General features: G+C 35.3%; 1 protein-coding gene across 1 annotated transcript; it reads left to right on the forward strand.

The window, feature by feature from the left end:
* The first annotated feature begins 30,955 nt into the window (after positions 1–30,955).
* Positions 30,956–31,261, forward strand: LOC138342350 (uncharacterized). Its single transcript, XM_069294664.1, has one exon. The coding sequence runs from the start codon at positions 30,956–30,958 to the stop codon at positions 31,259–31,261; it is 306 nt and encodes a 101-aa protein (XP_069150765.1).
* The last annotated feature ends 40,828 nt before the right edge of the window (positions 31,262–72,089 follow it).

A 72,089-nucleotide genomic window follows, 5' to 3' on the forward strand; every position in this document is an offset into this window, starting at 1 on the left:
CTTTGAATAGTGTTTTATGTGCTTTGATAATACTCTTTTTACAAGCCTTTTTAGTGGTTGAAAACATTAAAACGCACTTATATATATTCAAATTAGTATTGGGTATTCCCTATCTTTAAGTTATCTATTGTTTGGTTTCCTTATAATATCTTTTTATTGAGGAGTTTTAGTATGCTTATGATATGCTAGCTTTAAGGTTTTCTTGGGGACACTCGTGAACATAGAGTCCGTTTTTACGTCAAAGGGGTAGCCTTGAGGCATGAAAAACTTTGTCTAAGCTCATTAGGTTCAAGAGTCATAGGATATTTTGAAAGTCACACTAAGTACAACGTCTTTTATGGGTGTAAAGTGCATCACACATATGAAAGGGAGGCTATTAAGTGTTCTAAGAAAAACATCTTTTTCTTTGCTATTTTTATCGTGCGTGAGTATAAATCTACTGAATCTTTTTCTAAATCCTGTATTTGCATCTCGAAATGCATAAGGATTCAGCTAGCAGCTCTAGTAGAACCATTGAAGGAAAGCCAAGTTTAGGGATGCTTACCAAATACTTGCTCAGGCCATGACTACCCAGGTCAATAAGTAGGACATGGTCCCAGCTCATCCTTTACCAGATTGACATGGTTACAACAACAATCCAAGAATTTACTTAGATAACCCAATAGAGTTTCATGGGTATAAGTTAGAATAATATCCACAAGACTTTTTCCATAGCATGTAAAACATAACAAACATTATGGGCGCTGGTCAAGTCGATAGTGCAGATTTGAATGCTTCTAGTTTAAGTTTGTGGTCTAGACTTTGTAGCAGTCGTAGAAGGAGCATTGTAACATTTTTTCATGTGTAGAAACACATTATGAATCCTTCTTCATTCTCTACTCTCATTGGTAACCTTTTTATAGCTACATAGGTATACATACATTATTTTGTCACAATATCTCAAAAATTCACCTCGATGTATCTTGTAGAATTAGTAATTGTTGATTTTGATATCATTTTAATCATGGATTGGTTACAATATTATTATGCCTTTATCAATTTTAGAACTTAAATTATTCAGTTGCAATTTCCGAATGAGCTAATCTTAGTATTGACTGGTAGTAGCTCACTGCCTATTGGTCGATTCATCTCTTACCTAAATGCAAAAAAATGAATTCCAAGGGGTATATCTATCATCTTGTTTGGGTTAACGATTCAAGCTCTGAAAGCCCAAATCTTGAGTCAGTATCAGTAGTAAATGAGTTACACAAGTGTTTCCACAAGATCTTTTCATAGTTCCTCCCTAAAGGGAAATCATTTTCTGAATAGATTTCCTTCTATTTACCTAGCACATTTTGATTCCTACTTATAAAGTGGCTCCAATGTAGCTGAAGGAAGTAATATTGAAGTTGAAAGAAATTCCAAATAAGGGCTTTATCAAAACTAGTATGTCTCCATGGGGGGCTCTAGTGTTGTTCTTTGAAAAGCAAGATGGTTCCCTGAGAATGTGCATTGACTATTATCACTTGAAACAAAGTCACTATGAAGAGTAAACATCCCATCCCTAGGATTGATGACTTGTCAACCGACTTTAAGGTGCTAGTTGTTTTTCTCTGATAGACCTCTCTAACATATATCATAACTTTCTTGGGTTTGGCTTTGTATAATAGGAGATTTGTTGAAGTATTTTCATCCACAGCTTCCCCATTGATCAAGTTGACTCAGAATAAGGTGAAATTTCAGTGTTCAAATGAGTGTGAGAAAAGTTTCAAAAAATGGAAGGCTAGGTTGACTACATCTTTGGTTTTTACCCTACCATATGATTCTAATGTGATTTATTCAGATGCATCTAGGGTTGGCCTAGGTTGTGTGTCGATGTAGTGAGGTAAGTTCATCACTTATGCTTGTAGGCAACATAAGGTACATAATTAGAACTACGCAAATCATTAACTCAATATTGAAGTGGTTGCATTTTTCTTAAATATTTAGAGCCATAACATATATGGTGTTCACGTATATATGTGCACACATCAAAACAGCCTTCAGTACATTTTCATCCAGAAAGAGTTTAATCTTCATTAAATCAGATGGATTGAATTCTTATACGACTATGATATAAATGTGCTTTACGATCCAGGTAAGGACAATGTAGTGGTTGATGGTCTCAGCAACCTATGTATTGGTAGTGTATTTCTCACTTTGGAGTTGTTCTTACGAACATGCAGACGGGGTGATATAGTTTATAATAGATACAAATCTTTTTTTCTAGCGGAGGTTAAGGAAAACTAAGATAGTGATACTATATTACTTCAGTTGAAAGGAAAATTCACTTAGCAAAAAGTAGAGGTTTTCCCCCCAAAAGGGAGATATGTGCTCCGAAATCAGGGTCTGTTATATGTTTCTAAGGTGGGTTAGTTAAGAAAGTTTCCCCAAGTACTGTTTAATTTCCTGATAGAGGTGGTGTGAGAGTCAACCATTTTACTCATACTCGAGAGAGCACCTCTCATCTCTTTTACTTGTGCCTTAGTTGATTCATATTTCTAGAGAACCTTGGCCATCATGTCTTTCAGCTTAGACTCGCTAGAACTAGCACTTGCCCGATCTATATTACCTGGGGCAACATACACACCACTGCAATAATTTTTGTACCCATCTCTGTTCTACCACTTTCCGATCTCTTTATTTGCTGGCTTATCATATTTTCCTTCCCTACATAACTCCACCATGCATTTCAAGAATGTAACCCTAATTTTTAGAGTTATAATTTAAGAACTTCCTTGGTTGCCAAGATTATATACACTGAGTTTATCAAATTTTTAATACATTTTATTTAAGAGTTATGCGTGTCTAGTGCTATTTTATATTGCTTTTTATGCATTTTTATCATGTTTACAGGAAATATATTCAGACGCGCAGACTAAGAGACACAACTAATAGATGTGCATAAAAGGTTATCTGTAGAGGTGATCAAAATACCATAGATCTATTCACGCTCTGTAGATGCTTGATATAGATTAGTAGACAAGTCACTGAAGAAGATTAGGGAATTCTTGACCAAGTGCGGAACCACGAGTGTAATCGACAAAGGTCAATTGATCTACAGACTGTGCTTTCACTTCATCAAATCATTTAGAGAGTTGCTTCCAATATCTGATTTTAAAGATCTAAGTGTGGAGCTAATGAGGAGGACCCATAGATTGTAGATCAATGTATGGTTCATACTATTGATTCGTCTTTTGCTTCAACAATGTTAATTTTTGGAAATAAAATATTTGTAAAAGTCTTAAGTCACGGAAAGGAATTACGGAGTGTAGGTCAATCCACTGTCTGTAGATCAATGTCGTAGATTTGAGACGCGTCCCAAAACATTATTTCCTTATTTATTTTCCTTTTTAGTTAGAACTTATTTTTCGATATATATGGCATGTAAACCTCATTTTGGGGGGTTAGGCTTTATTAGTTTTTGTATAGTTCTTGACTTTTGAAATTAATTTGCAACTTTAGAAATTATTCATTTCTAAAGCATGTTTTGAAGATTTTTATTTTGCAATACAAGTTGAAATTATGAATTTATTCTTCTCATTACGTAAATTCATGATTTCTTCATCTAGAAATATATATTGTGATCTTGCTACTATGGATAACAAAATTCACAACTAGGGTTGTGGGAACAATGAGAGATTAACAAACTATGAATAGTAATCAAGCAATTTTTGAATAGTGTTATTGCATACATTGATAATTCTTTCATGTAGAAGTGTTTTTAATGAGTGTACGTGACAGAACTTGCATTGTTTCTACTTTTCGGACCAAGAAGGTAGTTAATAAGAAAGGAAGTATCAACATAGATATAGTGTGATATTGTAAAATAGTATAGTGTCGCTTGGTTCGAGGGTGAAAACTAAGTCATACATCGACGTGATGGCTAATATTATGTAAAGGTAAGGTTAGTAAATTATACGCACGTAGCCGATAAGGCTGAGGAGTGAAATTCTCTAGCTACGGGACCAAATGAATTAGAGATACCTAACTTATCACTTTTCATGTAATACACTAGGAAAGGGTTTTTATTGCTACGAATACCGCTTTATGAGCTTGTGCGGAACACTTACACCATAATTGCTTTTTCATAATCTTACTTACTGATTACTCACCTAATTTCATGAAATTGTTTCTTAACCCCCCCCCCCCCCCTTTAATTACTTTTTTTGGAAATAAATTTGCTACATGAGTATAATCGTTAGTATTTTACGAAAAAAATAGCAAAAGAAAAAATGGCTATGTTTTGAAAAATCGATTAATCTTATTATTTAAGAAAAACCGAATTTCCAAAACAACAGTGTCGCCACTTAATTTTTAGTAAAAATCAAGAAAAACTTATAATTATTTTCAAAAAGATTTAAAATTTATAAAATCAATTGAAAAAAGGTTAGACGTACAAATGTACATTTTGAGACGGTGTTAGGCACTCGGAATGTCTGCTAACTCGTGGTTGACCAGCGATTTGACTAAATGACATTTTTCAAACAAATTCAAAATTTTACAAAGTAAAGTTCATTTACTTACTTACTTATTATTATTCTATAATTAATTATTTTAGGGAAAAGAGGGAGATCATTTTAAAGGTGAGCAACTAAAGATGGTTGATAAGACTAAAAACAAATGATAAGCGGCTATTAAAAAACAAATATATATATATATATATATATATATATATATATATATATATATATATGGGAAGCTTTTACACACTGCCCTTACCTTAGCTATATGGGCATGTGGATCCTCAGAAGGTAGCCTTGAAAACAAACCTCTGGCCGTGAGCATTTGCATCAGGGTACTAGTTACCACAAAAGTATGACCTGGTGGTAAAGGAGGCAAGACAAGTGGCCCATCAAAGTCTACTATGTTGTCATACCCTCAGTAGTAATAAGTTTAAGTTAATCTAAAAACTATAATCCCCGTCAATGGCGCCAAAATTTGATATGCTCAAACTTACTTCTCAAATAAGAAGTAAAGCGGTTGTGTCAAGTAAATAACCCAACTAGTGAGGTTGAGATCGTTCCCACAAGGAAAATAGTTTAGACTTAACTTTAACCTATTATTAGTATTGTTCGGTCAATTACTTCCTTGGAAAGCAAAAACAATAAAAGGGGAGTTTCTATTTCTAAATGAATGAAAATAACTAACAAAATTTAAAGAGACACTTAACAGCTTTGAATTTTGGATTTTAATCAATTAATCAAAGTAACTAGGGTTTACGTGTTCCTCACAGGTTCATAACTTGATAATTCTAACTATAACAATTCTTTCCTACTTTCTTGCATGCAAAGTGATAAGTTATGTATTTCTAAATCCTTGGTCCGTTATCTAGAAAGTCTCAATCCGCACCTCGGTCCGGCTACGTGTGTTGCTATCCAAACCCCTATCTTTACTTCATATTAAGCATCATATTCGATATTTGACTAAGTTATTACCTTGTACTAATCAATACTAGCCTATTAGATAGTATACACTAAATCTATGTTGATAATTCTTTTCCTATTATCTACCTCCTTTGTCCGGCAAGTAGCATTAAGGCGAGGTCTAACGTTGGCCATCCGTTAAAAAGACTTCTAAGCGAAAGAATTATTAATACATGCACGACACTATTGTAGAATTTTTATTTTCGTTAGGTTTTATCTCATTATTTGCCTATGGTTCCCACAACCCTAGTTATGGAGTTTAGTTACCCATAGTCATAATCACAATATTCAAATATATTAAATAAGAATTCATGTACTTACTTCAATTAGAAAAAGTAAAATCCGAGAGTTTGCTTGATTAATCACCAATAATCACTTATAAGAATCTCAAAGTAATCAAGTAATATCACAAAAAGTCTATTGATTCTCAAAAGTAATCCGTAATATGATGGCAAGTATGACGGACCGTCATAGGCACAATGGTCCATCGAGAGTCTTCGTTCCAAAACACTTCAACTCTTGGAAAATGGGTACTGGGATTACTTCTCTAAACTTCATGACGAACCTGCAGGACGGACCGTCATAGACACGACGGACCGTCACAAGCTTCGTATCCCCACACTTGGTCAGACTTCCCTATCTTCCTTCAGCAGCTGCACTATGCTGCCACCTACGGACTGTCACAAGAACGACGGACCGTCATAAGCTCCGTAGGTGGTCTCTTTGCATTTCTTCGCTCAAAATCTTCGCATTCGTCTTTGGAAAGATTTCCTCCAAAACAAAGAGAAACTTATATAAAAATTAGCATAAAAATGATTTTGGACACACTAAACTTAAGGAAAAAGTATTAATAATATCGTAAAACCACGATATATCAACACCCTCAACTTAAATTCGTTGTTTGTCCTCAAGCGAGGCACTATGACTCAATACAAGATCTTTGTACAATAGTATCCATGTTTTATCCTTTGCAATCATTTGGCTATCAATCCTGATCAATCTCATCAAATCTATGCATGCTATCACTATTAGGCTTGAATTATGTGGGATCAGAACATGACACAGACTCACCAAGCACTAACACCTATCCTCTTCAATTTCTCACCGATGTGCTAAAAATTCCGGTATTGCAACTAGTGTCCTCACTTTAAAACAAAATCCTCATTTTTGACACAATGATTTCGGTTTGAGTATAAGGATTACTTTTCAACACTCGCTTTCAGAACAAAGTCACACTCATTCATACCTAGTGCAATAAGCTTGACCTTATTTTCACTTCTTTATGTTTGCTATACAACCCTTAGGATCACGATAGGACTTTTCTTTTTAGCTAGTAATAGAGGCTCAGGGTCAGGTAGGGTATATTTAGGTATACTTTAGTGACTTTTTGCCCTCCTTGACATATCGGCTAAACCTTCCACTTTCTATCATTTTATCTCGCCCAATTTCTCATATTCTTTAACCTTGCTATTTTCTCTTCTTTATTCATTTGTGTAAGTGGTTCTCTTCTTTTCTTGCTTGTATTTCTTGTATATTTTTCTTTTTCTTTACTTTTCTTTTAACTAAGTCACTTTACTTTTGTTCTTTTTCTCTCTTTGTTCTTTCAACCCAACTTTCCAGAGCATTCCTCATAATAGCCACCCTCAACTCATGGCTTTGCCATGAGTCAAGGTACACAATACCCAAAGTTGGGTCAGGGTCATAACGAAGGTTGTTTACTGCATAAGCCACCCTCAACTTATGCTTTTGGCATAAGCTGAGGTGTACATGTCAAAGGAGGGACCAGGGCCAACACATTGTTCCCAGAAAAGATCAGTTGGGGTGAAAAAGAAAGGTCTAATTTAAGCTCACATCATTTGGATCAAAGAAGGATAAATTTTATTTGGTTTTTTTATTTAGGCTAGAAATGGGCTATATTGAATAAGGGTTTATGATCCTTTCCTAATTGTCTATTACAACTTACTTTTAGCAGGACTAACCAGGAAAGTTCTAGCTCAGTACCAATAGTGGACTATTCAAATCTTCCTCACACTCACTTGACATCTCATCACTATACCAGATTATCAGACACCTAGTTCGAATTTTAGACTTAGGGTAATGCAATGGTGTACCTCTATGTCATACTTAGAGTTACACATTTATTAGTTACTATGCCTAGTCATGCATCATTTTCTAATTTATCAAGATATCATTTAGCCATCATGCTCCAGAATGAAACTATGTACAAAAGATATAGACATGCCGGTTCAATAGAAGTAGTAATCAGTCTTTTGGGGGGAAAGAACACAGGCAAGAAAACCCCAAAAGAGGATAGTGAATTGGGCTACTCAGACTTCACCCTAACACTCACTTTCCATTTACCCCAACCCCAACAAAAAAACATGCAATTGTCCCCAATGCATAAAAATTTAAATACTAGAGTTGTAGGTGAAGCAAACCTGTGGCGCAAAGCGCTGTCGATCAGCATGCTGGTGGGTCCGGATCCCTAGAACCCACGTCCTCTGCAATCAGGAAACCCTCAGTGGTGTCCTCAGCAACAACCGCACCATCAGTAGTGCCTCCTTCTATCTCCACAATAGGGAGCTAGACGCCCTAGCCGCTAACTCTGATGCTCTCATCTAGTGTGCCTCCTCCTCAGTAAGTGATGCTCTCCTCGCAGACTCCATCTCTCGGCGCTCCTTCTTCCGTGCTCGCGCCTCGTCCTCTGCTCGACCCCTACGCCTCTTGGCATGCTCTCGAGGGGGAGGTGGTGAAATCTCTGAAGTGGCAAATAGGACCGCCAACACTGTGTCTTCAGCAGGATCGATAGAAGGGGCCTCAGACTCCGGCACCCTACCTCTAAGATCGTGTCAATATTTCTGTGTGAAGGTTGTCGATCGTAGCTTGAAGATTCGACACATCCACTGGAGGGGCTGGCCGGGCTAGCACCCTCAACTCGAAGATGTCCAAGCGTGGTGAACCTCAGAATCTTCCGCTCTGTAAACTGGGCCATTTTCCGCTCTAGGCGCTCTTCTGACTCAGTAATAGACTTCTGCATCCACGACTGGATATGATGCAGAAGTGTAGCCATTTGCGCCTTTAATTTTTGAACCCTAGCAAGCTGGACCAGCGCCGGTAGAGGGGTTGTGCGAGAGGGACTCGGGGCAGTGCTACTACCCGGGATAGACTCGACCCGGGTAGTGTCACTAGACGCCGCCTGTGTAGTTGTGTAGGCCTTGACTACCGTATCAGCAAGATCATCAGCAAGTGGGGTCAACTCTGGATGGGGCCCTCTGTGTGGAGCCAACTCATTGGCCTCATATATGATGAGAAAAGATCATGCATGAGAAAGGGTAAGTAGTAGTGACCTTGAAATCCCTCTCGTGCATGACTGCCTGTAGAAACCACGCGAAATCCACCTCAAACCCAGTAATCATCGCCTCAATCAACACTGCTCGAACCCATGTAACGATATTATCAGCGACTCTGGGGGAAAGGCAGTGGCGGACAATCAGCCACAAGAACTTCGCCGTAAAAGTGAGGTTGGCCTTCTTGATGGCCCCCTTTGGCTCAATCACCCAGTCGGCACCCTCTCCATCAGCTGACAGGTGCAGGGCCATCTACCTCTTGGTGATCTCTATCATCGATGGCTCGCGCAGGAACTGGCCATCTTTAACAATCTGTCAGCAGTAGTAAAACTCGGCAGTAAGAGGGGTCCGAGTAGCATTAACACCCTCGACGTATATAAACCGGCGGATGGCAAGCAGGGAAATGTCAACCTGAATGCCCCGTACTAGGACCTGCTCCAGTGGGGCCTGTTTGGACGGGGCAACCCGCCTATCAATCTGTGATCGAAGAGTCGCTACGTAGGATGCATACAACTCTCGGACCATTTCATCACTGTAACGGCCCAACGGACGTGCTTTCCACTCCAGGCGATGCCTGGTTAAGAGATTGTGGATCTCGGGCATCATCGGGAGACTCTCTATAAGGACCCACCGCTCAAGGTGAGTGTTCGAGTCATCACTCCTTTATCAGTCAGGAACTTGGCATCGGAGTAGACTTGAAATTGCCCATCGACACACCACCGGTTGGGCTGGTCAGTTGCTAGGGTGGGGGCCTGAGCTGGTGAACCTTACGTGGATTCCGAATAGTCAGCCTCCTCAAACGAGGCCGACGCTGCAGCGGTGGCGGGTGCGGGAACCTCAGCAGAGCCAGAGGCTTCTTCCGACCAGGATACTCCTAAGGAGCCATACGCTCCTTCTTCATTCGTAGCTGACCCAGAGGTTATGCCGGTCAGTGTGCGCTCCTCATCAGATTGGGAGGCAGTAACTATATTGGACGCCACCTTTTAGGGTGTGGCTCTGGGAGCACGTGCAGCACGGGAAGGGGTGGATGTTCCTGGGGGCACGTACTCGGGGTCACGCTCATCATCAGAGCCAATGATCATGCGGGCAGACGGGGCGACCGAGTTCGATCGCCCGCGTGCATAGATTCGATCTTGCTTGGGTTCCATAGTAGACAGTACTTGTAAATGATCAATATTAGTACGAGAAGTGGCAAACAAGACAAGCAAAACCACAAACAAAAAAATTAAAACAGTATGTCATTTCTATGGTCACAGTGACACAAGACGGGCATGGTGATGGCTCGTCGTGTCTATGACGGACCGTGATGGGGTCCGTCGTGTCTTACTTAGACTATGTATATATGGAGAACCCTGAAGGAGAGTCTCTGACTAGTATGGTGGTATGTGCAGGACAGACCGTCACAGGTACTACGGTACGTCGTAGGTGTCCGTCAGAGGACACTTTTAGAGAAAAAATGAGAGACCCTTAGGAGAGGGGTCTCTAACCGTCATAACGGTCATGCAGGACGGACTGTCGTGGGTACGATGGTCCGTCACATGTGTCCATTGAAAGACACTTAGAAAAAGTGAGAGACCCTCAGAAACAGGGTCTCTAACAACCAGAACGGTTTTGCAAGACGACGGTCCATCACATGTGTCCGTTGGGGAACACTTTGAAAAAACTAGGCAGAGGGGTGTTAGGGCTTTTGGGACGGTCCGTCGTGGTCACGACGGTCCATCATCAGGGTCTTGTTCTGTAGATCAGTGACAATAATGGTGTACCCCATTCATCCCCGATGAACCCAAATAGAACCTGTAGTGTTTTGGACCTACATTTGTCTAACTTAACTACATACAAAACTAGTAATGCGAAATCACCTATGTCTAAGGTTTTAAACATGACAATTTCGAACATTTTTAACCTAGGTTAGACAGAATGTTATATAAAAGAAATGAATATATCACAAACAACTAAGCTAATAATAATTAATAAACAAAAATGCAGGATAAATGAGTAGAAATTAGAGACACATACCTTAGAATTGGAGAAAAACAAGATGGGCAAGTACTCGGTGACCAAGAAGACACCCACAGCAGCAACTCCGACTAGTAGGTTATAACTTGTAGGGCTTTTGATTTTTTTGGAGGAACAATGACCGGTTGATAGAGGGAGAGATTGTGGAAGTTGAAAAGAGAGGGAAATGGGAGGAATAATGAAGGAATGGGGTGAAATGAGGGGTTGGGGAGTTTAAATGGGGAAATTTTATAATAAACTCCAACCGGGTCGGGTTGGGTACGTCTCATTAATCACGCGACGGTTCCCCGACAATGGTCCATCGCAGCTGTGATGACCCATCGTTAGCTCCGTCGTGTGTGCCCTAGTTTGAAAATAACAAAAAGACGTACCTGGTATGACGGAGGCATACGACGGTCCATCGCAGGTGCAACGGTCCGTCGATGTATCCGTCAGTGACTGCTGTAGAGTAATTTTCTGCAGAATTTCCTATTGATGTGCCTGCAAATTTAAAAACCCATTAGTAGAAAAATGCTACCATTACTAAAAAGATTATATGTATTGGGTTGCCTCCCAACAAGCGCCTGATTTAATGTCGCGGCATGACTGGGGACACTTGATTACTCAGACTTCATCAAGATGGTATGCCTCTATCACTTCATTTCCTGATGCTTTATGTCCAAAATAGAGTTTTATTTGATCTCTATTCATCTTAAACTGCACTCCCTCCTTGGATTTTAACTCAACTGCTCAATGAGGGAATACTTGGGTAATCAAGTAAGGGCCATTCCATTTGGACTTGATCTTGCCCGTAAAATAAGGCGACCCAGAACTGTCTACAAGCACCAAATCCCCAACCCTAAACTCTTGTTTTGCACTTTTTTTTCATTCTCCTTATTCATCTTTTCTTTGTGGGATATGGCGGATACTGATCGGAGCTCACCACTTTTCCTTATAGTCTTACACACGTTGAAGGGTGCTTCTTCATTATTCAACCGAAATTTCATCTGCCCCTTTTCCATATCAACTAAGGCTCTACCTGTAGCAAGGAATGGCCTCCCAAGAATAATAGGCACTTCAAAATCGACTTCACAATCAAGAATAAGAAAATCAACTAGAAAGATGAACGACTCCACTTTTATTAGCACATCATGGAGTATCCCTAAAGGCCGTTTCACTGTTCGATCAGCCATCAGTAGCCGCATCGCAGCGGGTTTTGGGTCACCCAAACCCAACTTCTTGTATATCAAGAGGGGCATGAGATTTATGCTTGCCCCCAGATCACATAATGCTTTCGTAAAATGTAATGACCCAACTGTACAAGGAATAGTGAACGCACCCGGATCTTCGGTCTTTTTCACTAATCTCTGAGGGAAGGGTGGTGGTGTTCTAGGCATGGGAATTACTTTCATAAGGACTTATGCATCTTTTCCATTGATCTCTTCTTCCTCAACACTAACCTTTACCACCTTATCATCATCCTTTCTAACATTTTCCTCATCAGACTGCATAGGTGGGTCAATGGTTTGCTTACCACCCCGAGTAGTGATCGCCATACAGTGCGCATCATTTTTTGGATTTTGGACAGTGTTGCTAGGAAGAGTGCCCGGTTGCCATGTGTTCACTTTCGCAGATAATTGGGCCATTTGTAACTCGATCTGTTTAATCGATATTGCATGTGTATCAACTTTTTGCCCAATACTAGCTAAATCACACCTTAACTCTTTAATTTGCTCATCACTAACATTGATCCTCCTCATCATTTTGTGCAACATATCCTCAACTCGTGCCATACTATCTCCACCATCCCTAGGAGTAACTTCACGATTATGAGGAGGGACATAGGGCCCATTCCTATCATTTTTATTACCGTAGTTACCCCTGTTGAAGTTATTGTCGCGGTTGTAGTTTTCATCTCGGACATAATGACCCTCACAGTTATAGTTACCATAGTTCCGACCTTGATTCCCTTGACCTTGGCGCCAATTATCCTGATTTGAGCCTTGGGCGCTTGGTCGGAAACCCCCCGTCTGCTCATTTACTACATAAGTGTCCTCCGCATAATAGCATTCATCATTAGGAGGTGGTGGTTTAGCCAAGTAGTTGACTGCATTTATCTTTTCTGCACCCCCAATGACATGTTTTAGTACCAACCCAAGCTCAGTTCTCATCTGAGCCATTTCTTCACGAATCTCATTTGTGGCTGGATTGTGAGTGGACTGCACTGTGAAGATGTTTCTCCCTGTATCAGACTTCCTAGTACTCCAAGCTTTATTATTCCGGGAGATTCTCTAATTTTTCGGCAATTTCAGCATAAGGACATTCCCCATAAGATCCACCTGCTATAGTGTCCAACACCGCTTTGTTATTATCATCCTGTCCCCGATAGAAGTATTCCTTCAGTGACTCATCATCTATACGGTGATTTGGAACACTTCTCAAAAATGAGGTGAATCTATCCCAAAAACTACTAACTGACTCTCCTGGCAGTGCCACAAAGTTATTCACTCTTTCTTTGTGGTTTAGTTTCTTGGAGACCGGATAGTAGTGTGCTAAGAAGACATCCCTTAATTGGTTCCAAGTGAAGATTGAGTTGTATGGAAGCTCACTGAACCACATAGCAGCCTCTCCCATCAATGAGAGAGGAAATACTGTGAGACCTATTACATCTAAATCCAAATCAGGCCTCCCTACACAGCTTTTACGCACTGCCCTAACCTTAGCTATATGGGCATGTGGATCCTCAGAGGGTAGCCCTGAAAACAAACCTTTGACAGTGAGCATTTTCATCAGGCTACTAGTTACCACAAAAGTGTGGCCTGTGGGTAGAGGAGGAAAAACCAGTGGCCCATTGGAGTCTGCTATGTTATCAAGCCTCTGTAGTATGTTTGGGGCCGTGGAGCGGGATTTTGTCCCCTCTATTGGTGTTCATTTGGAGCATCGGGTAACAACTGACCATCATTATCAACCGGAGCTGGGATGTTCTGGTTCGGATCATCATCATTTATTCCCAAGTTTCAATTCATATAGTGCAGTGTACGCTCTAATTCGTGATCGTAGGGAAACAAGGGTTCTCTTCCTTTCTGTGTATTTGGCATACAAGGAGGATAGTTCTAAAAAAATCAAAAACAATAAAACAAAGTAAAATAAATAAAATATCAACTAAACTATAGTAATAAGTTCAAGTTAATCTAAAAGCTACTTTACCGGGCGATGGCGCCAAAATTTGATACGCTCAAACTTACTTCTCAAATAAGAAGTAAAGCGGTCGTGTCAAGTAAATAACCCAACTAGTGAGGTTGGGATCGTTCCCACGAGGAAAATAGTCTAGACTTAACTTGAACCTGTTATTACTATTGTTTGGTTAGTGAATTCCTTGGAAAGAAAAACAATAAAAGGGGGGTTTCTATTTCTAAATGAATGAAACTAACTAACGCAATTGAAAGAGACACTTAACAGCTTTGAATGTTGGATTTTAATCAATTAATCAAAGTAACTACGGTTTATGTGTTCCCCATAGGTTCATAACATGATAATTCTAACTATAACAATTCTTTTCTAGTATCTTGCATGCAAAGTGATAAGTTTTGTATTTCTAAATCCTTGGTCCGGCATCTAGAAAATCTCACTCCGCACCTTGGTCCATCTACGTGTGTTTCTATCCTAACCCTTATCTTTACCTCATATTAAGCATCGTATTCGATATTTGACTAATTTATTACCTCGTACCAATCAATACTACCCTATTAGATAGTATACACTAAATCTATGTTGAAAATTCTTTTCCTATTATCTACCTCCTTGGTCCGGCAAGTAGCATTAAGGCGAGTTCTAACGTTGTCCATCCGTTAAAAATACTTCTAAGCAAAAGAATTATTAATACATGCAAGACACCATTCTAGAATTGTTATTTTAGTTATGTTTTATCTCATTATTTGCCTATGGTTCCCACAACCCTAGTTATGGAGTTTAGTTACTCATATCATAATCACAATATTCAAAATTATTAAATAAGAATTCATGTACTTACTTCAATTAGAAAGAGTAAAATCCAAATGTTTGCTTGATTAATCACCAATAATCACTTACAAGAATCTTAAAGTAATCAAGTAATCTCACAAAAAGTCTAATGATTCTCAAAAGTAATCCATAATATGATGGCTAATAATACGAAGTCTAACAATGATCCAGAGTCTAACCTCAAAAATGAGTTTTTTCAAACTATTTATAGAAAATAAACCTAATTAAACGAGAAATCTATTTGCTGGAAATCTGCCAAAACGGGGTTGCGTCGACGGACCTCGCGACGGATCGTCTTGGTCACGACGGACTGTCATGGACTCCTTCATCCCATACTTAAGCAATTTCTTCTGCTTCTCTCTTCATTACCCTCGACGGCAAGTATGACGGACCGTCATAGGCACAACGGTCCATCGACGGTCTTCGTTCCAAAACACTTCAACTCTTGGAATATGGTTACTGGGATTACTTCTTTGAACTTCATGACGAACCTGCAGGACGGACCGTCACAAGCACAACGGACCGTCATAAGTTCCATAGGTGGTATCTTCTGCATTTCTTCACTCAAAATCTCCGCATTCGACTTTGGATAGATTTCCTCCAAAACAAAGTGAAACTTACATAAAAATTAGTACAAAAAGGCTTTTGAACACACTAAACTTAAGGAAAAAGTATTAATAATACCATGAAACCACGGTATATAAACGCCATCACTTTTCAACTTTCGTTAGCCCCTTCATTTATTCCACACCACGACCTGAACCACTGTCCGTAGTGAAGACCATAGCCCGTGAGGTTGTCAGTTGACTTTACTTCCTTCAGTTCAACTTTACTATCTCGTTCTTCATTTTCCCCTTCTTTCACTTTTCATCTGTTTCACCTATACAAAAACTAAAAAACACATTATATCATTTACATACACTCGATTCTAGAGTAGATCTCAATTTTCAAGCATCAAATGTGCTAAGATTTCACGTCACATTAACATTAAGTCCGCTCACTTATTGGTTGGCAAGAATATAGTTTCCGCGAAGGACTACGCAAAGCTCTATATCAATGAGATAGTAAGGTTTCATAGGGTTCCCTAGTTTATCATCACATATAGAGGTCCTCAGTTTACCTCTACTTTCTAGATATCATTTAAGAAATGGCATGGTACTTAGGTGAGTCTCTGTACAACATTTTATTCACAGAAGGATGGTAAGGCAAAACACGATTTTTATACCATAGAGGACATGTTGAGAGCTTTCATGATCAATTTCATAGGTAGTTGGGAGGATCACCTACCTCTAATAGAGTTCTCCTATATTATATCTTTCATTCCAATATTCAGATGGCCACGTATGAAGCACTCTATGGGTGTAGATGCATGACATAAATTGGTTGGTAAGAAGTAGATAACATAGATTGGGCCAGGTTTGATTCATAAGGCTAAGGAAAAATTTCAACTTATTAAAGATCAATTAAAGATAACCCAAGTTCATCAAAAGTCTAATGCTGGTGTGAGGAGAAGGAATTTAGAGTTCTGAATTGATGATTATGTTTCCTAAAGGTGTACCTATGAATGGGGTGATGAGAATTGGAAAGAAAGTGAAACTCAGTCCTAGATATGCCGGTCCTTACAGAATCGTGAAAAATCTTGGTTATGTGGCATATGAACAAGAGTAGAAAGTAGAACTAGTAGCGGTCATAAAGTATTTGACATTTCCTTGTTAAAGAAGAGTATGGGTGATCTGGCATCAATAGTACTATTAGAGAGTGCGGCGGTGAAGGATAGTCTCACTTATGAAGAAGTTCTAGTTGAAATTCTTGACCATCGGGTTCGTAGGTTGAGTAATACGGAAGAAACTTCATCGAAGATTTTGTGGAGGATTCAGTCTATAGAGGGAGCTACATCTGAAGAAGAAGCAACCTGAAGTCTAGGTATTTTCCCATCTACGCTTCTGGTTATATTTCATCTTTAGGTAATATTTCCTCTCCAATATATCTGTTTATTCTTGCAGTAACTCAGTCTTAGTATTTTGTTCCTTCAGTTGTTCTTGCATTTTATCATACTTTAACATTCTTGGAACTGAGTTCAGTTATATGTTAGGTTCCAAGACATAGTGGTAGGGATTGTTACTCTTTCCTCCATGCTCATCTTGTTTAGACTTCAATCATGGATGAGTGTTCACAAGAGGAAGATATTGTGACACCTCAGATTTCATTAAATAGAGAAAAATCCAGCTTCAAAGGACTTGGTTCAAGAACCACGAAATCTACCGACGGTTTATCGTCTAGCACATGATCCATAGGTGAGGTTCATAGTTGGGCACTAAATTTTTACAATCTCTGACAGTATCCACTTTCAACAAGGACATTCTGTGGTTGAAACTTTTGATCCTAGGTTTGACTATAGTTGAGGGTCTGTTGTTAATTAGAGGAAAATGGTTGTTTGGTCAACTTCAAACGGTCACATATTTTAGCACAAAATGAAAGATAATTGACTCCTTATTCTAATGCCACTGATTTCGTTAAAATTCCATCTCAAAGTAAAATGTTATGCTTATGTTAGTGAAACCCTATCGTGCATATCTTGACCGACGACTCCTACCGGTTGTTGGTAGGTAAATCGGTAGCTAGTCAGCCCTATAGTAGGTGTCACTCGTTAGATTTAAGTTAGGTTCATTTCTTTCCTTTCCTCTATGTGTTAGCACTTACACTATGTCATTTTATGACTAAACTACATTGTTTTACTCTATCCACGCCTAATAAATTAGTCAAACATACCAAGAACCTTTATTCACATAAAATAATCCAAATTTTGAGCAAAAAGGAGAAGAAAGAAGCAGTAGTTTTCCAAGAACAACCAAAATGTTTTCTTCAAGTTTCAGCCCTAAATATGAAGGATTTCTCTGTATATTTTGTCACCATGTATATGGAATTTCACTAGTGGGTTCCTTTCATCCACTAGGTCCCTAGAATTCAGTCAAATTCTTGATTCTCTGTATTTTGCATAAACCTGTGGTTTCTAAAACGTTAAATATCAGTTACGATTTGACATTTTTAATATTTTTTATCAGATTATAATGTTTTCAAGATATCGTGACTTAGTTTATTTCATAAATTTCAAAACGCTAGTTGTACATATTCTCTTAGTACATGAATTACACATGATAGTCTAGTTAAATAGATATACATTCTCATGTTTTGAATGTTTCATTGTCACTACCAAAATTTTGCATTATCAAATTTGCATGTAAGAATATTGAGGTATCTAGTATTTCAGTTATGTTGTGTCATCTATATTTCAAGTTTGGATTAGGCTTAGCAACGACATGGAATAGGGTTCAGCCTAACCTCATAGTCCCATGGCTAAGTGCCCCCGTAGGTTTATAAGTCCCCTCTGTTGGGCATCAAATTTAGTGATCATGTCAGACATCTCTTTATACCCTTGGAAAGGTATATTAGGTCCTCTCAATGGGGCGTAGACATAGGACTCCGTTCTTAACTCACGTTATTTTATGTCGCTAAATAGTAGCTCCCAAAGTCAGTCTCTAGTTCATTTGACTAGGTTTTCAATTATACTTCAGTATTTAGTCTCAGCATGTTATCAATAGTATTTGGTCAATACATTTAGCTCAATTAGTTATATCTTAGTGTCTATGGTTTTTTTCAAATTATGTCATTTTCTCAATTACGTTTATTCAGCTTATACTTTGCTAAACTATTATCTAGATCCTACATGTTAACTACATTCCAAGTGCTGACCATAGTTTAAGCTACATCCTTTCATGATATAGGTTCATGTGTTTAGAATCTAAATCACACATAGATCGGTTCTCTATCCTTATTTAGTAGCTTCAGTGGTAAGTCCTCATACTTCGAGGACAATAAACATGTCTTTCATATTCAGTCATTTATTTAAGTTTTGTGGTTTTCTAGAGTTAGTTGGGGCCATGTCCTACAAACTCTAGTCTTTAGAGGCTTATTTGACATAGTGTTAAATTCAATTTTAGAGTTAAGCAAATGTTCTGTATCATTGAACTTTTTGATATAAATTGATCATTAGTTATACATTATCAAAAACAATCTGGAGAATGATCCAGTACTAATATTTTAGGTTTCATGTTTAGAAACTATTATTATATACAATGGTGTGGTTTATTTCGGATTGTAAGATAGAATTCTATAAATACCATATTATCGGGTCACTAAATTTTCTTCACCATTAAGAGGTACCTATCCATAGTTCTAAACCAAGGGATAACTAGACAAAATAGGCAGTAAAAATGTGACAATCCCAACAATTATATTTCTTTTATCCAAGTGATTTCATAGAAAAACTACATCCACTCCACGAAAATATAATGAGCATAGGAGGATTATAATTTAAATTAACTCTCAGCATTCTATTTAAACATTTTAAATGTACTTGAGAATTATAAATAAGGCTCCCTAAATAATATTATATTTATTTTCAAGGTTCAAAAAGTTACTTCTTTTTTCACCATGAAAGATAACAAAAGACTGAAAGAGAATTTTCCACTCACATCATGTTAATTTGACTAAAATAAAATTAAATCCTCACTATAGTAGCGTTATCAAAGCATAATATTAGTTCCTATTACAAGAGATCATGCTTAATTTTCCAAAAAAAAAGTGATACTGAAAGAGAAGTTTTGATTAACGTTTCAAGCACACCCCATCCAATTCTTGGTGAAATGATCTTAAGCATTATAAAATCCAACGAAGTGTTGAGGTCGATCACACATGGAGCAGTACGTGTTCAAGTTCAGTTATGAAGTGAAAATGTGTTTTAGATAGTTATAGGAATAGAAATTGTTGAAAATAATAAGTAAACAAGTCGAAGGGGACAAAACGAATGCCAAATGATGGTTTTTTGGTTTGTAATTATCAGCTTTAACGCAATCAAACAATAATGAAATAAAAATAACGAGAAGAATTTCTCAGTATGTGATCAATTTTACGGAAATTTAAATATAAGAGTAACTAAGACTACTAATAAATAGCTAAATATCAGTGGGTAGGTTGGACTATAATTAAAATAGTTTTACCTAGAACAACTATCACATTTCAAGTGATTTTTCACAAACATTAACAAGCTTAAGAAATAAGAACAACCCATGACCTTAGTATATCCTCGAGAAAGACAGAGATGGGTAGGATTAGGTTTAAGATTCGGTCTCTCATAATGAACCGATATAAACGCAATACCTACAAACCATTATTTAAAAGTTTTGGTTCAAAAATATATCTCTCAAGTAAGCTAAGAACATAAAATTAGAACTTCATTTGAAAATACAATTCGTAGATTAAAACTCATCTAATGATTAATCCACTTCAATATAGCATTTAAACTATTAATTAACAATACGCATAAGCTAATTAATTCAATATATAGTACACCACAAGAATTGATTTTTTAGCCACAAATCATAAAAATAGGGAAACGATTACCAACTACATTCACCATGATCAGGGTAAAAGCTTACAAGTCTTCACAAAGGTCCAAGTTGAAGAAATTTCGAATCCCACTTGCAGATTCTTAAAATTGAGCCTCAAAAAGCTTCAAAATCTACAATTGAACTTTAAAACTCCAACGAAAACTATCCTCAATGATAGTCAGATGTTACATTTAATGTTCAAAATTGAATTAATAGTTGTCAAAAATTTAGCATGAAAGTCCATTAGGCGAGATAAGTTGGGCTCACTTAATTGTTCGGTGATCCTCCCTTTGCTGTCTTCCATCACAGTTACATAGTTCTCATCCCCAACTCTTTTAACTTTGGGCTATCCTTTTCATCATCACAGACTCGATTGGTGATTCACCACCTGCCAATTCATATTTCAAACTTGATTTCTTCCCTCAAAGGTAGCACACGGAACTTTAGGAAGGTTGAAGAGCCCTTCGGTGAGTCACCGAAGTGTCTTGGATAACATTAGGATTCCCTTTCTTCGCTTCTTCAGCTTGCTATGCTTCTTTTTGCCTTTTTGTGTCCTTACCTTTCTCCTTAGCTAACATACATGAAAATCAAGGATTTAACATCAGTTTATGGCATAAATAAGGAATTTAAAGACTCAAAAACTATAAAAACAAAGCCCTAAATGAGTCCACCACAAATCTATAAAAACCCCAACTTAAACATTTTCTTGTTCTCAATAAAAGCTCAAGATCAGCAGTTCAATAAGGACATCTCAAGTAGTGCTTCTTATGACACAAAATGAGTGCACATACAAAATTTAAACTACACATACAATGCCCTATTATCAAAGGTGCTCATGTCACAATACTTGATTCAGATGCAAGTTCAACCTCAAAAAGCTACTTAAATGCCCTCACAACAAAGATGATTCGACATTCACAAAAAAATCTTCAACAATTTATAGTCCCGAAATCACATGCAACTCTCAAACTCACAAAGATGAACATACGCATGACTCCACCCCTGGGTTTGCCCTTATTTTCTAATCAACATTCGTTTTAGCTTAGTCAAGATTACAAAGGTCTTTTCAAGGCTTGTAACAGGGCTAAGTGAAAAAGTATGGTCATTTCGGTTTAGTGAATTGTACCTTCATGAATTATGGACTAAAAATAACTTCTTCCGTTTCTCATTAAAAAAAATTCAACTCCATTCTATTTTTTGGAATGAATCACCTAATACCCCATTTTTCACATGTTCACACGCTTTATTTCACAATTTTTCTCTTTTACAATTTTTTTTTCTTTATGTCCCTTTCTTTCTTTATTTTTGTAAATGGAGGGGTTTTATCTTTTCTAAAACAATCCAAAACTCAGGAGGAGTGTGTCACCCTTATTGACATCCATTATCTTTCACCAAATCCCCAACTTAGGATTTTGGTATAAGTTGGCTATTCAAACAAACCATACATCATGAAAGTTAAGGGTGAAGGGAGAAAGATAGGTCATAATTGTTCAAGATTCATCCAAGAAAATACAAAAGCTAAAAAGGTGCCAATCTAGGTTCACTTATCTCACAAGTTTCTCCACAAAAAGGATATATTGTAAAATTAGTTCAGTCTTCAAAATTCTTGCCTAAGCTCATTTCATGTTCTTAGATCAATCAAGCAACTTGACCAATGAGGCATATTTTAGGTTTCATCATACACAATGTTCAAAGTAATTTCATCACACAAGATATTGGTACAAAAATAAAAAGAACTCCACACTTTTTAGCTAACATTTAAAGCTCATCACAAGAGACTAATACGACAACCAGCTACTCATAACAAGATGCTAAAAGTTCACATATTGCCTATGTAACTTGGTTTTCGTCATTGTATCCGCACATGCATTTCACTCAATAAAGAGCATTATTTAAAAGTTAGGTTCAAAACCAATTTCATTCAAAGCAATAGGGCACAAGCTAAAACATCTACAATATCAAAACCAAGATATATTAATACACAAAATAAGTTAAATATTCATTGTCCAATACACACAAAACATATCATCAAAATATAATCAATATCACAAGAGGTAGGTTTGGAAATACCTCACCCCACCCAACAAAAATAAGAAGATTTACTCAAATGCAACTAAAAAGAAACATAGTATAAAAATATAACAAAGAGGGAGGGGAAAATTCATCCTTTCAAGCTATGCTTTGGTGAAGTCTGCATATAAGCCAATCCATTTGTTGGGCATCAGCAATCGGGTTCCCATACACTTTGGCTCAATTGCAGCCATGGTCCTCAAGGTAACCTGTCTAGAAGTCTCAAACATGGCACCCTCTAAGTCGGTCAGGTCCTCATAAACAGCCTTATCTTGTACCCCATATTTCTCCTCATTTGTATAGGCATCTATCTCAACAGAAATAGCATCAACACCAACATAATTAATGGTAGTAGACAAAGGCACCTCAGCACATGTTGGAACATATATACTCGGGTCATCTGGGATCTACATTATCCCAAATAGCGAAGTAAAGTATGTGGACTTCAAATGGTATACATCCTTCCTTTTCTTAAAAACATCAGTGTCATTGCCTCTGTAGAACCTTTCCCTCTCTCACAAACCTTTATTGTCACTATAAGGGCATAATTAGAATGTTTCATAGGCGTCAATACAAGAGTTATAACTCTCTCAATCATCATGGGATCCTTAGGCCTCTATCCGGGAAGCACGCACATCATCAGAGTAGGCTAGGTGCCCCATCTTGAAAAGCATTGACTAGTTGATAGGAAGCTGGAGGCAGAACTACCAGTAACACATCTAAGGGACGTGAATCACTAGAAGATTGACGAGTTTCTCAAGGGTCAGATCTAGAAATACCTAAAGGCTTAGAGGTCGTATAAGGTAAGTCTTCCTCTACAGGTAGCGTATCAATATCACCCTTCGATTTGTATCCATTGGAGTTTATCCACTTCTATCAGCCTCGTCTTGTGTGTAGTAGACCTTTATACGATAGATGTTATATGTTGGATGCCAGTACATGAGGTGGGTGTGATCTCAACATCCCTCTTCTTTACTCTAGGAACACCAGTCCGACGATATAATTTTGTGATCAATATTGAGAATGGAAGAGATGTATTGTGAGGCTTGGCCCTTATGGACATCTCTTTTTAAATAATGAACCCCAAATTTAGTTGTTTCCTCACTGTAATATATCTAAGGTAGGACGCATTTGGGTGGCGGATAATGGACTCATTCTGATCTAAGGCATGATCATTCTACTAATGAACCAAACTAAGTATCTAGTAGTTACATTTAAGTCCTTAAATATAGGCGCTCCGGCCTCAATCCACCTCGGGGTGGTGAAGAAATCATCGGGGCTAGCCAACCCTTCAGGTCATCTAGAGTGTTTGTAGAAATCATACTCTGGTAGTGTGCATGAAATTCATAGCCCTCTTAAAGAAAACATTGATTTAATTATTGATCTATCTAACTTTCCTCCCTCAAACCATTACAAACTCCACTATCCTGAAGGGTCTAGACTTCTTCTTTGCCTAAGCTACCATGTCACTGTACACACCATAGAACTCCCGGACCCATGTAGAAATGTATGGTCCATTGTTCAGGTGAAGGCCTTAAATTAGTGGTACTTGAGGGTGTCCTACACATTTGGATTCTTGTTCACTACTCCATTTGTGGACAATCCTATCTCCTCTAAGATGGTCCTCGATCCCTCGGCCTTTAGTCGATCGAGTAACTCGTGAGAAGGACCCTGAACTAGTTGCATTGGAGGCACTATTTGTTCATGAGGAAGCACTACATGTGAAGCTTGAGGGGTCATCTCAAGAATCTTAAACAGGTCATAACGAACTTTGGAGTGAAGTTCAAAACCTCGGGCATGCAAGAACTTTGAATCCTCAACATAAGAGAATAAAACCTAATAATAATAAGACTCTCCCTCACCGGAGTTGGAATACAATGTAAAGTAAAGGACATTTTTCCCTTTCTTGCCTCCCTTAAGAAGTTATTTCTTGCCCTTAGCCTTGGAAGAAGTTGTTTCCTTTTTGACGACAACTCCACATGCTTGCTTTTGGGGTGGCATGCCACTATAATTCTAATTAGATCTAGACATATCTTAAAAACAACAAAGAAAAAATATTAGAACATTTTTCAAGAAAAGTTGCAGAAATTTTTTGGGGAATAACTCGTCGAATCGTTCGGCAAGTCGCGGTGTTTTTCTAGTGAGCCATATCAGGCTCGCCAAAAGTACTAGCATACAATTTTCAAAATCTCAAGATAGGTATGTGATTTTTGGGGTCATTCGACGTATCTCCATCTCCAATGGTGAGGTAGAAGTGGCTTGCCAAAAGTTACAGTGTATTTTAAGGGTTAGGGGTGCAGAATGGCGATCAAGAAGGCATTTTGCCAAGTCTCCAAGTGAACAGGGTGAGCTCAGTCATCTCGCAGAAAGTTATGGAACATACTCAACAAATTTTGGAAATTAAGATCAATCTGAGCAGAACTTTGGCAAACCGCTTAACACTCAATAAGCTCAACTTAGTTCACCAAAAGACCCTATGTGCCAATTTTCAACCACAAACTTCAACATCAAGCCCGCAACCCCCAAATTCAAAATTAAACATGAACATAATTCAATCAAGTTTATAGCCATACTACCCATTCCCTCGCGGTACTCAGACTTCCTCTATTTTGGCAAAGATTATCCATTGATGACTTTTTCCCTTAAGAATGACGTCAAACACTCCATCATTGAGAAAATTACATTATTTATCACAATTTAGGGATACTTAGACTTTAACCTGCTAGAATCAACACATAAACACCGCAACCCAATAATTTATACTCGATTGTACAAGCAATAACATGGGAATTGATTAATTTAAGGCAATTAGGCATTAATTTAAACAACTTATGGGAAATATAACACATAAGCACAATTAAAACATGGCAACTAACAAACATCAACATCAATTTAACTATTTTATTTCATTTCAAACACAAAATTAAAGTACGGGGTTAGGAAAACAAATTTAATTGTTGAAAAGAAGAATTTATAAGCTAGGTGGCAAAGTTCCACACTCTCAGCAAAGAATTCACAAGATACGAAGGGAAAAACAATAAAATATGAAACATCTAAAGTTTGCTGAGAGGGTACGAGATTTAAAAATAATAGAAGAGAATTGATTTTGAAATTTTAAGTTGTTTGGCCTTTAAAACCTTTCATTTTGTGGCTCCTTCGGTATAGTAAGTTTTGCTCGCCGAAGCACTAGGCAGTGCGCCAAGTGTTGTTTTTCCTCACCAAGTTTTACGGGACTCTCAGCAATATGGGGTTTCAAATGGCGGTAAAAGTGGGATCACCTAACCTATTTCGAAAGTCGCCGATTGAGTATAAACCACCAAATTTATTGAGTTCCCCTTCAACATTTGTGGTTCCATCGATGGTCTAAGTCAGGACTCGCCAACCTGCCTGGCGTGTGTCCTATTAGACTGTTGCTCGCCAAACTACCCTTTTCCAACGCTTTTCACTTTTCAACCCTCACAATCAACATTTGTTATTCAAATTAAATACTAATGCATTAGAAACTTGGGTTGCCTCCCAAGAAGTTCTATAGTAAACATTGTGGCATGACACAAATACCAATTTATGAATCATTCTTCGTATTTTTTAAGGCTTGGTGTTCACGAATGTCCCATGCCGATTGACCTTGGTCATTCCCATAAAATGATTTCACATTCTACTTCATAATATTGTTGCTTTATATCTCTAAGAATGAGTTGATAAGCAACTGATTCTTGTGATACATTATTTGAATGAGAATGAACCACCAACATCAACAAACTTCCTAATATGCTCATGAAGGTCTTAGTGATATTATCCTCCATATAATCCCTTCATTTGGAGGAGTTGTAGAATTGTGTTAGTGACATGGAAGAAGAAATTCTCTTGAATTGAAGGTAGACATATTGCACAAACACCACCCAATTTAATTGGGTCATTCACATCATTATGGTTCCTAAAATTGTATTGGTGTCCCATTTGGACACCATAAACCCATTTACACTAATATCTTTCTTGGTTCAACACATACAACACAAAAAAACTAAAGTAAGTCAATTCAACTTCAAACAAAAAGATCACACTTTAACTTTAATAAAAGAATTTAAAACAACACCACTCCCTGGCAGCGAGACCATTTTGATTAATATTTCATGCACACCTCATCCAATTCTAAGTGCAAATAATTGTAAGTAGAAAAAAACATACGAAGAGTTGGATTCGAACCCACAAAGAGTGGTACGCATTCAAGTTCAGTTATGAAGTAAAATGTGTTCTAGATACTTATAGGAGTAGAAATTTTTTAAATAACATGTGAAGAAGTAATAGAGGATGAAATAAATGTCATATGGGTTTATTTGGTTTGTAATTATCAGGTACAATATAATTAAACAACAACGAAATAACAATAAAGAGCAGAATTCTAATGATGTGGTCGATAATAGGAAAATTTCAGTATGGTAATTGAGCATACTAATAAATAGCTAAAGATAAGTTTGGCAGGCTAGACTACAGTTGAAATACTTTTCTGTCAAACAACTACCACGTTTCAAGTGATCTCCCTCGAACATCAACAAGCTTAATAAAAAAGAACAACCCACAACCTTAATAAATCCTACAGAGAGAGAACGAGATAGCAAGAAGGGTAGGATTAGATTTAGGACTCACTCTCTCGAGTTGAACCCATATCAACCAAATACCTATAAACCACTAATAAAATATTTGGTTCATAAACCTCTCTCTCAAGAAAGCTCAGAACACAAAATTAGAAATGCATTGCAACTACAATTCATGGATTAAGACTCAACTAAATGATTAAGCCCACTTAAATATAGAATTCAAACTAGTAATTAACAATAGTCATCAGCTAAGTCAACCTATGATAACATTATCACATAATCACACCCTAAGAAATGGGGTTTTAGTCACATACCATTCAAATAGGGAAACGATTATCAAGTACATTCACCATTATATGGGTAAATGATTTTAAAGTCTTTACAATGGTACAAATAAAAAAAATTCATATACACAATTGCAAATCCTCAAAATTGAGCCTCAAAAACATTTAAGTCTACAAAAGAACTCCAAAACATAATGAAAACTCTCCTCAATGATAGCTACTTACTCAATTTACATTTCACAATTCAATTGATAGTTGCCTAAAACCCATTAGGCGAGATAAGTTATGATCGCCTTGGTTCAGTGAGGCGCCCTTTGCTTTTTCCATAATCGTTATGAATTAGTTCTCAACATCCCCAAGTCCTATAACTATGTCTAATCTATTTTTTCATCGCGGGAACGATAGAAGATTCGTCAACTGCCCATTCCTATCGTCAACTTGCTTTTCTTCCCTTAGGGATGGAATAATGGAACTTTAGGCGGCGGAAGATCAACCAGCGAGTTATCGAGTGGGCTTGGTGATCAACTAGATCTCTAATTCACTCAGCCAGTTATCGAGTGGTCTTGGTAAATAGCTGGATCGCCATTCTTCACTTTTTTAGCTTGTTATGCTCCTTTTTTCTTGTTTGTGTGCTCGCCTTGCTCCTTAGCTCATATATCTAGAAATCAGGGCATTTACATTAGTTTATATCATATATAGGCATTTTAATACACTACAACTATTAAAACAAATCCCTAAATGAGTTCAAATTTTAGACTTATCAAATGTACAAAATCTAAGAATGATGTTGGTGAAGCACGATTGATATACTTCCTAATTATAGAGCTACTAAGAAAATAACTTTTGTTAGTATTGATCTTATATCAAAGATTCATGTTCTAAAAAATGTTAATCATATGCTAACATATCTATTTCCTAGGGAAGCGTGTCATTGGTACGCTTTTGTTGTTTTACAGGTAACAACAATAAAATATTACATAGAAGAAAACACATACTAGTTTGATTCTTCTTAGAACCTTGAGCCACTTCAACAACCTTTTTTTCTTTTCTAGAGTTAAACTGACCTTCAAATTTAAGTGCATGCTATGCCTTAGCTAATTGTAGAACTCGAGATGTTAAGTTCCAATTTTCTAAAGAACTAGTTATGGAGTGGAAGAGTAGCTCAGAAGTGCCTAAGGGTTATTTTATTTCGTAGCTTAAGGCGACAAAGTTTGTTTCCAAGATTATGTCTTTCGCTTAGTCCGAGTTAATGATTCTAGTGTTGGGATACCTCATATTTTGTTAGTTTCAGTATTAAAAGAGTTTCCAGACAAATAGTCTTCCTTGAGTCTCTTGGTAAAAAGAAACAGACTTCGATATGCATATTCTTCATGGTACTCATCATGTATCTATTCTGCCATATAGGATGGGACCAGCAAAGTTAAAATATTTATCTCCTAGAAAAAGGTTTAATTCGACAAAGTGTCTCACCTTAGGACGCTCTGGCCTTATTTTTTAAAAATAATGATGGTTCCCTTCGAATGTGTATAGATCACCGTCAGTTAAAAAATAATACTATCAAGAATAAGTGTCCTCTTTCGAGAATCGATGATCTATATTATTAGCCTTAAAGTGCCATTTTTTTCTCTAAGATAGAACTCAGATCTGGCTACCATCAATTAGGAGTGAGGGAATGTCTATTCCAAAGATAGATTTTAGAACCCATAATGGTCATTATGAGTTTGTGGTCATGTTGTTCATGTTACCTAATGCACCTACAGAGTTCATGAACCTTATTAATAGAGTATTCAATCCTTATGCGGATATGTTTGTTATCATATTCATTGATGACATCTAACCTATTCGAGGAATGATAAATATCATGCTAGTCATCTCAAAATAGTTCTCCAAACTCTAAAGGATAGAGAGAGTTGTATGTCAAGCTCTCTAAGTGTAAGTTCTATCTTAAACCAGTGGCATTCCTGGGCATATTGTTTCAGGTCATGGGATTAGAGTTAACACTCAAAAAGTCAAGGTAGTGAAAAATATGCCTAAACCCACATCTCCAACTGATATTAGTAGTTTATTAGGGTTGGGTTGATATTATAGAAGGTTTGTTTAGGGTATCTCATTTATTTCATCTCTTTTGACCAATTTAACTTATAAAACAGTTAAGTTTCAATAGTATAAAGCTTGTGAGAAAAGCTTTGAGGAATTGAAAACTAAGTTGACTACTGCCCTTATTAATCTTACCAAAGGGTACAAAAAGGCTTTGTTGTATATTATAATGTTTCCACAGTTGTATTCGGTATTGTGTTAATGAAGAATGGTAAAGTTCTTGTTTATCCTCCGGACAACAGAAAGTTAATGAGAACAACTACCCAAGCCATGATCTAGAGTTGGTTGTCGTAATATTTAGTTTGATAATATGGCATCACTATCATTTTGGTGTTATGTAAATATGTTAACTGATCACAAGTCTTCAATACGTGTTTAGTCAGGAAGAGCTTAATCTTAGATAGAGGAGTTGGTTAATCAAGGATTATGACATGAGTATTCTATATCACCAGGTAAGGTTAATGTTATTTCGAAAGCTTCAGCAGGTTGCCTATGGGTAATTTTTTGTTGAAGAGTAGAAGAGAGAGTTAGCAGAAGATGTGCATAGACTTTCACACTTAGGAGTTCGATTACTGATTCCAATGACGGAGGAGTGGTGGTGATGAATGGCGCTGAATTATCATTACTGTCATCTGTGAAAGAAAAACAAGACAAAGATCTTATTTTTCTTGAATTGAAGTCAAATGTGTATAAGAAAAACAATAGCTTTTTAACAGGGGGAGATGATATATATAGGTATTAAGGAAGGTTGTATGTACCAAGGGTTGATGAACTCAAAAAAAGGATCATGGAGGAAGCTCATAGCTCCAGATATTTTTTTTATCCGAGTTCTATAAAGAGGTATGATGACTTGAAGTTTATTGGTAGAATAATATGAAGAAAGGTATTGGTAAGTTTGTTGCTAAATGTACGAATTGTCAAAAAGTTAAAGTAGATCACCAAAGTTCTAGTAGTATGGCTCAGAATATACAACTTTTGGAATGAAATAGGGAGGTGATCGAACTTTATTTTTTTATTGGCTTTCCACAGTCTTGTAGTGAACATGATTCTATTTGGGTGATTGTGGATAATATGACAATATCATTCCACTTTTTTCCACTAAAGACTACCCATTCAGTAGAGAATCATGCTAAGTTATATATCCAAGAGGTAGTAAGACTTCTTGGGATTCTAGTTTCCATTATTTTGGATAGAGGTGCACAATTTACTGCATAAATCTTGAAGTCTTTCAACAAAATTTAGAGTCCGATAGGGATTTTGAGTACGATTTTTTATCCTCAGACTGATGGTCAAGCACGGCAAACTATCTAGACTTTAGAAGATATTTTGAGGACTTGTGTGATTTATTACAAATGTAACTAGGATAATCACCTATCTCTCTTTGAAGTTGCTTTTAACATTAGTTACTACTCTAGCATTCAGATGGCTCTTTATGAGGATCTTTGTGGGAGCTGATGCAGATTTCCAATTTTGATGGTTTGAAGTTGTTGAAGCTGGGTCGATAGGACAGGAATAAGTTCATCAAGTTATGGATAAAGGCAGAGTTATCCACGAAAGGTTGAAAACAACATAGAGTGGTAAAAATCCTACACTGATATTAGGAGAAGAGACTTAGAGGTTGTAGTAGATGATTAGCTAAACATTAAGGTTTCATCCATGAAGGGTGTTATGATATTTGGTAAAAAGGGGAAGCTCAGTCCCCGGTATATTGGTCCTTACAGAATATCCAAGAAGATTGGAAATGTAGCTTATCAGTTGGAGCTACCGCAAGAGTTAGCAGCAGTTCATCAAATGTTTCATATTTCAAAGTTGAAAAACTGCATGGGATACCCTTCACTTATCAAACCTACTAAGGATATTGGTATTAAATACAGATTATCGAATGCTGAGATCCCAGTTGAGATTCTAGATCGCCAGGTTCACAAATTGAAAACAAAGAAAGAAACTTCAGTTAAGGTCTGATGGAGAAATCAGTGTTTTGAGGAAGCCACTTGGGAAGCTGAAGAGGATATGAAAAATAGAAACACGCATCTCTTTGAGCTAGAGAAATTCCATATCAAGATACTTATTCTCTTCTTAGTACTCTTTAATTAATATATTGAATGTGTTTGATATATTTGTTTGATGTTTGGTATAAATGTTAGATATTACGCCCTTAGTCTACTTAGAATGATCTCATTTGTGGACTATTTGAAAGAACTAGAATTAGAAAGCAACATCTTGGAAATAATGAAAATCTAAACTTTTGCAAGTTATGTTAAGAATGAGTTTTTGTCAACTTCAAACAAACATAACTATCATGACAGGATGATCTAGGTGTCAAATAAATGTTACATGAATGTTCTTGGAATTATCTTTCCAACGCCACCTAGTTTGCTCATTTTTGAGTTTGTATGAGAGATCTGCCTGTTTGAAGTTAGGTTGTCTAGATAAGGAAAGTTAACTGGATTTTAAAGGGGTATTTTGGACTTTTCCACACTCACTTAATTTTTTTAGTTTTTGGTAAATAATCAGGGGTCTAAACTGAATTGGTTTAGTTTGCGCACTCAAAATTGTTCTAGGGTTTTACAGAAAAGAACTCAAGAGGAGAACAGAGGAGAAAGGTTAAGATTCGTCAATTCGTTGGTGAATTGCTTTCGGATTTTACAAAGGATACAATCCTACGAGGTATTTGAGTTCACATAGCATTGGTTTCATTCACCCACACACCAATTATGTTAATTTTAGCATTGAATTCATTCTAGAAAGTAAAAGGTTAATGTTTTTTATTTGTGTTCTTAAATTGACAATGAGATTGATGAGTTCTTGAGTAAATCATGTTGATTTTACGGTTGTGTTTGAGTAGATTCTTATGTAGATATATTGGGTATCTAAATCTAAAATTAAATTGAGAAAAACAATAGAAATTGGTTGAGTTAAGACAAGAAAACAAGAAGAAAAATTTGTCCGGTTTACTTGGGGTCGAGCTGGCACGACATGCCATTGATAGGCCTGTATGGCTGGCACGGCATGCCAGCACTGCGCCAATAAGCACCCTCTAAACTTTAAGGTCTTGCGCCCCATGCCAACAGTGTACCCTGGTAGTCTGCCCATACCCGTTTTTCATCATTCAGCCAGTCTTAGTTCTTTTAAAGTGTACTTACACTTCATGTCGATTTTAAATATTATAAATGACATCTAAACATATACAAATCACCTATAAACATGAATCATAACATTGAATCCATAAATTCAAATTTAAGGAAAGCTAAGGCCAAGTCTAGAGAGTTTTTAGGGTCTTTTCGAAAGTCTTTCTCAATTGCATTAAACTTGTTTTAAGACTTTAGTTTTGTCACGACCCAAACCATTGTAATAGTCACCCACTCTATCCTCTGGTTGAAGAACCATTATGCAACCAAAAGCAAGTAACTAAACTAAAATTATGGCAATTAAGTTACAGAAGGAAGTTAATTAACTAACCAATAGGGAATTTTAAACATATAGAATCTTAAAGTCAATGTACCAAAGTATCCAACAAGAAAGGATACATCCCCAAACTAATGAACTACCCATCCATCTAGAAAATATGTCTAAGACATGAAATGGTGGACATAAATGAAAGAGAATCGCATGGCAGCCAGGAAGAATTGACTTACCCTTCAATCGGAGAAACTATGAGTAATCTCTTAACAGAGGTCTATCAATAGCCGCTTGAATATGCTTGTACTCAAAAACAATTAGAGCAAGTGTAGAATCAGTACACAACCATTATGTACCGGTTAGATCACATGGATATCCCACTTGTATAACATAAACAAGTAAACATCATTATAATCACATGCATATATATCAACATATACAACATGATCAACATGGAAAATCAAGAATACATTTCACAATTATCATCACATCATTGGGCCTCAAGGAACAAAAAAAACCCAAAATATTAGCTTGTGTGGCAATCTAACCCCATTTTTATGCCGAAACGCGGTAACCGATTCAAGTTAGATTTGTGGAACATAGAAATCTGATCCCAAAGTTATTCCGGAACGTGACAACCCAATCCAAGTAAGCTTGCCGAAATGTGACAATCTGATCCCCAAGCACACATCACGGTCATAATCACAAGTATATTATCAAGATCATACATTTACATCATAATTTCATGACAACATCAATCATATATCTCATTTACAATAAGTGTGATCAATATTATAACATTCATACATCTACAAGTATCACAATGAAGTAAGAACATGCATGGATCACACAAACATAGACTCACATACATCTCGAAACAAGATTGTAATTGTAACAGCCTGTCTTACGCATATGCTTGTTCTATTCTTGTGATACTACTAGCCTTATAGTATAGGTAAGGGACCATGTTTCTCATATGATTAGTGTTAGTTTAAACTAGCCGTAAAGTTATGTATCATGCCATGCACGTTTCAATGTGACTACTGTAAGTTGACTCCGCCCGATGTATTTAAACTAGAGATAGTAAAGTGGTAATTGAGCTTTCAATTTAAAAGGTAAGTTCTAAGTTGGATCAAAAGGATGTAATATTATAAAATGAAATAAAATAATTGAGTTGCTTGCTTGGATTTATTAAGCTAGCAACTGCATCACCTACTTGAGCTATATGGGTAATGTTAAAGGGCCCAAGCTTGACAGACCAGCTTAAGAATTATAGTAGTGGGCTCACCTAAAGCCCAAACCTATTAAAAGAAAAAAAATATGAAAGAAAGCCCAGCAGCCAGGTCTGACAAGGCCCAATATAGATAAAGACCAAGTGAAAGCATGTAGGTGCATCACCTAGTTTGATCTTTTGAGCTGCTTGATGTGAATAAGCAAGTGCATTACATTCTTGACCAATTAGTGGCTGAAAATGGACCCCAAAAAAAGGAGGTTCTAGAGGATATTTATGTGGTCAATAAAGCTCCATATATATTCAATATGAGCAGATATTCTTCACCCATTTTAACACATAATATTGAGAATTATCTCCAACTCTCTCTTTTCTCTTCTAGATTAAAATAATAGTTTTTAGTTATTCTAGGGTTCTTCCAGAAACCCTCATATCTGCAAACCAAGGTGAGTGAAAACACTTGGATCTTGCTTAATTCTCCATGGATGAATAGAAAAAAATGTTATTCATGCTCAAGTATAAATACAAAAGCAGAAAATTTCAAGAAGCTAATGCTCACTTCCGTAGTTATTTGTTTAAGTGTAAAGGGAAGTTGAAGTTCTAAAAGAATTCAAGTTATAACGAGAAGTTGCAGAAATTGAGGTTAGGTTCCTTGTGTATGGGTTTGAGTGAGTAATTAGGGGCGTTGTAATGAAGAACTCAAGGGGTGGTGAATTCAATAATTGGTTGTTTGATAAAGAATATTTGGGGCTTTTCTATATGTATTATTGTTTGTGCAGCTTGGTTGATCTGGGGGAAAGGATATATAATGTATGTGTTGGACATAGGATGAAGGTGTGGTAATATACATTATGTTAAGGGCTGGATGCATTCATTGTCTATCAAAGTTAGCTACTATTTTACGAGGCTCACGGTGTGATAGCTGCTAAGTTTAGTTTACCATTATTTTATTTGTAGATTAAAATTGAAAAGGGCAGGTTTAATCGTGATACTTATATCAGTTAGAGGATAAGGTATGTAAGGCTATTCGATTTTATATGTCTTTGGCATGAAATCTGATACTTGCGACTAATAAAAATGAAGTGAATCTCATAAGTTTTATTCCTAGAAAAGGAAACATAGTGGCAGCGTATTATCTCCAAATAGCTAAAAATATTTCCCCCTCTCCGTAGTGCATAGACCTACTTCATTGTACATTCACTATTTTATTCTTGTGTAATTATCCCCCCAAATGCTTGTATAGAAATGGTATTTGCAAAAGCAAGTTTAGTGAATCCTCTTCATCATTGTTTGAAGTCAATTGTTTCATTTAAGCTCTTAAAGTAATGTGTTGATGTTACATAGCTCCTTATCTCATTGTTATTTCCTAGAAGTATTATTTTCAAGTCTTCTAAAACTGGTCGTACTTCCATATCTCCAAAATGATTATGACCACCAAAATAACATCTCAAAAGAGTTACAATTATCCAAAGAACAATCCTGAAAGAGTTATGAACTAATAACAACAATCTCAAGGATTAAAGAATCTAAGTGAAGAAATCAATATAATTACGGGTGGCATCCCAGGGGCGAAAACCCGGCATGGGTCGATCCCAATTGGTACATAAGGGTGGCAGCTCAGGGGCAAAATCCTAGCATGGGCCGATTCCTATCGGCATAAAAAAGGTGGCACCTCAGGGGCAAAAGTCTAGCATGGGCCGATCCCAAATGGTGTAATTATGAGGACCTCATCCCAGGAGTTAATATGCTTAGCATGTGTCATCCTATTCTACCACTGATCAGCTAGTCACTTGTATCACATGCGCTACAAAGATTACAACATACAAAAAAGTAAAGAAAACAATGTAACTTACGTGATCTCACAAGAGTAAGCAAAGGTGGTCTTCTCTCCTGATCTATGCACTCATATGTTGATACTTGATTTCATTTGAGCCCTCATATTACATATGTTATATCGCCTTACATATTCAGTACATTTTTTTGTACAGACGTCCCTTGCTGGTGACGCTGCATGCACATGTACTCCAACTAGTAGACCTCCTCAATCGGAGCATATGACACTCACATACTTATGGTGAGCTCCATGTTGATTAAGATCTTTACTAAGTCCTTGGTAAATTTATTTAGGTATTGTATCGTAGTTAAGGTAAGTTGGGGTTTGTCCCGACCTACTTTAGGTCTTCTGTCTTTTTTGAGGCTTTGTAGACGTATGTGCATAGTTCAGTTGTGTCTTAAGGAGGTTTTGGCCTCAATGGCCAAGTCTTGTATATAAATTTTTAGGTCTACTTATGTTTGTTTTTATCGTTGCGTACTTTGTGAACTTGTCACGCTTGTTATAGTTATATGCATAGTAAGAACATATTTTAGATTGGTTCTCTCGGTCCCTTAGGGCATCGGGTGCCTGTCCATCTTAATGGGATTTGAGGCATGACAAAAGTGGTATCAGAGCAGGTCTATCCTAGGGAGTCTACAAAGGTGTGTCTGTGTAGAGTCTTGCTTGTGGATGTGTCGTGCACCACCTCTATAAAGAGGAGGCTAAGGGATTTGTAGGAGTTGTCTCATTTCTTTCATTTCTTAGATCGTGCAACAAAGCCAATGTTATAGGTGATTCATATCTAATTTGTAAATTGTTTCATCATAGCAAAGATGTCGATTATGAGAAGGAGTAAAAGTAATGGTAAAAGAGTAGATGTGGCTGCCCAAGAAAGGACCAGCCAACCACTACCAAGTCAAGCTTTTCAAAGTAGGGATCAACATAAGTCTCTATCACAGACTTCCCCGACGCCTCCATCTTCTGAAGAACTAAGGAGGGAAGATGAACCTCAGGAACCCCCTATTAATGATACCGAGCAAGATTTTGGCAATGTAGTCCAATTATTGACTTGATAGATGTTGGTTATGGCCAAAGGCAAGATAGCCTAGTTGCAGGTACTTGTGTTGTAGATAGAGCAGCTAGAACATGGATACGTGATTTTCTTAACTTGGACCCTCCATAATTCCGCCCGTCAGATCCTAATGAAAATCTGCAACACTTTATAGATTAAATCAAATGCACTTTATATTATGCATGTAGGTGGTAAAGAATCACTTGAGCTAGCAGCACATAGATTAAAGAGTGTGGCTATATTGTGATATGAAGCTTGGAAGCAATCTAGGAGAACGGATGCACCTTCAGCTACATGGAAAGAGTTCAAAAAGTCATTTCTTGACCATTATCTCTATTAGAGATCCGAGAGTCCCATGCGGATCAGTTCTTAAATCTCCTCCATGAGGTATGAGCGTGAGAGAGTACAGTCTCAAATTCAATTTAGTGGCCAGATATGCTCCTAATGTAGTAGCTACCATGGAGGATAGAGTTCATCTATATGTGGATAGATTATACCCATATTTAGTTAGAGACTATACCATTGCTTCATTGAATAAAGACATGGACATAGTAAGGATGCAGGCCTTTGCGCAAAAGTTGGAGGATCAAAGGCAAAGAAGAAGGGCACAAGAGTTTAAAACAGGGCATTATAAAAGGTCCAAATCCATGGGGCAGTTTATACCATCCCAAGGTTAGTTTAGGCCTCGATTCTCTAACAGACCACCTAGGCCATAATTTTTCTGCTCTGCAGCTAGTTCTCTAGCATAGTTTCAACGGTTTAGGGGCAATCAGTTTGGGCAAAGAAGTGAAAGACAAGGCTCACAAATAGTGGGTCATCAAGAGTAGGGAATTATGAGCCAATCAAGTCCTCTTCGACATCCTTGTAAATATTGTGGGAGGAATCATCTAGGGGAATGGAGGTTTGGGACAGATGTTTGTTTTTGGTGTGGCACACCAGGACATATGATGAGTAACTACCCTCATAGGGGCGTGGGTGGCATTGCACACCCAACTAGATAAGTTTTTGCATCAAACTCATCAACACCTTATTTGGGTAGGGGGATACATATGCCCACAGTTTGTGGTAGAGGATACAGGGGAGCATCTAGTTCTAGTGAAGGTCAGAATCGCACATATGCACTAAGGGATCAACAAAATTCAGAAGCCTCGCCCACATATGGTCACAAGTTCGTTGTCCATCTTTTCACATATTGTATATGCATTAATTGATCCAGAGTATACACAATCATATGCTACACCATTGATTGCTGGAAAGTTCAAAAGAACACCAGAATTATTGGTGAAGCAATTTGAAGTGTCTAAACCGATTAATGAGTCTATTATAGCTAGAAGAGTTTATCGTAATTGCATTATAACTGTTTGTGATCGCGATACATTGTCTAACCTTGTTGATCTAGACATGGTAGATTTTGATGTCATACTGGGTATGGATTGGTTATCTTCTTTTTATGCCACGGTAGATTGCCGATCTAAGATAGTGCATTTCCAGTTTCCAAAAGAGGTAGTCCTCGAATGGAAAGGTAATATTGGGCTCCAAGAGGTAAATTTATTTCTTATCTTTAGGCAAAGAAGATGATTTCCAAAGGATACATATGTCACCTGGTCAGAGTGAAAAATTTAGATATAGAGCCACCAACCCTTCAATCTGTTCCACTGTAAATGAATTTCTAGATGTGTTTCTTGAGGATCTTCCAGGTCTGCCTCCAGAACGAGAAGCAGAGTTTGGTATTGATATGCTTCCAGATACTCAACCTATCTCAATTCCTCCTTATAGAGTGGCTTCTTTAGAACTAGGGAGTTGAAGGAGCAATTAAAAGACTTATAAGAAAAAGGATTCATAAGGCCTAGTATGTCTCCATAGGGAGTACCAGATTTACTTGTACACAAGAAAGATGGATTGTTAAGAATATATATCGACTATGGTAGTTGAATGAGGTAACAATTAAGAACAAATATCCCCTATCTAGAATTGATGATTTGTTTGATCAGTTACAAGGTGCTAGGTTTTTTTTCAAAGATCGACCTGAGGTAGGGTTATCACCAAGTGAGGGTCAAGGAAAAATATATACCTAAGACAGCTTTCCGAACGCGGTATGGTCATTTTAAGTTCTCAGTCATGTCATTCGGGCTAACAAATGCAATAACTTTTATAGATTTTATGAATAGGGTGTTCAAGACATTTTTAGATGTGTTCGTGATAGTGTTCATAAATGAAATTTTGGTGTATTCAAGATCGTAAGAGGATCATCATAACCACTTGCGGCACATTTTACAAATTCTTCGTGATTGTAAATTGTATGTGAAGTTCTCTAAATGTGAGTTCTGGGTTAAATGTGTGGCAATCTTAGGTCATATTGTATCTAACGAAGGAATAAAGGTTGATAACCATAAGACAGAAGTTGTGAAAAATAGACCAAGACCTACAACTCCTATGGAAATCTGTAGTTTTCTTGGATTGGCATGTTATTACAGAAGGTTCATTGAAGGATTCTCTTCCAATGTTGCACCCTTAACAAATCTAACATACAATGAAACCAAGTTTCAGTGGATTGATGAATGTGAAAGAAGCTTCAAAGAGCTAAAGAGTAAATTAACTTCTACACCTGTATTGGTACTTCCAGAAGGCACAGAAGGTTATGCAGTGTATTGTGATGCTTCTGGAGTGGGATTAGGTTGTGTTGATGCAGCATGGTAAAGTTATAGCTAATGGATCAAGGCAGCTATGGCTACATGAGAAAAATTATCCAACCCATGATCTAGAGCTAGCAGCAGTTGTGTTTGCTTTTAAGATATGGTGCCACTACTTGTATGGAGTTTATGTTGACATATACACTGAAGACAAGAGTTTGCAATATATATTTAAGCAAAAGGACTTAAATCTAAGGGAACGAAGGTGGCTGGAGCTATTTAAAGATTATGATATTGATATCTTGTATCATCCTGGAAAGGCAAATGTAGTAGATAATGTTTTAAGCCGTAAAATACTAGCAAGTATTTTTGGGCAGTCTGTGGAACGACAAGAAATACTAAGCATTTATTCCAACTAGCTAGTTTGGGGGTTTGCCTTCTTGAATCTCAAGATGGAGGGGTTATTGTGCAAAATGCAGCAGAATCCTCATTAGTAGTAGAAGTGAAAGACAAGCAGTATACTGATCCTGTTCTTTTACAGCTTAAGGAGAATGTAAAACATGGTATGACAAATTTATTTGACCTTTCGCAAGAGGGAGTACTTTTATGTCAAAAAGATTGTGTGTACCTAATATAGATGAACTAAGAAAGAGGATCATGATGGAAGCACAGCATTCAAGATACTCTGTTCATCCGGGGTCAACTAAAATGTATCATGACTTGAAAGAAATGTATTGGTGGGGGGACATAAAGATGGGCATTGTAGAATTCATGGCTCAGTGTCCAAATTGTCAATAGGTAAAAGTAGAACACCAGAGGCCTGGAGGTTATATGCAGCATATAGAAAATTCAATTTAGAAATGGGACATGATCAACATGGATATTGTCACTGGTTTTACTTGCTCATTCTGGAAGTTTGACTACATATGGGTAATAATCAATAGACTCACCAAAGCAGCGCACTTCTTGCCGGTGAAGACTACTTAAACAACTGAAGAGTATGCGAGGTTGTACATTAAAGAGATAGTTCGACTACATGGAGTGTCAATCTCTGTAATATCTTATAAAGGATCTCAAAAAAAATTTGGAAGTTGTTTCAGAAGAGTTTTGGAACATAAGTGAATTTAAGTACACCCTTTCACCCTCAAAAGGATGGCCAGGCATAATGTACAATTCAGAAACTTGAGGATATGTTGTGAGATTTATATTAGATTTCAAGTGTAACTGGGATGATCACCTACCACTTATTGAATTTGAATATAACAATAGCTACCATTTGAGCATCAAAATAGAACCATATGAAGCCTTATATGGTCGAAAGTGTAGATCACCAATTGGCTGGTTCGGAATAGGTGAAACTGTCTTATTTGGGTAAAATCTTGTCCTTCAAGCAATGGAAAAAATGAAAGTGATACAGCAGCGTCTAGAAACATCTCAAAGTCGACATAAATTATATGTGTATATTAGAAGGAGAGTACTAGAATTTTCTTTAGTAGATTGGGTGTTCTTAAAGGTGTCTCCAACGAAAGAGGTAATAAGGTTTGGTAAAAAGGGAAATTTTAGTCCACGCTATATAGAGCCATATAAGATTATTCGAAAATTCGGCCAAGTAGCCTATTAGTTAGATCTACCACAAGACCTTTCATCAGTTCATCCGGTGTTTCATGTCTCAATGCTATGAAAACGCGTAGGTGACCTATCTGGTATTACTCCTACTGAAGATGTACAGGTTACGGGAACCTCACTTAAGAAAAAGTACCCATTGCTATTCTTGATCGACAAGTTAGGGAGTTAAAAAATAAAGAAGTAGTTTCTGTAAAAGTGTTATGGAAGAACCAACAAGTAGAAGAAGTTATATGGGAAGCGAATGAAGCAATGAAATTGAAGTATCCTCATCTTTTTCAGATCGAAGAAAAAGATGAAAATGCTTAGTTTATATGCCAACAAGTAAGTATACGTCTATATGTATTATGTGATTAATAGTAGTACTAACTTAGGCTTGAATCTATTTGGGCTGGATAACTATGGTAACATTCGAGGACAAATAATTTAAGGGGGGGATGTAACAGCACGTCTTACGCATATGCTTAATCTATTTTTGTGATACTCCAGGCCTTATAGTATAGGTGAGGGACCATGTTCCTTATATGCGGAAAGTGATGTATTATGTCATGCACGTTTCAGCGTGTTTACTGTAAGTTGACCCCGCCAGATGTATTTAAACTAGAGATAGTAAGGTGGTAATTGAGCTTAAAATTTGAAAGTTAAGTTACAAGTTGAAGCAAAAGGATGTAATATTCATAAAATAAAATAAAATAATTGACTTGGTTGCTTGACATTATTAAGCTAGCAGTTGCATCACCTACTTAAGCTATATGGATATTGTTAAAGGTCCCAAGCTTGATGGACCAGCTTTAGAATTATAGTAATGGTCTCAATTGAAGTCCAAACCTATCAAAAGAAAATAAATATGAAAGAAATCCCAGAAGCCAAATCTATCAAGGCCCAATATAGATAAAGCCCAAGTGAAAGCAAGTAGGTGCATCACCTAGTTTGACCTTTTGAGCTACTTGATGTGCATAAGCATATGCAATCACCTACTTGACCAATTAGTGGCTGAAAATGGACCCAAAAAAAAGAGGTTCTAGAGGGTATTTTTGTGGTCAATAAAACTCCATACATATCCAATATAAGCAGATATTCTTCACCCATTTTAACACATAATATTTTGAATTATCTCCAGCTCTCTCTCTCGCTCGCTCGCTCTCTCTCTCTCTCTCTCTCTTTTATTCAAGATTAAAACAACAGTTTTAAGTAGTTCTAGTTTCTTCAAAAACCCTTATATCTGCAAACCAAGGTAAGTGAAAACACTTGGATCTTGCTTAATTCTCCCATGGATGATTACAAAAACTTGTTATTCATGCTCATGTATAAATACAAAAGCAGAAAATTTCAAGAAGCTAATGCTCACTTCATTAGTTATTAAGAGACCTTTTTCATCTTCTTTGGTTTAAGTGTGAAGGGAAGTTGAAGTTCTAGAAGAATTCAAGTTATAAGGAGAACTTGCAGAAATTGAGGTAAGGTGACTGCCACATTTTTTTTGTCTTCCTTGTGTATGATATAGAATATTTGGGGTTGTTCTATATGTATTATTGTTGGTGCACCTTGGTTGATCTTGGGGAAAGGATATATAATGTATATGTTGGACATAGAATAAGGGTGTGGTGATATACATTATGCTAAGGCTGAATGGGTTCATTATCTGTCAAAGTTAGCTATTGTTTTACTAGGCTCACGGTTTTACCATCACTTAAATTGCAGATTAAATCTAAAAGTGGAGGCTGAATTATGATAGTTATATTGGTTAGAGGATAAGGTATGTAAGGATATTCGATTCGATAAGCCTTTGGCATGAAATTTGATACTTGCAATTAATACCAATGAAGTGAATCTCATAAGTTCTATTCCTAGAAAAGGAAACATAGTTGCAGCGTACTATCTCCAAAAAGCTAACAATATTTCCTCCTCTCAGTAGTGTATAGAACTACTTCATTATATGTTCACTTTTTTATACATGTGTAATTATCCCCCCCCCCCCCATGTACTGGCATAGAAATGGTATTTGCAAAAGCAAGTCTGGTAAATCCTCATCTTTGTTGTTTGAAGTCAATTGTATCATCAAGCTCTTAAAGTAATGTGTTGATGTTACATAGCTCATTATCGCATTATTATTGCCTTGAAGTATTATTTTCATGTCTTCTATTACTGGTCGTACTTCCATATCTCCAAAATGATTATGACCACCAAAATAACATCTCAAAAGAGTTACAATTATCCAAATAACAATCCTAAAAGAGTAATGAACTGATAAACAACATTTTCAAAGATTAAAGAATCAAAATGAACAAATCTATATAATTACGTTTGGTAGCCTAGGGAAGAAAGACCAGCATGGGTTGATCCCAACTGGTACATAAGGGTTGAAGCTCAATATCCTAGCATAGGCCGATTCCTATTGGTATAGAAAGGTGGCACCTCAGGGGCGAAAGCCTAGCTTGGGCCGATCCCTAATTGTGTGATTAAGAGGACCGCATCCTAGGGGTTAATATGCAAAGTATGGGTCATCCTCTTCTACCACTGATCAGCTGATCACTTATATCGCATGCCCTACAAAGATTATAACAGACAAAAAAGTAAAGAAAACAATGTAACTTACATGATCTCACAAGAGTAAGCAAATGTGGTTTTCTCTCCTGATCTATGCACTCATATATTGATACCTGATATCATTTGAGCCTCGTATTACATATGTTATATTTCCTTACATATTCAGTACATTTTTTGTACAGACGTCCCTTGTTGGTGACGCTGCATGCACATGTACTCCATCTAGTAGACCTCCTCAATAGGAGAATACGGCACACACATACATTTGGTGAGCTCCATGTTGATTAAGATCTTTATAGAGTCCTTGGTAAATTTATTTAGGTATTGTATAGTAGTTAAGGTAAGGTGGGGGCTGTCCCGACCTACTCTAGGTCTTCTATCTTATAGAGGCTTTGTAGACGTATGTACATGGTTCAGTTGTGTCTTAGGAGTTGTGGCCTCAACGACCAAGTCCTGTACATAAATTTTTGGGTCTACTTATGTTGGTTTTTGTCACTGCGTCCTTTTTGAACTTATCACGATTATTATAGTTATTTTCATAGTAAGAACAGATTTCAGATTGGTTCTCTCGGGCCCTTAGGGCATCAGGTGCCTATCCATCGTAATGGAATTTGAGGTGTGACAAAAACCCTAAGAAACTTGATCCTTACCTTCCGGATTCGTTCCGTTGGTTCTTGTTGTACAACAATCATTAAAAGTATGGGAATCAACAAACAATCGCTAACTACCCGGATTACTAAAAATTATATGAATCCTCTATCAAACCCATGATCCTAACTAACAAATTTAGTGTTGTCTCCACCATATAATCCATAACAAAACTTTTTTTCCGTCCTTTATAACCCATTCTTTTACATTTTACGGATCAAAATAAGAATTTGGGGATGAAAAACTTACATTTAGCCTCAAGAATGGTGAAAAATTAATAGAAATTGTCTGCAGTCATTCCTTAGCTCAAAAAGACAAAAAGTGACAAATAGGATCGTGTAGGGGTTTATTGATGACTTTAACTTGTGTCCTACCTACCACAGTTGCCCCCATCCCGCCACAGCGGCGGTGCCAGGGTGGAAGAATCCCCCACCATGGCGGGATTCTTGGAAAAGGGAGCTGCTTCTAGAATTTCCAAAAGTCCATTTCACAACACACGTCTAACTCAAGACACTCAGAAAATACCTTGTACGCTAAAATTGATTTACGGATATTTACTCACTCAAATTCAAATTTGTAAATTCATAATGGTTTGCTAATGAGTTATCTAACACCTCTTGTAATCAAATTCATAAATAAGTCGCTTGATTGTTACCAGATTTACCTACACCTTAAAGACTCTGATTTCCTCAAAATTTGGATAAGGTTGGGAAAATCTAATTACTACTAAAATATTTTTCTAACCCCAATTTTTCTCCATTGGCATTTCTATAATGATTGAACCCGGTCATTACATGTTTTGAGTTAAGTAAAGAGTAAAGAGTGAAATTTATTTCTTCAAAAGATTATATAGGGACTATGTATTCCAACGAGTAAATGTTTTCAGATTTAAACAAGAAAGGAAACACCAATTTCTAAAGAGCCTTTGAGATAATTTTGATAAAAAAAATTCTTTCAAAATTAAGCAGGAAAGGAAACACGGTTTTGCAAGAGAACCTTTTTGATTGTTTTTGAGAAATTATCTCAAATCATAGAAAGAGTAATGTTTTTAAACATATGATCTAGTACATTTTTGGGAGTAGTATTGAGCACAGATAAGGGAAGATTTCAGACAACTTACAGACTCATAAACCATGTAACCACTGTGGGCAAAAAACGGTTACAATTTTTAGATGATTCTTTAACGCTTTTAAGCATATCTTAGTGGATCGACATAATAGGTAGGTTCTACCCCCCCCCCCTACGAGGTATAGCACGATCTTAGCAGTGTGAGGCAAAATGTTGTATCATCTCATAAGTCTTAGTGATTGTTGCCTGTTAGAGAAACTCCCACATTTATATATTTCATTCTTATATGAACAAACATTACTTGTATTTTCACATACAAACACAGTTTACATTGTATATATGCATATAAACTGAGTTACTATTGTGTTTCTCAGTAAATAGAGTTGTTATCCATGTTTTATAAGTTTTTCTTTATATTGCTTTAATATTATTGCTTTATAATTAAATGAGTTGAGTTCAGTTGATCGAAGTATGTTCTTTCAATTCCTTCCAAGCTTATGTCTTATTTTAAAATAGTAATCAATAGTATAGTAAAATAATTTGATAAAACAATATATTATGGCCAAACAAATTCCCAACACACACACATACGACACAATTTACCAATAAAAATATTTCAAAGTTAATATCTGTCCATTCAACTAATTCAATTGAAAATAGCTTACGAATATATAATATGTATAAATAAATATAATAAATGTATTATTAAGATATATTGACTAGAAAAATATAAATAATAAATCTACACAGCTATTTGTGTGCAGATCCTTTCATCTATTTAAGAACGTATATGTAGATAACTGGCAACTTCCATCCTTGTAAAACCTGACATATTCAATATCTCGAGAATCGTTTTTGGTAAGCAACCTACATGATCCATCAGAATGTAACTTTAATTTAATCACTACCATAATATTCCTAGATAAATTTGAGGTACATGTAAATAAAATAATCAACATACCTTAACTCAAAACAATTTTAACAAAGATTAGATACAAATATTAAAATCAATATTCATTTAACAACATATATAGAAACTAATTTTAGAGAAACATAACTAACGAGATAAACTCCGTCTTTCACTAAGTTGTTGTATAGCTTCCTTGAATTTTGCACGAAGATCCATGGTCCATTCTATGCAATAAAATTTGCAAATGCACAATTACTTTGAAAAATTTGCAAGTAAAATTAAATTATATCATACATCATGCTAATAGTTAATTTTATGCATATAATTGGATTTTATATATTGTAACAATAATATTGTGACAAAACAATTATATATTATATCACTAAACAAAAGACTAAGATTGGCATTGTATTTTTCTATTTGTAAACAACAAAAATCTGTACTTATTTCATTTAAGGACAGTCTATCAAAAATTATTTTAGGTATATTGGACTATTTAGTGATGATTTCATAGTTAATTTTTTTTAAGTGTATTTATTAACATAACTAACTTTAACAACAATAACAATAAAATCATAAAAATCATAAAAGATAACCATGTAATATCCATCTTAAAATATGTGACTAGTTAATTTCATGTATATTGACGGACTTTATTGATTGTAACAGTTCTTAACAAAATAATTAGTTTTATTATACTTAATCAATGATTTAACAACAAATAACTCTTATTGTTGAACAGTAAAAATTCATCCCTAATCCTATTTGATGATGACTTATATTAAATTCATTTAGCTAAGAAAATTTACAACAAATTAATACTGAATTTCCCATATGATTATTTACTTGTAGTGCATTAACTAAAATCAATGACCTTATCCACTATAACAATAAGATGAAAGATAGCATAAATACTTTGAGAGGGACAACATCTAAGGCAAAAGTTTATTTCAAAGAGTTTAAAACAAAGCAAATCCAGGAAATGGATATTGATTATTATCACATCAACTGTTTCCTTTCGTTTTGAGAGAATTTACTTTTCCACTGGTACCCTATCAATTGTTGTAATTGGATATATCCATGCATTTTTTAAGTCAGTGAAGATCATGAAAAGCATATATACACATTTATAATCATTAGGATATGTTTGTTTTTCATTTATGTTCAATTATGAAGTTTCATGTGATATTTCAACAATTTATTAGCTTATTCAATTCCATATATTGATCAACTTATATTATAATCAATGTGTGAAATATAATTAGTCAGCTTCACATAAAACAATTCTAAATAATATAATTTTAGGCCAAATAATTTGATTATATGGAATATCAACATCCTATAGAGTGTATTGTTATTTATTCTAATTTATCTAATGGCTTGTCAAAAACAAATAATCACTAAAATGATCAAAAACTATTGATGCATGATATAATAAGATAAAGTTTCTCAGATTATTGTGTTACATGAATATGTAACTAAAAGATTTGAATATTTAGCAAAATATTGTAATGGATGTATCAATATACTCTAATATTCTCAGCTTATGTATCTATTGCCCTAGAAATGATCTTTTATGTTTTTAGATCAATAGGATAACTAATTTAATTGATTCAAATATATTAATTGAAAGCAGCGTATAGATCATGTGTTATTACTTATCTCATATATGTTAATATTATTTTCTAATTGATTTAGAACAATATTTATAAATGGTAATAAAAGTACAAATGTCTAAAAGAAATAAGCTAAAAAAAAGAGTAGAATTATTAAGAATACTGAGCTGCAAATTGACAAATACTATTCTAGGAAAAGATATTACCCCATCATAATAGTAATTAAATGATTATTATAAGGGTATACTTCTACCCTTAGTGTCTGACATGAAACTCTTAACTCATTATTGATGCAATCACTGTGAGCTTTAGATATTTCTAGAAGTGGAAAACGATTTTTATTAAAGCTTATTATTTCTATCATTTTGACTATTATAAAGTTACTTTTTTTTGTACTACAATGTTACTTGCTTTATTCATATATACTATTGGTTCCTACAAGAGTATCTTGCAAAAATATTCATTTCAAAATTATTTAATACACCTTATATGAGGAACAATCACTACAAAAAAAAGGCCAAAAAGAGACCTCACGAGGTCTCTACATTTTTAAATATTTTAAATTATTATGTTTAATTTAACAAGTAGAAACCTCATGAGGTCTCAACTTGTTAAATTAAAAATAATAATTTAATTTAATTGAATAGTTAAAAAATTAGAGACCTCATGAGGTCTCCAAATTTATGAGAATTAAATTAAAAATTTAAAATTTTTAAATAAGTCAGATAAAAAAAATATTCATTATATTGACCTCACGAGGTCTCTTCTACATTAAAAAAAAATTAAAAGATATTAATTTAAATAGCGACCTCATGAGGTCTCTTATTATTGACCTATTTTTGAGGTCTCCATTTTTAGGTCTCTTTTTGGCCTTTTTTTAGTAGTGAATCAATCAATAATAACAAAATATATGAGAAACCAAATGCAAAAATCAGAGAAATCCATAATAACACACTTGAACTAAACATTATTTTTTAAAAAAACACCTAAAATTGTTGGAGTTTGGCTACTAAAAATTGTCAGTTGTATTCATATTTTTACGAGGAAAAATAGTTCAATAATTTCATCATACCATGATGATTTTTGGTATAGTAGAAAAATATAGCATTCACCTAATTCTTTTTCAAAATTCTGAAAAATTATCTATTATCTTACAAAATTAAAGTGGATGTAGTAACCAAATGTTAAAATTTAAGGTGCTATGTGCTCAAAGGAAGCCTTAAATAAAATAAATATAATTTATAACTAATTATATAAATTATTTTAAAAGAAAAAAATTGTTAAATTACAAAGGAGAAAAAGAAAGAGGGGAAAAACAGAAGAGGAAAAGATAAGGATAGTCACATCAACTCTTGTCATGTCCTTCTCTCCTCCTTTCCTTTCCTCCCCTCCATTTTATCCTAATCTTATGCCTCCATTACTCGAAGTGAATCTATATTTTCTAAGTTAATAAATAGAATTGTAAAAATAAAAAGATCTATACCTTAAAAATTAATTTTGAGAGATTTAATTTATCTTTTTCTTTAACTCTATGACACTCTACGTCAATTGACAAAGAACAATTTTCTCTTATTTTCTACTAAAAAACCAAGTCAAATACAAATGTAAGTTAATTAAATAATTTAAATTAACTTAAATCTATTTTTCACATTCCCCCTTTAAAAATCATAATATTTGTGGAGGAAGTTAGTCGAGTGAGTGACATGCTTATAGAATAAATTATAGTATATAATTTATTTTTTATAACCATACAAAATTCAATTCTGTAACTAGTAAAAGAATATAAAAAAGCATAGAAATAGTGTTAAGACAACAATAAAAAGAGAGATCCGAAATTTACAAGATAAACAAAACCAAATATTGGATTGATACTAAAATCACATATGACATAATAGCATCATATCAATTAAATATTCAAAAAGAGGAAAACCATATAAAATTAGTTTTATAAAAACATAAGTTATAATTTTTATAAAAATTTTACGAGATGTTACCATTATATTCATTGGACTCCAGCAAATCAGTCATCTTAGTAACAAACTTCGTACCGTGATATACCAACATCACACAAATTTCTTCAATCAATCCACCAATATGATTTGTCATAGTGTTAATTATTTCTTCAATGATTTGAGAATTATCCTATTTACACAAAACAATCAAGAGACACAAAAAAACTAATTTGTTATATAAAAAGTTTAATTTAACTATTAAAATGACTAATTCTTTTGGTAGGTGTGTTGACCATACAAATAATTTTAATTAAATGACATATAGCCCCTCAATCTTGGCAAAATTTATAAATTAAACAAGTTTAACTAGCCACTAGAGAACTTTTACTAGGTTGATTGTCACGACCCAAAAGCATCGTGATTGGTACCCACACTTACAATCCGATGGTAGAACCTCTACTACCATCCAAATAAAGCATTTAATCTAAACTAAGCATTTACTTAGCGAAGCAAGTTAAATGACTAAAAACAATGATCCATTACTGAACAAAAGATCTAACAACTAAAATTTTGCTGAAGATAAACCTAGGATCTGACAGTCAATGTACCAAAATCATTAAATGATACCTAAGTCTAAACAGGAGAATACTATTGTACTATTTAACTAAATAAACAAAAGGTTTATGTCCGGAAAGGGTGGACTTAGACGAAAGAGAATCTCATGGCAACCCGGACGAAGTGAATCACCCTTGAATTTGGTCATGATCACTGATCTCCTAAGTGAAGGCTATCAATAGCCACTTAAATATGACATGTACTCAACAAAAATAAGAGCAAGTGCAGAATCAGTAATCAACCACTGTGTACTAGTAGGAGCACACGGTTACCCCACTAGTGCAATATAAACTAGTCAACAACATTATAAACACATGCATATATCATCAAATACTATATCATCATAATCATAATGAATCAACAACACATTTCACATGTTACACCACATCATTGTTCCTCTCAAGGAACCCAAACCCAAACAGTTAGCTTGCTTAACGTGGCAATCGAATCTCACACTTGTGCCGGAAGGTGGAAACCCGATCCAAAATTTTTGAGCCGAAACGTGGAAATCTTATCCAATATTTTTGTCAAAAGGTGTCAACCCGATCCAAGTTAGGTTGTTCGAACGTGGCAATCCAATCCTCAATCACACACCACAATTACAATAATAAGTACATCATCAAGATCATACATTTAAGTCATGATTTCATGGTATTAACAATTCATACACCTCATTTACAGTAAGTGTGATCAACATTACAACATGCATACACATACAAATATCATAATAAAGCTTGAACGAGCATACATCACACAATCAAAGAATCACAATCATCACCTACCTCAAAATAAGCTTGAACCCTAAGAGACTTGATCTTTCCCTTTCCAGGTTTGTTCTGCTTGTTCAATGTCTACAAAAAATTGATAATACACGGGAAATAATAGAATATAACTAATTACTTGGATTACTAACAATTCTAAGAACTCTAGATCGAACCCATGATCCTAACTAGTCAATTTAGGGTTAATTTACACCATGTATTCAATCAAAAAATCATACCCATCAATATTGACCCATTCTGTTTTGTTCTACGGATTGAAAAGTGAATTCGGGGAGTGAAAAGCATACCATTAGCCTCAATAATGGTGCAAAAAAAGTTATAGTAGCCTATTGTTCGTTCTTTAGCCTTAAAAGTCAAAAAGTGTCAAATAAGGTCAATTAGAGGTTTAAAGATGATTAAATCAAGTCCCTTCCGCTGTAGTGGCATCCATCCCATTGCAACTGTATAAATCTCGTTGTAGTGGCTCCTTTAGGACCAAGGACTCCTTGTTTGAAAAATTCCAATTTTTTAAGTCTCGTCTCATCCGTCACAGTGAAATGGATGTTGTAGCAGCATCATGCCGCTTTAATACTAGATTTTGGGATAGAAATATCCTACGGGAATTTCAATTCCCACATCTTACAATATACCCTCAACCCAGTACACTCAGAAAATTCCTCTTAACGCTAAGATCGATTCTCGGAGATCTACTTATTCAAATTCAATTGCGTAAAGTCATACGAATTTGTTTACAAGTTATCTAACCAATCATGTAATAAATATCATAGTTACTCCACCCAATTGCTATCAGATTTCCCTACACCTCAATGACTCCAGTTTTCTCCTAATCTGGACAAGGTTAGGAAAATCCAAAGACTACAAAAAAAGTTTTTCCAATCCCGATTTTTCCCTCGTTGGCATTTCTATAATGACAAAACCCGGTCGTTACAATAGATATCAATTTACTCATCACTCATCCCCGACAGACAAAGCATAGAAAAAGTAAGCTAAGGAAAGAGCAAAGTAGTACATGAATTAGTGAACAGTTGTGGATACTTGTCTTGCATGTCCTTCTCAGTCTCCCAAGTAGCTTCATCGACTAGCCGATGCTTCTATTTAACCTTCATAGACATATTTTCATTGTTCCTCAACTTACGAACATCACAATCAAGAATAGAAATTGGTTCCTTCTCATATTGGAGGTATTTCTCTAGCATAATTGAATCCCACTTAATGATATAGTCACCGTTCCCGTGATATTTATTAAACATTGACACATTAAATACGGGATGTACACTAGAAAAATTAGGGGGTAACACCAATCTATATGCCATCGGTCCTACACATTCAAGAACCTCGAAGGAACCAATATATCGTGGACTCAACTTAACCTTCTTACTGAATATCATCACCCTTTTCATGGGTAATACCTTTTAAAGAGAATATTTTTGCTAGTCTAAAATTCCATGTTCCTCACTTTATGATCTGCATATTTCTTTTGTCTACTCTGAGAGGCTAGAGGTTTAGCTTGAGTGTTCCTCGTCTTATATTTAGTATCCTTCACTAAATTGACCCCCAAAGATTTCACATCTATGGCCTCAAACCAACCTATGGGTTATGTACATCCCCTTCCATATAACTCCTCAAATGGTGTCATATCAATGTTTGACTGATAACTATTACTATAAGAGAACTCACACAATGGTAAGAACTTATCCCAATGCCCTCCAAAGTCAATCACACAAACTCTCAACATGTCTTTCAAAATTTGAATAGTCCTTTCCGATTGTCCATACACCTGGGATTGAAGATTGTACTAAAAGTGAGATGTGTGCCCAGTTAACATGCAACTTCCTCCAAAACTTTGAAGTGAAAAGGATACCACGATCTAAGATAATAGAATGGGGAACCCCATGGAACCTCACTATCTCCTTCACATAGATTTTAGCTAGTTGTTCTGTATTGTAATCTACCTACTGAAATAAAATGGGTTGACTTAGTCAATCTATCAACCACAACCCAAATAGAATCAAACTTCCTCGATGTCTTTGCGAGAGCAACAACAAAATCTGTGGTTGTTCATTCCCACTTCAACTCCTGAATTGGCATTCTTTGAAGTATACTCGTAGTCCTTTTATATTCATACTTCACTTCTTTACAATTCTGACACTTCACCACTAACTCCATGATGTCTTGACTCATGTGTAGACACTAACAAACTAGTTTCAGATCTCTATACATTTTGGTGACACCCATATGAATGGAATACCATGAACCATGAGACTCTGCCAATAATTTCTAAATCAAGTCGTCAACTATATTCTACCTTTATAGATGAGTATACCATTCCCATCAATAGTGGTTTCTTGGAACTTACCCATTGCAATCTTCGTTCTAGGATCCTCTAAATTTTTCTTGGCCAAGGTTATCTTAGTTATATTAAAGTAAGCTAAGATACCCATGCTCACTGCATTTTTCTTACCGGATGGTATTGAATGGTCACATCATAATCCTTGAGTAACTCCATCCATATTTGTTGTCTCAAATTTAAATCTCTTTCAGTGAATACATGCTGCAAACTACTATGATCAACACTTAACACCATAAACATAATGTCTCTAGATCTTAAGACCGAACACCACAAGCGCTAACTCCAAATCATAAATGGGAAAATTCTTCTCATGCACCTTCAATAGATGCGACGCATAAGATATAACATTCTTATCTTGCATCAACACATCAGCCAAACCAGAATGTGAAGCATCACAATAAATGATACAATCCTTACTCTCAACTAGTAATTCTAGGACAGGCGAGTGGTCAGATTAGTCTTATGATTTTGGAAGCTCTCCTGATTGTTCTTAGTCCATTCAAATGATACCTCCATTTTGATCAGATTGGTCGAGTGAGTAGAAATTGAAGCAAATATTTTATGAAAAATGACGATAATAACAACAGAGTCACACAAAATTCTTCATTCCCATCACCGAAGGTCGTATCCAACTCTTAACCGCTTCAATTTTTTGGGTATCTACCCTTACCCCTTATTTTGACACTACATGCCCCAAAAATGCAACTCATTTTAACAAAAATTCACACTTGGAAAATTTTGCATATATGTTTGCCTCCCAAGAACACCAAAAATAGTATAGATATTGTAGGCATGCTCTTTTTGACTTCCTTAATAAACCAATATATCATCAATAAAGACTATAACAAAGGAATCAAGAAATGGCTTGAATACCCTATTCATTAAGTTCATAAAAGCTGCTCATTAGTCAACCCAAACAACATCACCAAAAATTCATAGTGGTCATACCGAGTCTTCTAGCCTAATTTTTAATTGTCAATGCCTGGATCTTAGATCAATCTTAGAGAAGATCGTGGCACCTTGAAATTGATCAAAAAGATCATCTATTCTAGGCAAGGGGTACATATTCCAAATAGTGACTCCGTTTAATTTTCGGTAATTTATACACATCCTCAAACTACCATTCTTCTTCATAACGAATAAAATCGGAGCACCCCATGGGGAAGCACTAGGATGAATAAATCCCTTATCAAGGAGCTCTTGGATTTGAGCTTTAAGCTCTGTCAATGCTTTTGGAGCCATGCGATACGGAAGAATAGAAATGGGGCGAGTACAAGGCTCTAAGTCAATACAAAAATTTATGTCTCTATCTGGAGGCATGTAAGGCAAGTCATTGGAAAGTACCTCACAAAACTCAGCCACCACAGGAATAGACCCAACTTCTCACAACCCAAACCATCGTAATTGGCACTCACACTTACAACATGATGGAGAACCACTACTATCATCCAACTAAAGCATTTAGTCTAAACTAAGTCATTTAAGTTACGGAAGCAAGTTAAATGACTAAAAAACGACGTTCCATTACTGAATAAAAGATCTAACAAATAATTTTTTGCGGAAGATATACCTAAGATCTGAAAGTCAATGTACTAAAACTATTAAACAATACAAAGTCTAAATTGAAGAATACTTTTGTACTATTAAACTAACAAAACGAAAGGTCTATGTTTGGAAAGGGTGGACATAGACGAAAGAGAATCTAATGGCAGCACAGACGAAGTGGCTCACCCTTGAGTTCGGTCACGATCACTGATCTCCTAAGAGAGGTCTTCCAGTAGCCGTTACAAGATATCATGTGCTTAACGTAAATAAGTGCATGTGCAGAATAAGTACACAACCACTGTGTACTTGCAAGATCACACGGCTACACCACTAGTGCAATAAAAACAAGTTAACAACAATAAAAATACATGCATATATTTAAACATATTAAATATCATCATCATAACGAATAAACAACATATTACATCACATCATTGGTCCTCTCACAGAATCCAAACTCAACTAGTTATCTTGTCGGAACATGGTGATTTGATCCCATAGTTGTGTCAAAATGTGGCAACCTGATCCAATAGTTGTGCCAGAATGTGGCAATTTGATCCAATATTTGTGTTGGAACATATCAACGCGATCCAAGTTATCTTGCCGGTCGGTGGACATCTGATCCTTAATTACACACCATAATAACTATCACAAGTACATTATCAAGATCATACATTTATTTATGATTTCATGATATTGACAATTCACACATCTCATTTACAATAAGTGTGATCAACATTGTGACATGCATACACATATCATATTGAAGCATTAACGAGCATACATCATACAACTATAGAATTACAACTATCACCTATCTCTAAATAAGCTTGAAACCTTAGAGACGTGATCCTTCCTTTTCAAGGTTCGTTCGGCTTGTTCGTCGTCTACAAACAATTGATAATACATGGGAAATAATAGAATATAACTAATTACCTAGATTACTAATAATTGTATGAACCCTAGATCAGACACATGATCCTAACTAGTCAATTTAGGGTTAAATTACACCATAAACCATTCCCCATCAATATTGACCCATTCAGTTACGTTTAACGGGTCAAAAAGTGAATTCAGAGATTGAAAAACATACCGTTAGCCTCAAAAAAGGTGGAAAATGAGTTGGGGTTACCCAGGAGTCATTCTTTATCTCTAAAAGCTTAAAAGTGCAAAATAAGGTCGTTTAGGGGTTTAATTAATGACTTAAACCATGTCCCTCCCGCTGCATCGACACATTTTGAAACATAGACCCCTCATTTGAAAAAACCCAATTTCTAAGTCATGTCTCATCCGCCACATCGGCATGCATCCCGTTGCATGTGGCATCATGCCTCTTCACCGGCATATTTCGGGACAGAGAGATCTTAGGGGAATTTCAATTCTCCACCCGCCTTTTTACAAAACACCCTAAACCCACTACACTCAAAAAATGCCCTTAATGCTAAGATTGATTCCCGAAGATCTACTTATCAAAAAGTCAATTTTGTAAAGTCCTACGGATTCCTTAAATGTTATCTACCCAATCATGTAATCAATTTTATATTTATTCCACTTGATTGCTACTAGATTTTCTTACACCTCGATGACTTTGATTTCCTCCAAATCTGGAGAAGGTTGGAAATCCCAAATACTATGAAAAATTTTTTCCAACCCCAATTTTTTCCTCGATGGAATTTCTATAACAACGGAACCTGGTTGTTACATTTATACTACACTTTAAAATAGAGAGAAAACCAAGAGAAGTCAAAAGCTTTTTCGATCCAAAGAATCGAGAAAGATCTTGTTACACCTCGAGCCTACACCCTGGACTTGGCTGGCACTCAAAGACCATATAGTCCTAAGCAACCCTAGTCTTATCTTTCTTATAAGCGGAACACGTAAAGCAATAAATATAAGTTCATATCATAAACAGAAATATTATAAAAGAACAGTCAACTGGACATTAAGGCAGACTCAAGTCTCAACATGGAATAATGACATTGAAAAGACTAAAGAACTAACATTTGACTGTCTATGAAAACTCTAAAACAAATGTGATAGATGTTGGGACAAACCCACAACATCCTAGTTAACTAAAACTAATATTGAAAGCAATGAAATGGATCCTTCAGAAAGCAACGAGATTCACCAACATAGGTTTGAAAGGAAATTTGAAAACTTACCTAGCTCAATTCAACTCTACATGACCGAACTCATTTCAATATAAAGTAATTTAAAACAATTGCAATATAAGGAAAAGGTGCTTAAAACATTATATTAAATTTGTATATATGCAAATGTACAATATAACTCAGAGATGTATGTAAAATACAAATAAACTTCATATAAAATACAATTAACTTCTGTGGGAGTTTCTCTAATCGAAAAATATCACGTAAGATCTATTGTGATGATACAAAGTTTTGCTTCATACTGCAAGGGTCGTCTTATACCTTTCCATTAGTATAGAACCTAAACTACTAAGTTGATTCACTAGTCTATGCTAAATCACTAAAAGAATCATCTAAAAAATGACCCTTTTCTACCTATGATGGCTACATGGTTTATGGAGGTTGTGAACTGCCTTAACTCTCCCCCATATCAGTGCTTAATACTACTCCTAATATAATATAATATTAGCTGTTATGTTTAATACGTACTTCCTTTTGTGATTTTAGATTATTACTGAAAACGTAGCACAAAGGATACCTTTGAAATCAAAGTTTCCCCTCTTGCTTTATTATGAAAGCATATACTCGTTTCTGAAAACAAGCCCAGTGGCTCTTTAAAAATCTCGATTTCAGTTCTTAGTTAAATGTGAAAACATTTAAAATCTCTTCGGGAATACATAGTCCCCATATAGTTTTGAAGAAATGAACTTCAAATCTTAACTCTTTTCTTAACTCATCTTGAACTTTAAGTCTTAAAACAAAGCTAAAACATTTGTAAAAGACCTTTGAAAACATGGATAAACTTCTCTTGACTTGACTCTTAACTTTACTGGAATTGACTCTTAACTCTCCTTCTATTGAATTATGGATTGAAGGATTATGATTTGTGATAGGAAAGGTATTATGATGTTTAGGGATGATTTTAGATAGCTAAACATGAGAAAAGTCATGAAATCACCATCTTGGAATAAGTCCACGCCACGGAGATGTTTTAAACAATTACTCAGAAAATTCAATTTTGTGATAGAGGAGTCTGCGTCCTAACCACGTCGCGGAGTAACTTTTTGGTCACCAGGGGAGCAAGTCTGCAATGTGGACTTGCGTGCCAGATCATGATTGACTTCCTTTTTTGTTTTCCAGCCCCAATTCGCCTAAACTTGAATATTGTTCTAAAATTCATTTTAGATATGAATACCCAACATACGTACCAAGCAATATAACTCAAAGCAACTCTAAAACTCAAGTTAAAGATCTCAGAAACACAACAATTAAGCCCAATTCAAGAATAACATTCAAATTGAAGAATACATGTAAAGAACATCAACTTTACTCTATTAGGACAATTTGCGTTGAACTAAACATGCTTGGCGCGTGGGTGAACAAATCCAAAGCTGTGAAAGACTCACATACCTTGTAGATCAATTCCTTGGTGAATCCATAACCAAATTTGATCGTTCTTGGCAACTCTTGCTTTTCCTCTTCTCCTTTCTCTTGTGTTCTTTCTCCAAAAGCCCTAACTCTATTTTTCAAAAGCGTAAACTCAGTTTTTAACCCACTTAATTTACTAAAAATGAATTTAATTAGTTGGGCAAGGAAAATACCTAACTACCCTTCTAAAATCCAGATTGGCCAATTACTTAACCAAGAACCCAAATTCCAAAGGGCACAATTTACTTATATGAACTTGGAATCACACAAACTTGATGGCATTCACGATATACTTCCAAAATTTATCCAACCAAATTTGGAAGTGCTCCTAAATCATCCTTAGCTAGAAGTAATGGCCTCTTGAAGTTTATCATAACTCAATTTTTCCTAACATAAGAAAAATTTCATATTTTTAATTATTTCCAAAAATTACTATTTTCAGTTCTAAGCTTCTTCTTTGCTATTTTGAATTGCGAGATGTTAAAGATTAGACCATTTCCAACATGTTTTTTTAAAATCTAATTAATTTTCAAATGATCGATGGATTAAAAGAAAATAAACGGGTATTAGTTATTTCTTTTACGCAAACAACACAAAAACTATAAGAAATTTTTCATTTTTTGGAAAGAGAAAACTAATGCAATCCCTATGTTGGAATCAATCAGTATTTGAAGTAGATTATAGTTGAATATTACAAATAAAAATGCAAACATTTCATCAAAGAGTTTCAATGATCGAATATGAAGGGCAATTTTTCTTAATGATATTATCTCTCTTTATTTTGTATGTATCTTTCCTTCTTTGTTATAAATAGTTAGTTTCAATATATAATTTATTGAGATGGTTTGGGCATGTGAAGATGAAGTGTGATGACAGGTCGAGGTTTATTTAGTTGAATAACTATTGTCCTCGCTGCAGAATTTTTTCCTATTCAGATCAAATGTTGATGTTTTTAGCTACGAAGGCAAATGGACACGGAAAGGATTAATATTCGAAAGAAAGGCAAAATTCAACAAGAAGTGCAAACCATACATTGTTTATCACTTAAAAAAGGTCAGATCACCAACTAAGCACGACCTCACCCAAAAATACAATGCATAGCTTGTATCCATTGAATAGGTTCACGTATCTCGGAAGTAAAGCGATGAACCAAATGAGAAAGTTGACCTTGATAAAAATCACCCAAATTGTTTGTGTGCAAAGAAAAGAGTTATTAGTTGAAAGGCAAACCAAGGTGGTACTTATCCATTCACCGAAAATGAAAGGTTTAATTAATTAAGTTCCTCAAGTTTGGTTCAAACACCTGAAGCCTAGATCATCGAAAGATGAGCTAAGGAGTAAGAGGTGATTCACTACAAAAATATGCCAAAACTGACAACTGTCGTTGATTGACTCACATATTAGGATTTTGGACCTAATTTTAGAAAATTATAAATAGAACAAAAGAAAGAGAAGAAGTGGTCAACAGAGTACATACGAAGAATTTCGTTCTAAAATAGAGTTTAGAGAGAGAACACTTTTTACTTTTGTTAAGAACTCTTTCAAGCTTTTAGGATTACGACATTATGCTTGAAATTGAAAAACTGAAATTGAATCTAAAGTGTGTTTACTTGTAATTGCTTAAATTCATGTTGCCCATTACTGCTTTCATATATAGTATATTTTCTTTGCTTTTTGTGATGTGTATCTAAATCCCAAAGATCTATAGGTGCAAGTATGGAGTTAGTTGTCACACCCAGATTCTGGAACCCGGATGCGACCGGCGTCGTTAACCTCTCAGAGGTCGCAGACAAGCCTCTTCTTAGTACTCATCACAATCATCCAGTTAATTTTTATGGAAAATTAAAAACTTTTAATATACTAATGAAGTATACTTAGACCTCATACTTAAGATTTATAAGAACATACTATATTCTAAAACTGTCACATATATAGAAACCATCTAAGAGAACTAATCTGAACTTAGCCAATAATAGTTAATATGTCATATAGGTCTTATTACAAAAGAATCCAATGAACATAATGGAAATATCGTATTCTTAAAACTACTAAAAATCTACGTAAGCTAGAATATGAAAGATAACATCCCCAAACATGAGGACCTACCAAGACTTGGAGAAGAGTTGTAAGCTTCTTCAAATCAACCTCGTTAACTTAAATGGTCGGACCCTACAGTTGTAATAAAATAAGGTAATTGGGGTTAGTACGCCACATAAACTGAGTAGGGGTATATACACGCAACACATAAGACATTATTGAAAAAGGTTCATTTATCATATCTTTAGAAAACATGCTAAGTCATATAAAAATTTTCCATGCACATACCGTATAACATATACAAGCCAAATATTCATCAATTAAAGCATGATCATAATCAAAGACATCTTCTCATGGCATCACGTTAACATTACATATTGCAAAGATCATATAAACATAACATACAAAACACTTACCAACAATCCCATCCCCAACCTACAGGTTCAATAGTCATGTGAAGCCGCATAACACCACATAACCGAGTAGATAAGATAGGAGACCATAAGTAAGGCTTTGCTTCATATAACTTGTAACATAGTTAGTTATCATTAACATAGAAATATAGCCAAATAACATATTCATCATAATAGCCAACATTCATATAAAAGTAACATCAATTATCACAATATATATCTTTCATATCATCATATTACATATGAACAATCTCCTAGGATTTCCCTTAGAGTCAACTTGTGCAATTTCTAGGTAGAGTCCCATGCCACTACCTATACTAAGACAACTCGTCAACTCACCCTAGTCAACGTTCATTTTCTTGTCTTTCATTTTACATGTGGTAACATAGGCATTAAACGACATAGACCATGTGATCTAAACATGGGATCCGGTGTCTTCCCCACATCGAAAAGAAGTGGTCTACCGGCAGTAAAATCTACATGAAATAGCTTTCTAGGTACATCCACTAGCTAGTATCCTATGGTTGTAGCATAGCTCAAGAACAATGAGATGTATTATAGACTCATATTTCTACATTACATGGCAGCCTCAACCTCATGAGAATCATTGTGAACCTACCTTCCCTTGGGAAAGGGACACTTCCCATATATAGTTCATTGGTGCTAAGTTTAAGTCCCTTTTCTTGAAATAACCTTTAATTTGCCTTTTATAAAAGAAACTTATCATATGTCATATGATATTATCTCCTTGTATAAAATTATCATGAGCTCTTTTAGATTAGATAAGAATTTTTCTTTCATCGTAACCCTTCATACATGAGATTAACATGGCATAATCATCTTGTGTAAATCATACAAAAGACTATCAGAACTTTCATATTCATATTCTTATCATAATCTCACGATTTACATGTTCATAGTACATCATATTCACATAGAAACATCATACATACTTTCATAACAAAGTATCATGACTTATAGACAAGCATAACCATCTAAGAGTAATCACATTTAGAAGACTTACCTCTTTCTCCCAAGAATCTTATTCATCATGCAATATGCATAATCATACACAGTGAAATAATCAATGAAATAATCAATAAGAGATCATAAAAATAGGTACAAGATCAATGCATAACATAGGAGAAGGTAAATGGGTCATAAAAGAGTTCATTCAAACCTTAAATTCTAACCCTAACGTTTTCACATTATCAAAACACTACAAACGGCCCATTCGAAACCATCATATAGAGTAAGATCATGTATCACACGTTATTAGAACATTATAAATCAAAAATTCAACAATTCATGCGAAATTAGATATAGAAAACGTTTACTTTTTAGTGAAAATCATAAATCTAGGGTTAGGAAGAAAAAAACATTTTTGTAGAGTAAAAACCCTAGTATTTGAAGTTCTTGAAATCTTATCTTTAAAGGAACTCTTGGGGAAAGGAATCCCAAAAGTAAAAAATTCATACATTATATATGAATAATCCACGAAATCTTGATTGGAACTTCGAAACCTTCGTCCTCTTCCTTAAACTTTTCTAGTTCTTCAATGGAGTTTGGAAAAGAGAGCGTTCTTGAGAGATTAAGAGAATTTCGTTTGATTATGATTTGCAATGTGTAATTGTGGTCTAAAATTTACCTAATATAAATATAGAGACGTCCCAAGGATTACCCTAAAGACCCTCCACTTAAATTACCTCTAACGTCTATCCTAAATTGACTACAACTAGGAGAACATTCAACTTAGACCAATTAGGGTTTGACCATGATTTTTAATGAATTAATTTGACAATTTATTATTTAAGTGACCTAGGGTAATTAAAAGTACCCCTAAGTCGTTAAGACCATAACCAACCCTTTTACACCATACTAGGTTAGGTACTACGATGATTCTTAGTTAGTTATTTGTCTAGTCTAAGGATTTCAGTTTGACCAATTAAAATTAATTAAATAAGTTTCTAATTTAATTAATTAGGTGACCTATGTTAATTAATAAAGTACCCTTAAGTCGTTAGGACCATAACCAACCCTTTGGACCATCCTAGGTTAGGTACTAGGATGGTTCTTGAATTAGTTACTAGGTTAGTGTCACCCGGTTAGGTCTTATGTTATCGGGAGCACTAATTATTTTATTTCAGTTAGTCCTAGGTTATTTATCTAGTTCGGTAAGTTATTTAGAGCCTAGAGTTTGTTCGGAAGCTCAACCCCCACATGGATTGACCCCCACATGTGCGCCTACCCCTAACCGCCCTAATCACCCTAACCGAATTCTTGCCCATGTGTTGCTTATCATTTCTTATTTTCCCAAGGATCCTCCCTATATTCTTGGGCACTTCTTACTCTACATGATCATTTTAAATGATCATGTGCCATGTTACGTAGGCTTGACACATGGATGCCTCGTATATAATGTGTTAAGATTCAATGCTATTAGCTTAGGGTCTTTATTGCAGGTACAACTCCTAAACAAGCTTGTTAATACATAGAAAATTGGCTAACACTCCTTTAAGGTAATATATTCTAATATGACCAATATTTCTAAATATTGGGCATTGGGATGCCTATTCACCCCTAATACCTATTCTTAAATCTTAATAGGCTCTTTACTAGACGAGTACATTTTCTAGAACATTAAATTATCCCCCCCCCACCCCTTAGGAACATTCGTCCATGAATGACACTAAAATTTCTATCATTGTGATTCTTCAATAAATTAGAAGGAACTTGGTTTGAAAACCTCTTCTTAAACTTAGGCTTGTCTTGAACATTAAACCTACTCTTAGAAGAACTACCTTCAAAAGACTTTGCCCTCTTAGCTTCCCTATCCGTTTTACTTAGGCAACTTTCCTCAACTTGTTGAGCATAAACTTAACCTAGAAAGATCCATATTGTCATAAATCTTGGTTGCACGACATTCTTCTTCAAGTTCTTCAGACACGCCCATTACATAACGGCTCATTTCATCCCTAGCATTAGAAACCAAAGAAGAAGCATACTTGGAAAGCGTAATACACTTCAAGGAGTATTCCTTAACACTCAAACCTCCTTGACGAAGGTTGATAAACTCTTCTACCTTAGATTTTGTTTTCTCCCTTGGAAAGAATATTCCAATAATGGAATCATATGCTAAAAGACACATAGTGTCAAAGCTCTAAAGGCACGACATAAGAGTATCAAGAAAAGAGAATTTTCCTAGTCATGACATAGCCTCTCATCCATAATTGTGGCTCGCTTCACAACCATGAACAAGATACTATATAACGTGGTTTAGTGCGACAATGGTCCTAAGGATATTTAACCTCATGCTCTGATACCAAGTTGTCACACTCGGATGCGACTGCGTCGTTAACCTTCAGAGGTCACAGACAAACCTCTTCTTAGCATTCGTCACAATCATACAGTTAAATTTTTGCGGAAAATTAAATTTTTTTAATATACTAATGAAGTAAACATAGACTTCATACTTAAGATTATAAAAACATATAATATTCTAAAACTGTCTTACATATATTGAAACCAACTAAGAGTGCAAATCTGAACTTAGCCAATAATAGTAAATACGTCATATAGGTCTTAGAGAAAAGACATAAAGTTACCATTAAAGTTGTATGAATTTGTAAAAAGACACCTTAATTTTGCTAGTGTCCTATTATCCCCACGAAACTATCCAAATCCACAATAAACATACCATTTTACTATTTTTTAACACCACTCGTGTCGGTTACGAAGTTTAAGCGTGTGAAGGACTGTTTATACAGCTTTAGACGAATGTATAATTACCATGTGGTACTCCCAATTTGACTTATTTTGGAAAAAAAATATAAAAACCTATGTATTTATTTTTTTAAAGCTTTATTATGAATAGTTTTTACTTTTTAAATCTTTTTCCTCATCTTCCCTACCATGATTAGCTTGCCCATATTTCTTGGACATCTATGTCTTCCTCCATTTTTTAAAAAAAATAGGTTATTGTGTTCATTCTTATTCTTCTTTTTTTTTTGTTTTTGGAAAAACAAATTAGTTTAGTGATTTTATTCCTCCTACGAATCAAGTTTTAGATTTAGGAATAGTGAAACTATGAAAAAATCGATTTGGGAGTAAGAAGTTGAAGAAGGAAGTTATTTAAATGTCATATTTTGACTTGGTGATATTTTGAGTATTTAGATTTTGATTATTTGCCAAAATTTATTTTCATAAATAAATTAATTGGTGGTAGTTTGACAAATAGTTACTAATGTTGTCAAAAAATTTGTCCCGCTATAGCGGGTTTGGCGGTTGTTCTACACAACGAAAGGAATGGCAAAAGTTAAGAACAGAGAATGAGGGTGAAGAAGAAAGAGAAACAGGAAAAAAGATAAAAAAAAAAAAGGAAAAAGAAAATTAAAAGAAAAGCAAAGAAATCGAATAAAAATATTGTAAAATTACTTTTAACACGTGTCAAGTGACTATTCATGCGTGACTTACAAATATTTTGTATAAGTGGTATCAGGTGAAAATGGGGTATACATACTATTGTGAAGTTTTACAATCGGGTAATAGGACACCCACAAAGTTAAGGTGTCTTTTTGAAAATTTGGGACCACTTCAATGGTGATTTTATGTCTTTTCTCTAGGTCTTCTTACAAAAGAATCCAAAGGACATAATGAAAATAGTGTATCCTTAAACTACTAAAAATCTACATAATCTAGAATATGAAAGATAGCATCCCTGAACATGAGGACCTACCAAGACTTGGAGAAGAGTTCCAAGCTTCTTCAAATCGACCTCCTTAACTTCAATGGTTGGAACCTACAGTTGTAGGAAAATAAGGTAATGGGGTTAGTACGCCACATGTACTAAGTATGGGTGTATGAACATAACACATAAGAACATTCATGAAAAAGTTTCATTTATCATATCTTTAGAAAACATTCTAAATCATATAAAAATTCTCAATGCACATACCGTATAACATATACACGCCAAATATTTCATCACTTAAAGCATGATCATAATCAAAGACTTCTTCTCATGGCATTATGTTAACATTACATATTGCAAAGATCATTTAAACATAACATACAAAACACTTACCAATCCCATCCCCAACCTACAAGTGCAATGTCCATGTAAAGCCCCATAACTCCACATAACCGAGTAGATAAGATAGGAGACCATAAGTAAGGCTTTGCTTCATCTAACCTGTAACATAGTTAGTTATCATTAACATAGCAATATAGCCAAATAACATATTCATTATTATAGCCAACATTCATATAAGTGTAACATCGTATATCATAACATATATCTTTCATATCATCATATTACTTATTAACAATCTCCTAGGATTTACCTTAGCGTCCCATACCACTAATTATACTAAGCCAACTCCTCAAGTCACCCTAGTCAACGTTCATTTTCTTGTCTTTCATTTTACATGAGGGAACATATGCATTAACCGACATAGACCATGTGATCTAAATATGGAATCTGGTGTCTTCCCCACATCGAAAAGAGGTGGTCTACCGGCCAAAGTAGAACCTACATGACATAGCTTTCTAGGTAGATCCACTAGCTAGTATCCTATGGTGGTAGCATAGTTTAAGAACTATGAGATGTATTAGAGACCCATAGTTCCACATTACATGGCAGCCTCAATCTCATGAGAATCATTGTGAACCTACCTTCCCTAGGGGAAGAGACACTTCCCATATATAGTTCATCGGTGCTTAGCTTATGTCCTTTTTCTTAAAATAACCTTTAATTTGTTTTTTATAAAAGAAACTTATCATAGGTTCTATTATATTATCTCCTTGTATATCATGATCATGAGCTCTTTTAGATTAGATGAGAATTGTCCTTTCATCGTAACCCTTCATACATGAGATTTATATGGCATAATTATCTTGTGTAAAGCATACAAGAGAGTATCATAACTTTCATATTCATATTCTTATCATAATATTATGATTTACATGTTCATTGTCCAGCATATTCACATAGTAACATCATACATACTTTCATAACAAAGTATCATGACTTATAAACTAGCATAACCATCTAAGAGTAATCACGTTAAGAAGACTTACCTCTTGCTTCCAAGAATCTTATTCATCATGCAATATTCATAATCATACACAGAGAAATACTCAATGAAATAATCAAGAAGGAATCATAAAATCATGTACAAGATCAATGCATAACATAGGAGAAGGTAAACGGGTCATAAAAGGGTTCATTCAAACCTTAAATTCTAACCCTAACGTTTTCACGTTATCAAAACACTACAAACAGCCCATTTGAAACCATCACATAGATGAAGATCATGTATCACACGTTATTATAACATTATCAATCAATAATTCAACAATTCATGCGAAATTAGATATAGAAAACGTTTACTTTTCAGTGAAAATCATAAATCTAGGGTTAGGAAGAAAATCCATTTTTGTAGAGTAAAAACCCTAGTATTTGAAGTTCTTGAAATCTTATCTTTAATGTAACTCTTGGGGAAAGGAATCCCAAGAGTTAAAAACTCATACCTTATAGATGAATAATCCACGAAATCTTGATTGGAAACTTCGATCTTCCTTAAACTTTTCTAGTTCTTCAATGGCATTTGGAAAAGAGGGCATTTTGAGAGCTTATGAGAATTTCATTTGATTCTGATTTGTAATGTGTAATTGTGGTCTAAAATTGACCTACTATCAATATATAGACATCCCAAGGATTACCCTAACGACCCTCCACTTAAATTAGTCCCTCCTAAATTGACTACAACTAGGAGAACATTTGACTTAGACCAATTCGTGTTTGACCATAATTTTTGAATAATTAAGTTTCTAATTTAAATAATTAAGTGATATACAGTAATTACTAAAGTACCCCTAAGTCGTTAGGACCATAACCAACCCTTTTGGACCTTCATAGGTAAGGTACTAGGATGTTTCTTAGTTAGTTACTTGTCTAGTGTAAGGATTTTGGTTTGACAATTTAAATTAATTAATTAAGTTGTAATTTAGTTAATTACGTGACCTAGGGTAATTACTAAAGTAAACTTAAGTCGTTAGGACCATAACCAGCCCTTTGATCCATCTTAGGTTGGGTACTAGGATGTTTCTTGAATTAGTTACTAGGTTAGTGTCACCCGGTTAGGTATTAGGTTGTCGGGTACACTAGTTAGTTTATTTCCGTTAGTCCTAGGTTATTTAGTTAGATATGTAAGTTATTTATAGACTAGAGTTGGTTAGGAAGATCAGCCCCACATGGACTCCCACATGTGCGCCTGTCCCTAACAGCCCTAACCACCCTAACCAAATTCTTGCACATGCGCTCGCACATGTGCTTGCAAATGGGTTGCATATGTGTTTGCACATTTTTTGCTGCTCATTTCTTGTTTTCCCAAGTATCCTCACTATATCTTTGGCCACTGTATAAAATTATCATGTGCGATGGTACCTAGGCTTGACACATGGATGCCTCGTACATAATGTGTTAAGATTCAATGCTATTAACTTAGGGTCTTCATTGCAGGTACAATTCTTAATCAAGCTTGTTAATACATAGAAAATTGTCTAACACCCCTTTAAGCCAATATATTCTAATATGCCCAATATTTCTAAATATTGGGTATTGGGATGCCTATGCACCCCCAATACCAATTCTTAAAAGTTAATAGGCTCTTCACTAGACGAGTACATTTTCTGGAATGTTACATTAGTGTTCATTTAATGTAGTGGATATTGTGCTATGCTTTTTTTTTTGTTGTTTAAACTTGAATATAGCCTAATTTGCATGGGGTTAATTTATCGGCTAAGAATGCAAACTTAATTCCTACTTATAATATCTCGTTGATAATCAAAAGAAATTTATTAGAGTCGGTGATCATTATGATACTAGCAATTTAGATTTGATGTGTGTAAGTTGCTCGAAAATAAATGTTATGGGTCGGATCTATTTGCTTATTCTTGAAGAAAGAATAGAGCAAGATATTGGGTTATTTTAATTGGTATTTAGAAGAGATCGAAAGGAAATTCTATGCAAAGATTCTTTGATACGAAAGATGATTAGCATCAACGAAGAGGACTTAACCTATTCATGAATGTTCATCACTATGGAGCAATACAATCACCGCTATGTGATATTATTTTCCATTCCCCGCACCCCTAGATTGCTTCTTAACTCTTGAAATTATTTGGTATTTAGTTTAATTGTGATAGTTGACAACCAAAATTTTTAATTATATTTGTGGAATTATTCATACTTGTTCCTCATATTACATATAAGCGATCTTAAAATCCAAATTTCTAGATAAGAATTTTTCATGATATGTCATTCTCTGACATACTCAACTCCAAATTTTTGTCAGGTATTTTTATTGATGACGACCATTGTTCCTTTTAAATAGTCATAAATAGGACATTTGAGTGTTACAAAAATGGCTCTGTTGACGTTTAATGGTGGTTGACAAGTCTAGTTGAGAATTTATATTTGAAATTTTCTTTAGTTGTGGTAAATTAATGTTTTTTGTTGTTGTTGACTGATTTTTAGGTTTATACAATGAATTACCATGGACGTGAGATAGTCACTTTGGTCAAAACTACAAAATTGGTGATTTGAATGATATGCACATAAATTATATTCAAACCACACGACCAATCCAGATACCTCTTATACACTGATGGTTGTGTTTCACATAAATAGAACAATGATAAAATTGCTTCAAATTAAAGGAAATTCAGGAGGCCTAACTCATAAAGTTACTCATGAGCACCACAAGAATTTCATGGAGGCATGTGTACGTTTTTTGTTTAATAATATCTCTCAAGAGTCATTAAGGTTGAGGTTATTCTAGTTCTTGTTAGTGACAGAGGCTACAAAATGGTTGTCAGAATAAATAAATGATTCTACTACTTTGTGGGAAGAGCTAATTGATGCTTCTTTTGAGAGATTCTTTTCACCCCTAAAGATGGTTAAACTTCGAATCCCAATCCAAAATTTCTAGCATATTTGAGGTGAACCTCTACATGAGACATGGACAAGGTTCAAGAAGCTACTTTTTTAATGTCCATCGCATGGTGTTCTGAACCATTTGTTGTTGCAATACTTTCATTGTGTCCTTGATTCAGTCAATAAAGTTGTGACCGGTCAGCTTTTCCAAGGTGGATTAATGAGACAATCGTATGATGTGGTTGCTTTACTGCTGGATCATATTACCAAAGTTAACCAAGCACTGCATACTAGAGAAGACCAAGTGACTACTCTGCAATTGAGAATGATCAAAGAGAAAATAAAGAAGGATCATGAACGAGAAAATATGGACAAAATAATGACCCAACTAGATTTGTTATGTAAACATGTCATGAAAGGGTGACTTCAGTTTGTAAATATTGTTGGAATCAATACTGGGAAGTGCACTGATGATGCCAAGTGTGTGGCATTATACAATGAAAAAGTTCAATACTTGGGAAATCAAATAAGGGGATGGGGAATCTCATACCAATTATAAACGACAACGTGGGAACCATGGTTGGAACAAAGATAGAGATCGTGGTTGGAAAGATTAGAGCCGTGGAAATTGGAGAGATAGGGTGATGAAAAATATAGAAATGTTCTTCCCCATTATTGTACATACCCAAGATAACCAGCTGCCCTAGAAGGAAGCCGTAATAAAGAAATGCTTACACGGATATTCAAAACGGTAGAAGGAATTGAATAAAGAATTCACTAATTTATCCCAAACTACGAATTCTCACAATCTGTCAAGCAGCTAGAGACTTAATTGTGCCAAATCTCCACTCATATATATCCAAAGAAATAGGGAACCCTTTCTTAGTGACACCATCCCAAACACAATGAGTGATTCTTGAGATTGATAATTATATCGTTCCATGATGTTAAATAAAGCGTTTCTTGGGAGGCAACCCATGTCCTTAATTCTGTTTTTATGGCTTTCAATAATGTACGCTGATAGTGTAGCTCGAGAAGAAGCTTAATAAGTGAAGAGGGAAGCAAAGGTGAAGTCAACACCTAAACAGTGATGTGTCAAAGTTATTGATTGGACTCATTCTTGTCTACCCTTCTGAATTGGTATAGGTGGAAAAGTGTACTGTCAAAATTGGTGATTAGAGCTACAATTGGCAATTTGTTGAAGTGCATTATGCGGACTCTATCAAGTCCATCGACAGATCCTTTAGGTTTAGTGTTCGTCCAGGTATGTTCAACGACATTAAGCTTCAATTGGCGATTAACCGAATTGTCCTAATATAAAAATAACAAAGTTTTTTTCAAATTCAAAAATCAAACCCTCTTATATCTTGAAGTATTTTTCTCTCTTTCCTTTAGCATTGCTTCTTTTGTGTAATTTTTAGTCTTTAGTATGTGTTTTCAAAGTTTGAGGAGTGTGTTTTCTTGTACTTCCATCAATCCAACCCCATTTCCTTTATTTTATCAACTTGTGCTCCTATTTATGTTGGTTTTAATTTTTTGTTGAGATTTATGAGCTTTTAATTGAACAATGAGTGTGATCTTAAAGCCATTAAGTTATATTATTTGTTATATATCATTAGCTTGCGTTATATTGTGCGATTTGAACTGTTCCCCAGATATATTTTGATGTGTGTGCTTGTAGAATTTTAGTCTTCATTGTGTTGGTTGAAATTTTGAATTGAACAAATAATTGTTTTGTTCTAAAATCACATTTAATGTGGGTGAAATCTCCTTAGCCTTGTGCTGACCCAATTGCATGATTTTTCCCAATGATCGACATGGTGATTACTTTCTTAAGGGAAAATCGTCAATTCGTGAAATACTTAGCAATATATAGGGGAAGTTTGAGTACCCATGGATAGATAAGAATATAACTGGATTGTAATGATGAGAAGAAGCTCCTATGTGTTGTTTATAAGGGTTATCTGTAAAAATTAGGCACTACCTAAATACTTCTTTTTTTGGCGGCTTGTCTTAGCTCAACAAG

Source organism: Solanum lycopersicum, chromosome 1 (assembly GCF_036512215.1).
Source record: "Solanum lycopersicum chromosome 1, SLM_r2.1".
NCBI lineage: Eukaryota > Viridiplantae > Streptophyta > Magnoliopsida > Solanales > Solanaceae > Solanum > Solanum lycopersicum.

What these genes read in the sequence shown, in the direction of transcription:
- LOC138342350 (XM_069294664.1), top strand. Translation starts at nt 30,956, where the DNA reads ATGAAGGGTGTTATGATATTTGGTAAAAAGGGGAAGCTCAGTCCCCGG.